General features: G+C 35.5%; 1 protein-coding gene across 6 annotated transcripts; it reads left to right on the top strand.

Moving 5' to 3' along the window:
* Positions 1-22,611: 22,611 nt before the first annotated feature.
* On the top strand, positions 22,612-61,893 carry LOC131072033 (protein MEI2-like 5). 6 transcript variants are annotated; one of them, XM_058008049.2, is made up of 17 exons: positions 22,612-22,827; positions 22,964-23,052; positions 23,154-23,391; positions 23,487-24,120; positions 25,533-25,591; positions 25,696-25,839; positions 25,946-26,418; positions 26,826-26,984; positions 38,866-38,982; positions 39,055-39,206; positions 50,632-50,723; positions 51,124-51,471; positions 58,999-59,665; positions 60,347-60,431; positions 60,604-60,672; positions 60,990-61,160; positions 61,274-61,893. In XM_058008049.2, exons 5-17 carry the CDS (start codon positions 25,555-25,557, stop codon positions 61,460-61,462), a joined length of 2,703 nt encoding a protein of 900 aa, XP_057864032.1. In that variant the 5' UTR covers positions 22,612-22,827; positions 22,964-23,052; positions 23,154-23,391; positions 23,487-24,120; positions 25,533-25,554; the 3' UTR covers positions 61,463-61,893. The 6 variants fall into 6 exon arrangements, with proteins under 6 accessions (XP_057864032.1, XP_057864031.1, XP_057864028.1 ...); XM_058008048.2 differs by having other exon boundaries at positions 22,612-23,391; positions 23,487-23,560; positions 23,807-24,120; XM_058008045.2 differs by having other exon boundaries at positions 22,612-23,391; positions 23,487-23,806; positions 23,969-24,120.
* Positions 61,894-72,089: the final 10,196 nt, after the last annotated feature.

The raw sequence follows: 72,089 nt of genomic DNA, 5'->3' as shown, positions 1-72,089 counted from the left end.
TCTTAGTAATGCTATGACTTGTCCAAGGATATGAGGACACTGTGAGTCTAGTATGAACTGGGGCATTCCTTGTTTGTGACTGTCTTATCTCCATGCAAACAGATACAATGACTTTCTGGGTCGAACATATGCCTCGATTGTCATAACCTATTTTGTCATAATAAAGCTCAACGATGATAACGCACAAGAAGCTCTTTCACTCATATCTTCTGTCTTCCATCCCCCTTTCTTGATTGACTTCCATCATCCTTCTCGAGTCCGCGTAGCCCGCTATCACATGACTGAGTATAATGACACACCAAAAACATTTGCATTTCACGTAGTTTCACCTGCATTACCACATATAAGCATTTCATACATACATATAGATATCACAACTACATCACGTCCTGCATACAACACCTGTTAGCACAATTTACATTTGCATTATCATATTCATCTACACTTCATATATTTACATTTGCACTTGCATAACATTTTAAAACATAAAAGAACAAAAATATTGCAGTACATAAATATTTGCATCCATAGCATAAAACATCACATAAGAACATCTCATCACATAGGTACACATGCATATAGCTGCCGCAAAGATGAATCATCTCATATATAATCATAAAGTGTCATAATACAATGATGTCAAAATCATATGGCTACAATCACCCGCAGGTGTCTACAATACAAAAATGGTACAAAACTGATACAAAGGGAGCCCTCTAAGGCTATGATGAACTACCTCCCTCGGAGCCGCCTGGCCTCAGTGGAATCTGAGCCCCTGAAGGACCCGCCCCAGGATCATCCTGCCTGTCCCCTCTATCTGGTGGTGGTGGAGGACCCATGACCCCACCACTCGATGTTTGTCTCCTCCGACTCTCCCCCGTAGCTGTCGCTGTACGCGACGGTCTATGGAAGCTCCTCGCCCGCTAATCTGCTGGCACTGCACCATAGTAGAGGTCCCTCCAGTAGCCTATCTCCTCTCCTGCCCACAGGACATATGCATATCCTGCCCCTGTGTCCTTTGCTGCCTGCCTCCCAGCCCTCAGTGCTGTCTCAGCCTCTGTGTAGCGCTGGATAGCCTGATCCCGCTCTCGCTCAATATCCCTGAGCCTGGTCCTGAGCCGATCCCTCTCCCTCTCCAGCTCCTGAATCTCATCTGCCTGTCCCTAGCAGATCTCCCTCAGATCCAGTAGCTCAACCTCCACTGGGTCAACCCCCTTTGCCTCTACCTGTGGCTCCCCCTGTCCCTGTACCTGTACCTGTACTGGTCCCTGTCTCTGTCCCTATCCCTGTGCCTGTACCTGTCTGGGACCCTGTGCTGCTGGTACCTGTAGCGGCAATCCACCGCGACCCCTCACCACCCGAGCTGGTCTCTCCTCATCACCCTCCCTCCGAGGTACAACCCTCCTCTCTCCAACTACTCCCCTCCTCCTCCGTCGGCCTCGACCCCCATCACCTCCACCGTCATCATCATCTCCCCCACCATCTCCCTCCACTGCCTCTCCTGGATCTGTCAACCGTGAGAACGGATGCTCTGCCCAATAAGATGTATACTCGACATCCATGCCGGTGTCCTCAATCTCTGGCCACATGTCCCAGGGTAGAGGTATCATCTCCACTAGCTGTGTCACTTCCTGATCATACGATAGCAACGGCCCAGACTGTGCCTGATCTCTCACGGTACGGGCATAAATGCCTGAGCCCCGCAGCATCCTCTGAATCCGACCAAACTGTCGGCCAATCCTGTCTACCAGCTGCCTCTCTAGCACATAGGGCGTCCGCCCAATCAGGTACCTGCTCCGAAAGGTGTACGGTAGCTCGACTGCGTCATCCTCCCACTGCTCGCAGCCCAGATAAGGTCGCCATATGACCTCATCAATGTCATCAATCACTCGCCGCCAGTACTCTAGCCTGCCAATCCGTGGCTGCGAAGTGATCATATCATATAAATGCACGAAGCTGCGCCCATGACCTCTGCCCCGGAAGTGTATCGGTCGGGTAACCGGCAGATGCTCGTAAGCCCATACCTGCAGCAATGTAACTCCGCAGCCCAATCCCACTGACCCGTGATAAACAAACTGATGTAGCTCGTAATACAAGTGTGCCAGCACACACGGTCCCTAGGCATATCTAGTATGCTGTGTCATCAGCGTCTCTAGTGCTCCCCCCAGCCCACAGCCAACCCCCGTGTCGCCCTGTCTGGACACAGGAACCCACTGATAGCTCCTCCGATCACTGCCGACAATGCTAACCCGGTGGCTGTCATGGTATCCCATGCCACGTGTCCTGCCCTCATCTCTAATCCAGGGTCCTGGAATACTCGTCTCAGGGTCTCTCTGTCGCCATCTCGATCGTACGGAATCAACTCCCCATCAATCGGTATCCTCAGTATCCTGTATACATCCTCCAGGGTGACTGTCATCTCACCCATAGGCAAATGGAACGTGCACGTCTCAGAGTGTCATCTCTGAGCAAGCGCAGTCAGCAAACCCATTTTTGCCCGAAACTCAGGCACATATAGTACATGTCTCAAGCCCATCTCCTCGATGGCAGCTCTGTCCTTGAGCGACAACTCTGGTCGCAACCTTTGTGTCGACGAGAATCTCTCCCGTGACTCCAGCATCAGCAAATACTCCTGCAGTCAAGCAAATCAATCATGTCAGTTATAGTGGCATTCACTGTTTATCACAAAATGCTACTTTTTATCTAAATGCATATGGCTATTTACCCTAGTGACACTCACTGTTCATCACAAAGTGTTGCTATTTATCCTAGTGGTACTCCCTGTTCATCACAAAGTACTATGTGTGTGACACTCACTGTTCATCACAAAGTGTTATTCACATTTGCACTCCCTGTTTATCACAAAGTGCTGCTCATACTTTGGGTACTCCCTATTCATCATAAAGTACTCTATCTTGGTACTCACTGTTCATCAAAAAGTGCCTTGATCTATCCTAGTCTTCCTAAAGGACCTGCTTGAGTGTATCCTCTCAGCAGCTTATCCAATCGACAGCATATGTTCATCACAGAACTGCCGATTTGACCTAGAAGACCAAAACTTGCATTTTTCAACACAAACGCGCTTACATTACATAAACGCGCCTACAGACTGCACAGACGCACCTGCACAACACAGACGCGCCTGTATAACACAAACGTGCCTATGCCGAGCATAAACGCGACTAGACTACGCAGACGCCCTTGAACATCGCAGACGCGCCCGCATTCGACGCAGACGCGGTTCCAGACACAGATGTGCCTGACACCGACACAGACGCGCCTGGCGGACACAGACGCGCCTAGCACCGACGTAGACGCGGTTAGACAGTTTTTGACATTTTTCAACTCTACTTCTAAGCGCATTTATTGCCCTATTCGACATGCATTAATGACAAAAATTAAATGCGTCAAAGTACAAGGAGGTTTGGTGGTACTCACCGGCTCTCCTGCCTCTGCTGGCCTCTGAAATCGACAAACACGGTCGAATCTATGCACGAAGGCCATCGTTGCTGACTGCTCCTGCTCTTTTCTTGCTCTGCACTTTGATCTCGTGAAGGTGTAGATGACAATGAGGATGTATTTTCCCCCGTGGTCTATCTTATAGCCTACCCTAGCCCTCGCATTCATTTCCCGAGTCAGTCTTCTTTATCTCGTGACTTTGTCACTTTATCCAGTCAGTCCATTCTAGCCTTTCTTTCTTATCGAGAGATTGTCTGCAATCTTTTTAGACATTTTCATCCAATCTCTCGAGGGGGCATATCATTCCCATTCTGGGGCAACTCTGTATCAGTTCATCTTATCTTCTTTGAAACAACACAACAAGTCGCATTGTCTCAAAGAGGGGCAAAATGTAGACACCCAAAATTGTCCAGTCTAATTAAATGAATATTTTATTTATTTAATTATCTAAGCCTAATTCTTCTATTAATTAAATAAATCCTTATTTATTTAATTAATTCATTTATCCTCTTCTAGCCTTATTTCTCATTTAAATGAATACATTTATTTATTTAAATTATCCTTTTCCTAAATTAAATAAATATTTTATTTATTTAATTATCCCACTTCTTCTATTAATTAAATAAATCTTTATTTATTTAATTAATTCATTAGCCTTTTCTACCTATGACACATGTCATTCATCTCTTAATTCATACACTACCTACCCCTTTCATTATTTTATTATTTCTTTTATCTACCCTCTAATCATAGCTGACCTCCTTTTACACCTCTCAATCTTATCCCTCCATTTCATATAGTGTCTTCTATATAAGGAGATGTTTCCTTCATCAGCCCTAATCAATCATTTCTAATCAATCATTCTAATCATTCATGCTAATCATCTTTTATGCAATTGACTACACTACGATCCTACTTGCAACCACATTTCATTCTTTGTTGAGCTCTTGTGCATATAAAATCTGAGAGCAAATATATCAAGCAAGATCAATGGAGATAGGAAGAATGGAGATCAAAACCCTATTGGACATGTGATGGTATAATCTTTGTGATTTCATGTGATTTGCATTGTCTTAGGTAATCTTCATATGTTATGGTGGATCTTTGTTGTTGTTAGGCTAGGGTTTTGTGGTTGAATTCATTTAGCCTTTCAATATTGTTATTATTGTTATCCATTTTCACCATATACACTTTGTATTAATGAAACAAAAGTTACAATACAATAGCACTACATTACTTCTTCCATAAGAGTCTTCAACAATAAATCCAAAAACACTTTGAATTGATTTCAGTGGCATAACACTTCACCTACAAACATAACATGACTAATACTCTCCAAGGCTACCTTATATAAAGGAATTCAATAAAGAAGGAAGCTTCTATATGAAGCAAGAGATGGGGTCATGCAAAACATGGCACTGATTTTTAGCCATCTAAAAGTATGCAAATGACACATGTACATCTCCAAATGACTCCCCTCAAACCTCCTAAGTTGGGAACCCAATATTTACTATTTTGAGGCATGACAGATGCTCTTACGCATCTTACAACTATCATATGAATCTGTTATAAATATTGTCATAACTTGCAAGTGCAAGAGAATATATCATAGTTGACCATAAATAGCATATTCTCTTACAACTTGTCATAACCCAACTTGGGTGCCTACCTTCCATGCAAAGGTATCTCTTTCCACTTGTCCATTTCTATAATAGAATTTTTCATAGGTTGTCATATGTATATGTGTCATAATAACCATCATGGACACTATAATAAATCTGCCATATCATGACACTTGTGGGTAAGTGCACCAAGATGGTGTGCAAAAATGGGGGTATAAGTGAAAACTTTTCTCTGAAATCAGCTAAACCTAAATTTAGAGGAGAAATTTGAGAGTCATCCACTCAAAATATGAAGATACTCAAAGAACAAAGATTGTAGTACTCTGAATCTAGTTTCCAAACTACTATTTTTTTTCAAAATTGGATAAGATTAAGGGGGTCAAATCCTTCACGCACGAAAAAAAGATCTCAATTTTTTTTTAAAAAGATAACAGTGTCTGATGTGCGCATCAAAAAAGTCATAGTTAGATTCAATATTTTGACAAATCTTTTGGTAGAAAGATAGTTAAGAGTGAGCACTAGAAGTTGTGTATTTTTTTGTAATTTTTTGTTGAGTAATTTTTTTTATGATTTTTTGAATCTGACACATATGTACCTATTCGTGCGCAAAGGATAACGCACCAAAATAATTGAAAACACATTTTTAAAATTAAAAAAAAAAGTGTAAAGAATCAAGTGCACTACAATAATATATAAAGTTTTTTAAATTTGGATGAGTAGATCAAAAGTTATTAAAAAAATGGTACACGTATGTCTTTGAGAACTATGGAGACACTGGTAAAAGGAATTCAAGAATAATATGTTATTGTTGTTCAATTTTTTTTAAAAATATATGGTTAGAAAGCTCAGAAGATGGGTGAAAATGTGGTGGCAATTTTAGAAATACCCAATTGATGAGGTGTAAACATGATGATGACAAAGTCGAGAAACCAACTTGATTAAACAAAACATGCCAAAAAGGAGGGAAATGGAGGGAAATCAAACTTCCAACCCTCAGCCTTGACATCCAAGCCTATTCAGAAGCCTAAACACACTAAACGCGTATGGGGTTTGTAGAGACAAAAGCGCGTACGCATTTTAGGTAAACAAAACCCGTACAGGTTATATTAACATAAAGACATTCTAATATATAGAAATAAATATGTATGTTTGTAATATGTGTATGTGTATGTAGACATATATGTATATGTATATATGTATATATAATATGTATGTATATATATAATATATAAATTTATAATATCTATATATATATATATATATAATATGTATGTATATGTATATAAAATGTGTATGTGTATGTATACATATATGTATGTAAAATATACGAATATATATTGTCTCTCAATATCTTATTACATTGTATTCATACCCTCTTTAAATCTATCTATCTCTCCCTCTCTCTCCCCCTTAGGACCCCACATAACCCCTAATGGCATCATATAAGATCGCTTAGCACACCATATGACCCCTTAAGAGCATATGATGTCCTAAGGGGTCATATGATGTTCTAACACATGTGCAACCCTATTAGGACCCCACATGACCCCCAATGACACCATATGACCCCTTAGGACCATGTGTGATATCTTAAGGGGTCATATGGTGTTGTAACACATGTGTGGCCCAATTAGGACCCCACGTGAGCTCTTAGCACATGTCGCATGACCCCTTAGGAGCATATAATGTCCTAAGGTGTCATATGGTGTCCTAATGGGATATGGTGTTGTAACACATGTGTGGCGCCATTAGGACTCCACAAGACCCCTAAAGACACCATATGACCCCTTAGCACACCACATGACCCCTTATGACCATATGATGTCCCAAGGGGTTGTATGGTGTCTTAAGGGGTCATATGGTGTTCTAACATATGTGCGGATCCATTAGGACCCCTAATGACACCATATTACCCCTTAGCACACCATGTGACCCCTTAGGACCATATGATGTCCTAAGGGGTCGTATGGTGTCCTAAGGGGTCATATGGTGTTCTAACACATGTGTGGACCCATTAGGACCTCGAAGACCCCTAACGACACCATACGACCCCTTAGCACACCACATGACTCCTTATGACCATATAATATCTTAAAGGGTCGTATGATGTCCTAAGGGGTCATATGATGTTCTAACACATGAGCAGCCCCATTGGGACCCCAACAAGACCCCCAATGACACCATATGACCCCTTAGGACCATGTATGATATCCTAAGGGGTCATATGGTTTTGTAACACATGTGTGGCTCAATTAGGACACCACGTGACCCGTAACGACATCATGTGACCCCTTAACACACCACATGACCCTTTAGGAGCATATTATGCCCTAAGGGGTAATATGGTGTCCTAATGGGTCATATGGTTTTTTAATACATGTGTGGCAACACTAGGACCCCACATGACCCCTAACAACACCATAAGATCCCTCAGCACACTGGCATCATATGGTGTCCTAAGGAGTCATATGGTGTCCTAAGAGGTCATATGGTGTCCTAAGGGGGAAAGATGAACCATTATTGCAATATAAAAAGCAATGCCAATATTGCTTACAAAAATAAGTTCAAATCACCCGGGCCCTTAGCACACCATATGAGCCCTTAGGACCCCACATAACCCCTGATGACACCATGTGACCCCTTAACACACCATACCACCCCAAGTAGGACCATATGATATCCCAAGGGGTCGTATGGTGTCTTAAGGGGTCATATGGTGTGCTAAGGGGTCATATGGTGTCCTAAGGGGGCAAGATGAACCATTATTATAATATAAAAAAGCAATGCTAATACTTCTTACAAAAATAATTTCAGATCACCTAGGCCCTTAGCACACCATATGACCCTTTAGGACCCCACATGACCCCTAACGACACCATATGATCCTAAGTAGGACCATATGATATCCTAAGGCGTCATATGGTGTCTTAAGGGGTCATGTGGTGTCCTATAGTCTCTCCCCTCTCCCTCCCTCCCTTTCCCATCTCTCTCTCTCTCTCTCTCTCTCTCTCTCTCTCTCTCTCTCTCTCTCTCTCTCTCTCTCTCTCTCTCTCTCTCTCTCTCTCTCTCTCTACACTAAGTAACGCATATGGGTTTTTAAAATAAGAAGTGTGTATGGGTTATGGGAATTATTTGGGTTGACAATTAGCGATCTTGTCGACTCACTTGGTGACCTTTCAATTTGGTATGTTTTGCTCATCGAGAAAACTTTCTCTGATCCCTTCTATCTCCTGTATTTCCTTCCCTTATGGTTATTGCTGAGAGTTACAACAATCAAACATCATCGGTGGGACAATAACTATTAAAGTCATAAAATAAACCACTGGCCGAAGGCTATTAGCTTATTAATATAAAAATCATCTCATACATAAAGTATTTCATTATTTTTCCTTATCGATATGACTCTTGGAGTTGGGCTAACTTTAAATGTTTCTTTCCGATTTGAGCAAGTCTAGCCAACAAAGACAATCTTTCATTTACCTTTTCTGGGTGACGAACAGATCTCTTGTCGATGCATTTGAGATCTTCCTCTGTCAGGGTGACTTACTTAGTCAACATGTCTTTCATGGTTTCATCCTGATAGTACTGGTCTCACCGATTTACTGGGATCGTCTCGTTATTTGCATCAGGGTGAATCAACCTTTCATGTAGTTCCATCGGGATGACTTTCATTGTCAAGCTAACTTCTAGGATCTCACCTTGGCTTTATATCTCTTGCCAATGTCAAACTCATTGACCAGAATCTTCCCGATAGTCTTCCACCTGTGGATGTGTATTGGCATGACATATGAAATAGGGTTGACTGCTCCAAGTTCACTCTGACAAGGGTTATGAAATCGTATGCGTCCTAGATTGTGAGAAACAATCCGTCAAAGTTTTAAATTTTTTTCTACTTAGGGCACTTGAGAAATTGTGCCAGCAGGGTATGGCTTTGGATGTTCTAGCGAGATGGGACTCACAACAGGAGCATGTCTACCGTAAACCTACCCATCCGAACGTGCTCGTGGTGTTGATTCGTGCCCACGATGAACATAATCAAATTTAGCCTATCTTGCAACCTTGCATTGCATGCATCTGACGATTTTCGCCTATCCTACTTTATTCAAAACTTAAATACAAAGTTTTTCAACTCTTGGGTCATGTTGAAGATGTCTATTTATGACCACACAAGTGGTTTCCATCATCCAACACCAAACTTTGACAACTCTGACAACAACTGAGCAACTTTGACAACCATTAAGCAAATTTTATGTAGCGTTTATCCAAATGATCCCAAACTTTCACAAATGACTCCAAATGATCATTAATGGTCCAAAATGACCTTATTTAGATGAAACAACACAAAACAACACAAAAACCCAAATCTGACCATTGCGAGCATGAGGGTGCTCTTGCACTACTCACATTGACAGATATAAAGGAAATGAATAAAAAACATCTAGTGATCATTACCATGGATCAAATGTGATCATTACCATTGAATTTCATTGTGATTGAGGCGAGGAGTTTTGTAGGGTTAATTAAATATTTTAGAAATCTTATCAAATCATATTCCACAATTGCAATGCTTTATATCATAGCAACAAAAATCGTTTGGGGAAAAAATCAAACCAAAAGTACAAGATTTTTTGAAAAAATCAACATAGAGATATATAGAGTAAATAAAACAGAGTTTAACCCATGATTGTAGAAAATATATTTTTGTTGTTTATATTCATATTGTTGATTACATAGGCAAATATTCATTCAACTTTATAAAAGGGCAGTCACTGAATACATCGAATAGTTTTCTAAGTCTGAGATCAAAGATTAGCCAAGTCTATGGACTAGCTGAGATCAAAATTTATCAGACAAGGATCCAACTATTGCTAGGAATTTAGTAAAAATGGAAGCTATTTTAAAGTGATCCAAGAATTTATGCTTCATATTCCATGATGGCAATTGTTAAGTCTTTTCTATGGGGTAGAATTCAACAAAAAGCATTTGTTTAGCTGAAGTAATTGATTAGAAAGCCACTAGTTTTGGAAATACTTAGCTTGCAACTACTATTTTAGGGAGAGACAATTTTAATGATTGTGTGTCGGAGGCTCTTTTATTACAATTTTGTAAGCTTGTTTGTTGTCATTCAAACTTATTTCATTGAGCACTTTGGATATATTGCTCACATAATGAATTGGATGTTTTTGTTTGAGCAAAAATTAACTATATCAATTATAAATCAATATTTATATATATCAAAATACACAATAATGAACACAATAAACAAATTGTGTATGTGTCGAACATCAATATCAATATCAACAAAATGCACAATAATGAGCACAATGCATGTTTATTGGATCGAATATCAACATTTATATATATCAAAATGCAAAATAATTATGCATGTATACAAAAAATGACATATATGTCAAGTCAATAAAAGTTTTGCAAAAATATGGCATATGCCATGCCCAGATTGATATACAATAAAATTGTAGAATATATCTAGATGTATTGGTCCTTCGATGACCACAACTAACACTACATGATCCTATAGTTGTGGTGGATCACCAAAATCGAGCCTCTTTGATGTAGTACACGACTTTGTAGATGACTACACAACCACAATTCAAAAGCCAAGTTAGAATCCTTTTGTACAAAATAGTTCACAATTATCAACATAACTATACATTCAACTATAATTTCTTTGCAATTGAATTGTAGATTACCTCATCTGTTGATCTGGGATCTACCGTCTTTTCTCTCGTTGCCTTGTCAGACTTAGGAGTCCTCTTAAAATGGAACTTGAGAAGATCCACGTTATGGCCAAACCGCGAAGGGGCCTATTGTAGGTTAATACAAATAATACAAGGTAATAACATATATAGATGAAAAACACTAAAAATCTACAATATATAGAACAAAAGTGTACCAGAGCCTAAGATGCTTCTCCAGTAGACTTAGGAGGGCTCGCCATTGATGAAGCAACTATGACTATTTCCTGTATAAAAAATGATAAGTATTGTAGGTTAAATATAATTAATACAAGGTAATAACATATATGGATAAAAAACACTAAAAATCTACAATATATAGAACAAAAGTATACCAGAGCCTAAGATGCTTCTCCAGTAGACTTAGGAGGGCTCGCCATTGATGAAGCATCTATGGCTATTTCGAGTATGAAAAATTCAATAAGATTATAATTTATCTAAAGTTCACATGTACATGTGCATATAATCATCAAATCAAGAAAATAAAGTAGAGATACATACCTCTTCCCTCTCTTGATCCTTTGGCGTATCAGGTGCATTCATCAATTCTACAAATCCTAGTTGTAGTTGTATATAAAAGAGACAAAAAAGAACAGTCAATCTGCAAGTTCCAATTAAGATAATTTCAACCTTTTTCAAACAATTGTGTCAATTAAAAATGTGTTCAATTACCTTTTGATGTTTAGGTATCCTTGAGGATTTATTTTGTTGAGGAGGTGTCCTAGACACGCGTGGGGTACCCTAAAAGAAACCAAATTAACACAAGAGACATCATTAGATAATATTAAATACAATTTAACAAATCTAAATTTAATTGACTTGCATATTTAATCAAAAGAATACATAAAAAGAGATTTGCAAAATATGATACCGCATAGCTTTCTAGGCCAAAATTGATGGTCGAGAGCGTGACATTATCAATCTAGGACATTTGATCCCCTGACAATGCCTATAAAACACAAAATAAATATACATTAAAGAGAGTTAGCATATCTTATAATTTTATTTTTTGAATTCAAGGTACTATTCTATTTTAACACGTTACAAAATTTATACCTGAGGCGTCAAAGCTGCAGCTGCAACAACTACGAGAGGAATATCATATGGTGTATTAACACCCTCTGTTGCATCCTGAAATGCATATTGTTTGTATCAATTTAAATTGATCTATAAATGAAAATTTATTTACATTTACAAGTTTAAAGTGATTGATAAATAAAATGTTATCAATTCAAATCAGCACACCTGTGTTTGCGTGTGACCACCAAACACCATATCCATCAAATCATCAGTCAACACCACATCCTCTGCAGTGGTAGTCTGATATCCACTCCCGCAAATTGTACACAGATGGGACGTGGAAACATCTGCACTGGCCTCGACATCCATCCCAGAGCATATACCCGAACAACTAGGACACACATGCTAAATGGGATCACCAAGGCCAGAGGGCTCAAATACTGCATCATCGTCTGGGCCAAGAGGGTATGATAATTTGTGCCATGCTAAATGATGACATCAGTCAATGCAGTGGCTGTTTGAAGAGTTTGTATCTCCATCGACTCTTTTAGGGCTACTGGGATCGTGACATGGACCACAGGTTTTGGTGCTAGGGGGATGCGACTTTGGGGGTTTAGTACCCTCCAGGCTCCAGGTCTATCTTGGCCAGAGCCTCCACCTCTACCCCAAAACTCTCTCATATCAAAATAGTTTAGCCGCTCATTGAGGATAAATTCATAATATATTTTCCTCAAAAAATATAATGGAACCTCAAAATTATTACAAGGTGGTTGGTCAAAGACCATCCACCACCTATCCCAAAAAGAATTTTTCATCGCCAAATGGCTACACCAGTGTATAGGAAACCTCTTTGAATTAAGAGGTAAGGTCTCACCCATTTTGGGATCAATAAAAAGAGCACATATTTGTGCTTTACTTATGTTTTTTTTTCACTTCATTATATGACAACCCACTAGCATAAAAAGAACGACATCGATCTCTATAGCTTCCCCATTTTGTAATTTGATTGGAAACTTCATTGGCACTACTAGCCAATAATTCTAAGGTTGTGGCAAGGGATGCATGATGCTCATGCTTGGATGCCTTTAGTCTATTCACCAATCTAGTTATTTTGGCAGTGTTTTGTGTTAACTAGTTTATCAAATCCTCCTATGTAGCTTGTGAATGGTCTACTGGAGGAGTTGGAGGGTTTGTATCTTGAGGGTTATCCTGTGGGTTTTTCCCTAAGTTTTCAGGTGTGTCTTACTGGGGGGCAATATTTTTAGAATATGATATGCATTCATAACAAAAAAAAATAAAAAACATTACATTGTAATTACGAATATAATTTATCAAATGGATAGAATAGATGAAATTTTTTGATCTCATACCTCTTTCTATTGTTGGTGTGTTTGATTTTGAGAACCCCGTTAGTGTATTTTGTTGTTTAAAATCCTCAAAGTGCTTTTCTTGCGGTTGTGGGTGAAATTGACCTAGTTGACAGTAGTTAAAAAAAATTATTGACAATAAAACACGTACGGGGTTTAGAAAACTAAACCACGTACGCGTTTAGTAAAAGAAAAACCTTGTACACAGTTTTTCTTCGTTTAGGCTCGACAAAATGAGCCTAAACGTGTATGGGGTTTTAAAATTTTAAAATAACCTATGCGTGTTTTATGTTTTTCCAACTTTTTGGGGGGGTGTGTCCACTTTTTTGCACACTATCTTGGTGTGCACACCCTTGTCAAGATCCTCAAAATGGGATACCTACTTAACACGTGTAAAAAATGTGTCATATAGTCACCACCAAGTAGGATGCCACCCAGCCTATGCATCCCACTAGATGACTAGATATTTGTAGGTAATTAATTAATTAAAATAATAATTAAAGATAAAAAATAAATGCAATAATAAATATTAGGATTTGCAAAGGTTGACACACCTTAATCCCAACATCAAAGAGAGAATGGTCCTTCATCAAGTCTTTTCCACATGCCATAGAAGCAAACTTGGAATGTGCAAGTTGTGTATTGGTAGAAGAAGATGGACTAAATGAAGGTGACTCAATGTTATGCTTCATGAGAATACTCTGAAGCTCATCAATCTTCTTTGTATAACACTCATGCTCATCATGTCCTATCTTAGTGCAATATGCACACTTTTATTTATCCTTCTTAAATGAAGGCATCTTAGAAGAGGAAGAAGAATTTGAAGAATCATTTGATTGTGTGTCCTTGGACTACTCATGTGACTTGAAATCATTGCGTTTATATTTCTTATCTTTTCCATGTGAAGCCTTATGATGTGTGGTGCCTTGGTATGCAAGAAGAGCTTGTGATTTGGTAGGCTTCAATTGACTCGTCTGAATCAACTTAATTTTCTCTCGAGTGAGTTGAAAATTGAACTCATCAAGTGAAGGCATGATGTACCTAGAACCAAATGCAACTTGGGTGGAATAAAAGGTAGAAACACAAATTGATTAATTAGGACCAAGTTTGGCAAGGATGGGGAGATTCAACTGAGAGTCCTCCTTTTGAATAGGTCACATTGCTACAACTATAATCTAAGAGACTTGAGTTTGGTGAAGAAATCTTGGGTGTTGTCAAAAACTATAGGATTCAAGTTAATTATCTCATTCTCCAACTGAAATCCCCTCAATGCATCTTGCTTCCCAAACAAGGACTCCAATGTAGTCCAACTCTAATTGGGTGTGTTGCAAGACTCAACATGAAAGAGAAGATAGGGAGACATAGACATGCATAATGTCCAAAAGCCTCATCAAACCTATTGAATCGCTTTCTCTTCTCAAGGTCACTTGTGGGATCAAGTTCTTTGTCCATGGTCGATCTACATAACTCTTAGTTTTCATATTAATCTACATTTGTTTTTTACCAACTATAGTAGTTAAATGGAGTGAGGGCAGTAATATGATCTGAATCCATGATAAATTAATGAAAAAAGTATAGAAATAGATTGATACAACAATAAATATCCCCTCAATGCCAAAATATTTGACTTGAAACTCAAAATAAATCAAATGATTTACATGTTTTTCAAGAAAGGAATCCAAAAGACAAGATCTGAGATCTTTGAGTACTTGGTGAATATTCTGAAAAATGGTTTTGAGATGTGTGTAAAAGAATCAACCAAATTTCTAGCACCTACTTGTTTGCAAAACATGGAGTCTGGATGTGGAAGATATGGCCCTAAAAGTGCAAAACTAAATATCTAAATTCATAGGCTTGATTCAAAAAACTGGAGTAGAATAAATAATCCAAACTAGGACTACTAGAACGATGTTGAAACTAGCTTTCTCGTGATATCTTGTTTTTGCAATTTTGACTCTATATGACTAAGTAATGGCCAAAAAACCAAAGGTAGGTCAAAATGGCTTGGAGTGCAACTTGGGGAGCTAATGTAGCGTTCGTAGGACGATGTTGGGCAGATGTGGCAAATGATGTGGTAGCTAATGTGGATGATAATGTGGATAATAACATAGATGCTGATATTATTAATGACTGGATGATGACATTAGTGTGTTGTCAAACCTGCGTTTGTGATACTAACCTATATGAATTTTTTGGGAAGTGTGTCTAAAAAAATTGCTCAAAAAAATTGAAATGTCCAATTTTGACAAAATGGTAGGTGATGTTAAGGTTTTTTCTCGTCGATAAGGATGTGATGGCAAGGTTCATTTCACCCCAAATTGCCCATATTTGTTACTGACATCTAGATCTTGCCTTCAAATGCGTGCCCTTAGGAAAAAAGAACCAAAAAATCAACTTCTCAGATTTTGATTAAAAAATAATCAATATATAGGTTTTGGGATGCTATGAATGCAACGGTGAGGTTTATTTTGCTCCAATATACCTATATATTTTGTTGGTTGCTCGATTTTTCCTTGATCTTTTGTGCCCTCAGTAAAAATCACCCAAAACTTCAACTACTTGGATTTTGATGAAATGACAATTGATCTATAGGTTTGGGGAAGTTGCAAATGTAATAGAAACCTCCATTTTTGTGAAAGTACATAGAAAAATATCTCATGATTGAATCCTTCAAGTATATGGACAAGAACCTAATAGATCTTCTTTAATACCATGTAAAAGTTGATGATTTATCCTCACAAGCCAATAATCATTTGCAATTACACCACTCGTCACAAAATGGAGATCAAGTAAAAATAATATGCTCAACAATATGGGAATTTTGTATTCATTGCACAAAAGAATATAATACAAATTAATGATTGAATGAATCCTTATGAATGGATGAATGAAACCCTAGATGCAAACCCTAAAGATAGATTAAATTAGCTAGTTCCAAGTGTCACAATCATAATGAATGAGATAAATCAAGCTATTGTTAGCCTAATTTAATATTAGGAATAAGGTAGGTACACCAAGATGGGGGACCAAAAAGATGCCAACTTTTTTTAACCCCTATCAAGGCATTTGACAAGCACCAAATAGGGCACTAGCCAAATAGGTTTAGCATGACAAAGCCTAAGGCTTGGTCACACCAAACCTATTTGGAGAGCACCAAATAAAGTGAGCACTTTATTTGGTGTTCGCCAAATAGGGAGCCTACAAAATGTTTTGTATAGATCAATTCATTCTCTATCCCGATGGCGCTTGCCAAATAGGGAGCCCACCAAATGATTTGCATAGATCAATTCATTCTCTCTCTCTTAGTCTATCTTTCTCTCTTCGTTGGTGCAATATATAAATAAAATATAACATTTAAGTATAAGTGACTAAGTTATACTTTATGTATATATTGGTAGGATGTTTGAGAGAGGTTTTAGATCTCTAGGAGTTATAATGTAGATTCTATGATTTAGAAGATAAAAAAAAAATTCAGACAGTCAAATTTTAGGAACCAACATGCTTCTACCAACATTCTCTCACTCTCTCTATCTCACTCCTGAGAGAGAGAGCCCAAGTGAGAGAGGATGGATGGATGGAGGGAGGGAGGGAGGGAAAGAGGGAAAGAGAGGGAGATAACATTAGATACCAAGTGACAAAAAATTAGCCTTTGTCTCCATATCCTGATTATTCTAGGATATACATTGCCATTAATAATAGTGTGTTTTTTTCGACCTAGCCACTGGTTATAAACACGTAAGACTATGTAAATAAGTGCATGAACTAAATGAGAAGATATACAAGAATAAGACACGTATTTATCTATATATATGGCCTTTATATACATGAAAAATATATGTATATGCACCCTTTAGAGGAGTACATGTGAAACAAGTTTAGCTTACATATAATTTGGTAAAAACACTAGTGAAAAATTCAAAAGATTCATTGAACAAACAAAACATTATCGAGATGTCACCATAAAAATAGTCATTGTTGAAATAAATCAACCCTCATAAACATAATATCGTAGTCACCCAAAATTTAAATTTTGTCATGCTATGGAATAAAAAATCACACGAAAAATCCTTTAGTGCCTTATGGACATCTGTTGACTACGAGGAGGGAAATGTCAACACTGGGAAGGGTCAGTGGATAAAAAGACAATATATACCTGGTTGCACAAAATAAGCAATCAATGCCAATAATTCTAACTTGCAAGGTAGTCACAAACGACCACCAAAAAATGTTTGAACTAGCTAGATGTCAATAAAATCAAGCCACAAAAGTAAAACGATTGCTAAAAACCTTTTAAAGACATTAAAAAACTAAATAAAAAATGTCAAAAAAGTCATGAGAATTGCATTAATTTTACTAATAATGCAGGGGTAATTTTTTGTAGAGATTTTGTACGACATCATACAACATATAGATCTATACAAATGTATGAATTTAGTACCTTGAAATTTGTAATAGCCAAAAAATGCCAACAAAAAGTATCCTATAATTTCAATGAATTAATGGTCAATCTTATGATTTTTGGGCCTTTCAGATGCAACAATGAGATTCGTTTGGTCCAAGATGCACAAAAAAATCACCCAAGTATAGATCTCTAAAAAAGAGGACAGAGAATTACATATATTTGGAGCTTTGATACCATGTTGGAGTTAATTTCTCAATCCCACAACTCCCAAGGATCATCTACAATTAAACACCTATAAAAAAAGAAAAGAAATAGTAATGATATGGAGGCTAAGAGCTATTGATCCAAAAAATGAATCAACACTAATGTGCAAACCTCACAAAATAAGTGAATAATACAATAAGAATCCTTATAAAAGGAAAAAGAAAAAAAGAAAAAATTAACCCTAGAGAAACCCCATGCAAGGATAAAAAGAGATCATGACATGTGTCCTCATTCTATGAAATGAGACAAAAAAAAGTGCGCGACCTAAGTAAGCTTAAGTACTAGAGTGAAAAGAGATCCAAGTAATTGACCAATTAATTAGGTAGATACTCTTTAACTCTAATAATAACCCTACATGAAAATAAGACACACTACTTCTAACGCAAGCACTCAACATATAAAGAAAACCCAAATTTGGAAACTACTAATAGTTTTCAATACCACGAGCTCGCCTTAGGCACCCAAGCATATGGTCAAGATTCTAACTCATGAATGTATCTCATATAATGAAATGTGACTCCCAATTCAAAGAGCCCACCTATCAAAGTTGGATGCTCCATTTTGAACTTTTCAAACCTCCCCAAAGATGCTCTAATGTGTCTAAATTGGTCAAAGGTCTTCCATGAGTAGATTCTAGTTCATTTTGTAACTCCCTCTTTAGGCTCTTGTTTGTATATATTCTCTTATATATCTCACAATATCATAGATGCTCTTACATATCTTACATGACATAAGTGCTCTTACACACGTTATAGTACAATAGATAAGTGGTATGTATGCCATAATAGGGAAACTTGACATTTCTCCCAATTAGGGCACTCTTTTCCACGTGGCCTTAATATTACTATATTAAATAAATATAATGCCTATCTAAATTTGTAGTGTATAACACTTAATCATAACAATTAGTGAGAGGTTGATTGCCTTGATCTCTTCTTATCACTAGTGTTGCCCTTGCAACCTACCATTGCTCTCTTCACACACTTAGTGGTAAAAAATGCTACCAGTTGACACCAACATCATACACACTCATGATTATGCTAATGATGCCCAAGTGAAACACTTTTGTTTATAAATCTTATATAGTGGCTTGCCCATGCCACCATCACCCACAAATCCAAAAGGTTTTCAAAAATAAATTGAAAATTTTAAGACAAAATCATAATTTAGACTTAGCTTCAACAATGGGATCATGCCTCTTAACATGTATAGATCTAGAAAATAAACTAGTAAGTTTGCATGCACCAAATCCGAGTGACATATCTAAAAATGTGAATGTTAAAGGAACTCAAATCCATGAACCACAATCACAACCTTGCACATGAGGAATGCTTGATTGAAACCCATAATAAAAACTGTAGACACCTAAAAGTTGCATAATGAATTAAGTGAATTTTACTCATTTAATTATCTCTAATTCTTCTAATTAATTAAATTAAAATTTAATTAATATCCCTATTCTTCTAATTAGCCTATTAATCAAATTAAAGATTTGATTAAATCCATTTTTTCTAGCCCAACCTATTAATTAAACTAAGGTTTGATTAAGTACCCATAGCCATTGAATTGAATAAATCTTATTTATTTAATTAAAATCCCCTTTCCCCCTCTTTGATTAAATTCACATTTAATTAAAATCCCTTTTGTATTTAAATAAATCAAAATTTATTTAAAAATCTCCCCTTGCAAAATCCTACAAATGCAAGTTGCATCCCCTTTTTGGCTAAATTAAATCATTTAAATTTACCAAAATTACCTATTTTCCCTCACCCACTTGCAAAATCCTACATTCCCCTAATCATTCTTCTAGAAGCCTTCTAATCCTATCCTAATCATGTCCTATTCTCCTAATCATGTCCCATCCCTAAAATTGGGGGAGTCACTTCTCCAAATTTGGTGAAAGCCTTCAAAATGTGTTGAAGACTCTACCTTATTCAACAAGCTAACTTGTTGAGTTCCCCAAATTTGTAAGAGCCTTACAAATTAGCCCCAAAAGTCTTCTAAGGCATTTAATGCCTCTTACAAACCCACACCCCTTAGCCATGATGGTTGTCCCTTAACCATTTACCCATGTTGCACAAGACTTTACCTCTTGGGTAATAGCATGCCTCACTGGTTAACAACATTATCCATGATGTCACTCCTTGAGGTTATCCCAGATTGCTTGATTAGCATCTAATGCTTGTTTAGCATCCCCTCAAGCCCTCTCAAGGTGACATTTGTCAACTTGGGATTGGATCGAATCTATCCCATGGATTGATAACTTTCAATCCTAGCCCTTGTTGAGATTACTCAATCTCAACCATCCATTTCTCTATTTTCCCTATAAATAGATCCCATTCCTTCTTCAATTCATCAAGTCTTTTGTGCATCAAAATTATAATCACATTACAGGTTAAGGAGTTCTCTTTATCATCACCAAGCATCAACATCATCCTCAAGCATCCATAGCACATAGTTTAGCTTCATTTAATTGCATTTTAATCTTCCATCCTAGCTTAATTTCACTTCTTTTATAAGTTTTGCATTCTCATCTTAGTTTAATTAACCCACATAGCATACTTAGCTTTCAATTTGGAATATACTTTTCCTCCTAATCACCTAGCTTGCATCCTTCATCTTCATCTTCATCTCTTAGCACTCACTAGAATCCTATTTGCATCCATTTCGATTCTAGTAGCATTTTTCATATAACTCGTTCTCTAGGTTGTCATCTTGAGGATCAAGTGCTCTTCCAAGTGAGGGCCACCTTGAATCTTAGAGATCTTTAGAGATAGAGGACAATGAGGCGAATTTAGAGTTTTTAATCTATTCATGTGTTTTGATTTCTAACATCTAATGCAATGCTTCATTGGTGTGTTTGAAGTGTTTTCCCTCTTGTAGGTGGAGGACCACATCTCCAACATACAAAAACCAATGCAAACACCTCCACATTATGCAAAGTTAGCTGAGAAACCACACCCTAAAAGTATTGCCACATTGATAAAGTATTGACTTTGCCTTCATGTAAGAATGTACACATATGATACCATGTTAGAAATATTTATACATATGAGGATTGCACAATTGAAGGGAAATGGTGAATATATACACACAAATGAAAACAATTATATTAGGCACCATTTATTTCATTCATTCATGTTAAATTACATTATAAAATCAACCTCTTTAAATAACATCATTTGAATAATCGACCATAAGCTACACCATATGTGAGATATATCCATACACATTACAATATATCAAGATATTTAGGATAAATCTATACAACATAATATCAACACATTTTAAAACAAATTGAATATCACTAGACAATTGTTATTTTTGTCCACCATTTCAAGTGCATTACAATACTTTAGATCGAAGTGTGAAAGTTCGTAGATAGTTTTAACAATTAAAAATTGTATATTTATTTCTTGCTATCCTTGTTTGCAGAATCATAAATCAACAACTATCTTTCTTGTAAGAAAGAGCTCAATATTTTTAGTGGTTTAATCCTATTTCCTTTTTTAAGGCAAGTATCTTTATTTATTAATTATTCCCATCCTTCCTTAAATATATAGTTCAATCAAATTTTGTTCTTGTAACTTGTTTTAGTTTGATTCCAAGAAGTTGTGTATGTTGGATTATATACATATAAAACAAATTCCATAAGTGCCAAAGATTTAAGTATACTAAGGACAAAATTTCTCAAAATCTAGAGAGAAACATGCTCTTGGACATACATGCTATTATCATCATATTCACATTTAGATGCGTTGATTCTAATTGTCTTAACCCCTTACACAAAATCTAATTCCATAATTAGATTTATATGTCTCCATCACAATACAACATTAGTCAACATCCACCTTCTATCGACTTAAACGATACACACCTTTATTCCATTTTGTTTACATTCTAATACATGTTCAATTCAAACTTAATTAACTTATTTCAATCAATTTATTTACTCTAAAAGATACACAACTTTAATCCATTTCATTTATATTTTACTAAATGTTCAAATCAAACTCAATTAACTTATTTTAATCAATTTATTTACTCAAACTCCTATTAAAAATCATTTTATTTCCCTTCAAGGTGAAATAAAAATAGTAAAAAGCTCAAATCAAAAAAGGAAAAAAGCATAAAATCCAATGATTTCCACATAAAAGAACATAGAAAAGGGGCAAAAGTATCATGAGTTGCAAAGGGAGGGGGTAATTCAAAAGCTACCTAGGAAAGAGACTAACTTGTGGGCATGCAATTCAACTATCATTTATTTATAGACATAAAAAGGCCAAAAAAAGATAAAAGTGTGACGAGGAATTCTAGATTCTTTCCAAATTTTCTACGTAAGGACAAAAATGTTCCAGTCATTCCTTGATAATTTATTGACCACAAATCCCCACACGTGTAGGGTGCAGATACAGTCCATAGATCTCGGAATTGCATTCCCTAGAGTACGGAGTACATCAACACCGTGCCGACAGTTTTTCTGACAGGAAAGTTGCGCAATGTTTACGCAATACTTTTCAGAATATATTGAATGGCATCTATCCAAACCTGAGCATTTTTCTGTCATGCTTACGTGTCATCTCCCAGACGAATGAAACACATTATTCAATTCAAAAAAACCACGTGGCCGCACCCCATTTGCCAACAAGTCACATAATTGATGGAGGGTACATTCAATCATACAGCACTTGTTGGGCCCAAAATGGTGGATTTTCATTTGTTGTGAAAGACAGATATCGGGCCGTTCAGCTTGCTCCAAGCGGATCTCAAATCCAATTAAATCGGTTTTATAGCGGGCGACAGATTCCGCGAGTAAAATGTGCAGCTCAGTAAGGGGATTAGTTTAATCTGAGTCGAAATTCCAGTTCAGAAAGGCGTCCTGGTTTCTCCCTTTGCCGCGAAAAGGTCGAGACTTGAACGCATGACACCCGCTGAGCGTATGCACAGTTTGTTAGAAGTCTATTTTATTGCTATTTATGAATTTGTAAAGCTTGGTTTTTTTTTTTCTTTTTTGTATTTTTTTTAATCTCTAGACAACCCAGTTTTGCCGTTGGATCAATCATTGATTGTCAGCTTGCGGTCAATTTCGGACTCCCGGCAATTGCAATGCAAACGCCTTAAAAGAGTTTGCTTGAGGCTGAAAATCTGAGCGAAAAATTGGGGTTTGTATGTAAAGTAGCAGTGGTTTCGGGGTTTACATGTAAATTATTGCAAATTTTTGTTCGAAAATGTGGCTGTAAATACTCGTACATGACCATGGCAGGATGATTTATTGGCCGGTCTGAGAACCCATTTTTCCCGGATCGCTGCGCACCGCAACTCAAACCCTAGGTTTTGTGTTTTTCGCTTGAAAAAAATGAAAATTTGGCGATAATTTGCAGCGTAATTTGATAAATTCTTAGGTGATTAACGTGGCTTGCAAATTGGTGCAAAATTGTTTCATAACGTCCCTTGGGCCGGTAGGAGGCGAGGCAAATCTTGTAGCTACAACGAGTGAAAAGGTCGGATAAGCTGGCATGCATTTTATTAGTATATATAATGCTTGTTTACATAACAATGTATCTGGTTAAGATGGATCTTTGACTGATTATGACAGATTACATAGTTCGGCCAATGGGATTGAAGCCGGTAGCTGATGTGGAGGATGCTGCTTACTTTTAAATCACAATTGTAATGCTTGTGGCTTTAAGAGGCTTGAATTTGTCCTATGGAGATAGTGTTATTGATGAGTGGCTACAGTTAGCAAAGATTTGAGTTCAGGGCACATTATTTGTAGGAAAAGAGTTGATATCACTTTTTCTAGGTCCCAATCTGTTCTGATAGAAAGCAGAGTTGGCTATTGAAAATAGATGCAGCCCGTGGTTGTTTCTTCCAGGATTGATTAATTGTATTTTCTTGGCCCGCTCTTCATGACAGGTGCCAATCTGCCATTTGAGAAATGAGCTATTGTTTCTAAAGATACTTAGCATATCTTCGAGAACACTTCCCATTGTTTTGGTCGTAATTCAGAATTTAACAGCTTCTCCAAAGCTGTTCTGTTGACGCTGTAACTTACAAATCACTGAATTTGTTTTTCAGCTCGTAAAGTATAACAGGGGCACGGCTTGGCTTGGTTCCTGTTTGGGTTGAATTGGACTGGTTCCTCATTTGGTCCATTAGTTGGAGTGGATTGGACTGGTTCCTGATTTAATCCATTTGGATTGCAATTCTCTGATTGCTGGTCATAGCAGGTAAGTTGCCAGCCCCTTGAGCAGACAATTCTGCAGTTCTCGTCTGCTTTTCCCTGGGCCCTAGGTTCCTTTTCTATTTTGCAATTAAGTTGTTACCTGAATAGTTGACTACTTGGGCATGCTTTAGGCTTTTTTGTGTAAGTTTAGTGCTATTTTTCTAGCAAGGAAAAATAAGTGGGTATTGTGCAAAGTTTGTTTTAAATTCCTGTGGATTTTAGTTATGTGTTAATTATGCCACAAAATATATCTTTGGATATTCTGCATTTTACTGGCTTTGGGAGGCAAGAATTTTTTTTGGCTCTTTTCTTTTGTTGCCTGCTCCTTTTTGAAATTTCCAACTTAAAGCTATTTTCCTGTTTGCCAAAGTCTTAAATGCATCTCTCACTATAATATTACATACATTTATGTTTTTGTTCCCATGAATGTATAGTTGACTTTGTTTAGTTCACTTTATAGTTTACTTCTCACATTCAACACCTTTACTTTCATTAAATTCCCCTGCTAAACTTGTGTAGCTCAAGTGCTCATTAGCATCTTTCAGTTCAAAATCTATATATACTTGTTCTTAGATGTTGGGGATCTTAGTTTGTTTTCCCTCTACATATGCTAAACCACAAATTCGTAAGTTTTAACATTGGAAAAGCAATTTGCTCATGTTGTTAAGTCTCTTTATTTTCAATGTTTCATGCAAGTTTTTAGACTTATTTGGTGTTGTTTTCAAGAATTAACTACAGCAGCATGTAACATATTTGACTTGCGATGAGAAACAACTGTGATGTGGATTAAAAGTTTAGTTAATATTTAAACTAATTGTGAGAAAGGAACTGCTGAAACACACAAATATGAATGTTTGGCAATTGTTAGTTTAAGGTGGCTATCCTTACTCTCTCCGTACCTCAGTATATTGCTAGTGAATGCTACATTTTCTTACTCACTCCTTTCCTAGCAGGACCTTAGAAGAGAATGCTACATTTCTCCACAGCAATCAATTGTCCTGATGCCCTGGTGTATTTCGCTAAGATCTCTTATATTTAATAGTACTCATTTTAAAGGGGTGACAGTTCTTTGCCTATTCAAGGATCCGTTTTTTTAAAAGGTGCCATTTTCTTATAGTAGCAGAATCTGTGTAGTGCTAGAAATCACAACATTTCATCCTAATGGATGGATGTATGTGTAGCTGGTGTCTTTTAGGCAATAATGTTTAGTGTGTCGTGTTTGCATTTTTAATATTTGCTAAGGGAGATGAAGCATAATTACAAGATGGAATTTATCTGTCTTTATCATTAATGGCATAATTTTTGTATTTAACATTTCTGTCACACTTGGGATTTAGATTTATGCCATACGTTTGTCAGCATTATTTGCTGAGAAGCTAGTTTTGAATTACCTGAAGGTAAATATCTCAATTGTAGGTACCAATTGAAAGACTATGCAATGGGTCAGTCTGTGGAGCAGTCTAAGGATTTTCAGGGTAATTTATCTTAAATATTAATTCCCTTCAATCTCTGTTGGTTTGTGTTCATTCATGATATTTAAATGGTGAGGAAGCTTCAATCTTGTAAGGTTTGTGTGCAGGTTCACCAAGATGGATCCCTACCATTGATATTTTTCAAACAAAGGAAAATACAGCATATATTCCAACCAAGTTGAATGACTTCCATGTACCAAGTGATACCAGTTTGTTTTCAAGATCATTGCCTGTTCTTTTTCATGGAAAATGTAAGTATTAGAGAGCTTCTACCATTGTACATACTAATTTTCCATAAATGTAAAAGGAGAGTTGTAGCAGCTTATACTTATCACTACTTGTTTGTATTTACCACAGTAAATCTGTCAGATAAGGAGTGCATTGAAAACTCCAACATAACTACGTCTTGTCATATAAATGAAAAACCTCCAGGAGAAGATCCTTTGGTAACTCTTCAAGGCATGGAGATCCAAGGTCAAGGATTTGTCCTTCCTGACGACGAAGAAGAGCTTCTGGCTGGCATAATGGATGATTTTGATTTGACTGGTCTACCAAGTCAGGTTGAAGAACTAGAAGAATATGATGATTTATTTAGCAGTGGAGGTGGTATGGAGTTGGATTCTGATTCACATGAGTGTGTTAATTATAACTACAGCAACATTGTAACTTCAGATTATATTGCTGGGGGTGGTGCAAACCACCATGGCATTTCAAATGTTCTTGGACCTGTCATAGGAGAACATCCATATGGTGAACATCCCTCCAGAACTCTATTTGTGCGAAACATCAATAGTAATGTGGAGGATTCTGAGCTTCGTGCTTTATTTGAGGTGATTACCATTGTAGTTTTGAATATTGATTTTCATATCTATTTCCTGCAATTCTCTCCAAGTGTAAGCTTTATAGTGGGTGTGCTTTCAACCTGGTAACCTTATTCTAAAAGAAAATTCACCTCTGTTTTGTACAATGAAAGGATCATGTAATGCTAGCGGATCATTTGCAATCTACATTGGATGTTTTCTCTTCACAATGAAAAGCTCTTTATTACTCTTGCTTGATTTAATTCTGATGATCAGATCTAGTAAGATGTGTGATCATGTCTGAGCACATCCAGGCATCATCATACTTCAGTTTACTTGAGTAACATCATCATACTTCAGTAACATGATCGTGCTTTTAAACTAAGATGATACTAATCAGTATGTGAACTGACAAGAATGTTTTGGTTTCTGGGAAGCAACATGGTGACATCAGGATGCTCTACACTACATGCAAGCATCGTGGTTTTGTGATGATTTCATACTATGATATTCGTTCAGCACGGGATGCTATGAGAAATCTTCAGAACAAACCACTACGTCGGAGGAAACTTGATATTCATTTTTCTATTCCAAAGGTATACATTATTCAACATTCTGTAGATGCAAATTTATGGCAATGTCAAGAAGTATGTCTGCACTTATCTATAAATTAACTTATTCTGAACATAGTATTAATCTTCAATTAAGATTTAAAGCTACGTGAATTTTTTAACATCTAGTTAACAATTTCCTATTATGTTGAGGAAAAATCATTTACATGGTGTGAATATAATAATCCATCGAAAATTTGTAGTTTCATCTATAAGGGTATCCATTTATACAGCATTGTACACGTATAAATGGGATTCAATTGCCTGGTTTAAAATGGGAAAAAGTTTGCAAAAATTCAGTAACTAAACAACGATTTACTAGTTATGAAAACAGAAAAAAAGTTATTGTGTTATTTCATGTAAAATGTAGTTTGAATAAATAAAAAGTAAAACAGATGTATTCATAAAAACTGCACAGAACTTAAAATCTCCATTTTGCTTTCACTTAAGGGATTTTATCCTAAAAGCATATGGCTGTCCCAATATGTTTGTCATAAAGCATGATCTACTATTTTAGGGGTTGCCCTGTATTTTTTACCTAAACCTTCATTATGGTTTAAAATCTGACTTATGAAAAAAATCCATTCAAAGTAAAGATTAAAGAAAATTTAAAACACCCTATGCTTAATTGTGCCCTATACCAAAAATGCCAAGCATGACTTTGGTCTATTTTTTAAGTGTAAAAATGAGCCAAGGAAAGCTCTATATAAAAAATCAAAACTACTTTGAAAACTTAGGAAATTGCACAGAAAATGTGGTGGTTAGTGATTACTCGGGATTTATAGTTGGTTTTTTGTGAGTAATACATCTATGTTTTGTCTTAAAAGTGTTTTCAAATGTTGTATGCTGAATAATTCATAGATTCCTAGAAAAATAACAAGAATGTTTCTATCATTATGTATAGAATAACGAATTTAAAGTGAATAGTCTCTATTAGGTTAATTCCAGATGGCACACATAACCATCTAAACTGAATCTATGCACAAATAGATATCAAGAGATGATATGCATGATCTGTGATTATTTTTGTATGGAAATTTAGTTTATAATATCAAAGAATCTAGTAGCCTACTTTTATGCAGGTTTTACAAAGAAGAGTTTTAACTTTTTAGCTATTTTTGTTGGTAAAAATCGAAGATAGTCATTAAGTTGCAAAATCATTTTTGAGATGTGTAGAAATGGGGGGCAATCTTTATGACAGCAGGTCCTGGAGGAAGATATGTAAAAAGAGGAAAATGAACTTGTCTTGTTGTGGAATTATCAATTGATTTCCCTACCTTTTTAGGCTACTCATCTAATTTAGTGAAGTCATCGTCGGACTCATTGGCAAATTTCTTTGGGGTCTTCAAGACATAAAAGGGTAATGTGGAGACAAATGCTGTATGGGCTGCACCTCAGCTTGAATGGAGACACCTTAAATTTTACATTGTAGATACATAGGTGAAGTACCATCCAAATGTTGAAGCATTGGACCACCCCATGAACTTAAAGGTACATCAATTAACGGTGCCATAATACTCACTTTTGTTTGGCCTTAGATTTTTGATTGGGCCATGGTTCAACTAGTGTATCATGCAAAATAGGAGAATCAAGTTTGTACAAGCCCTTGTATGCATCACCTGGCCTATGCTTGTCTTGATTTACATCATGAACAATGCACTCTTTCACACAAAATTGGACGAGAATGTTAGGATTTTGTGTAATATGGTTAATAGAAAGTAAATTGTTGTTCAATCCTAGAACATACCTAATATTTTGCAATAGAAGTTTGATGCCATTATTGGATGCAATTCTAACATCATCTATTCCTTTCATTATGTGACTTGTTGTCACTAAGTGACATAGAATACTTGTCACTATCATTAATGGTGAACCTAATATACTAGTCCTTGCAACATGTAAAGTGTTTGGATGCTCTTGAAAGTTGAAACAAAAAACCAACATTTGCTTTTAACATTGTTTGAAAGAGTCATCAATGCATACCCTTCATGGTCTTCCAACCATCTTTGCCACTCAAGCTTCATTTTGTTGCTTGTGGAATAGATCATATGTTGGCATTTCCTACTATCATCTTTCACATGACCAAATTTTTGATAATAGAAGCACTTTACCTTTCTCCATGGTTGTGAAGATGAATGATGAGAATTGGTATCAAAATTTAAAATTGTGCAACAAGTGCACTTTTCAAACTCCTAGAAGGAAACCTCACTTAGCTATTCTTGTTGTCATTCTTTGAATCCTTTTACAGCAAATATGTATTGACCTTGTTAAAGTTCTAAGTCTGCCTTTTTGCCAATAGATTGAAAGACTCCACAAAAGTCTCATAGGAGGATGGCAAACTAGTAATGGTTAGAGGCTTAGAGCAACCATATCCTTGTCATCGACTACTTTGTTTACAATGGAAAGCTGATCACTAAGATCTTTGATTTTTTATAGATGTTTTGATAGACCCACCCTCATGCAATTTGTAGAAAACAACAAATTCTTCAATTACATAACTTTGTATTTTTGGAAGACTTGATAATATATTTTGCTAACTAGGGTATGTGCATATCTAGGGCTTTGAACTTCAGGGATTAAATCATTTGAGACTTACAATTGGAGGATCAGAAGGGCTTACCTATGATGCTTGTCATAATCATTTGGTTTAGTAGCAGGCCTAGTTTTTGTGCCTAATAGGATCTTGTCGCATTGATAGCTGTATCTTCTATTTCCATATGTTATAGTTTTTTCTATTGAGTTTTTGTGCCTTAGGCAACTCAAATTTTTTTACATAGACCATTACCCTAGCAACCTAGGGAATAAACTTTTCCAAAACTCCTTTAAAAATTCATGCTGATATTTTCTTGAAAAAAAAAATTGATCTAGAAAATCATAACTTTACTTTGAATAATAATTTGAAGAACTTGTTTCAAATTTGACCTAGAAAATAAAATAGTTTTTGAAAACATTTGAAGCACCTTTCTTTTAATGAAAAAAAACAAAACTTGAATGCCAAATTTAAGAATACAAACACTTGGAAATACTTTGAATGAAAAGATTTATGTTGTTTGTGTGCCCTAGCTTTGACCCACATGCAAATACATGGAAAATTTCAATGTTGCGATCCATAAATTTTTGTCTCTTTTTCATGTGTAGGAATTTGTGGTGTGCAACCCTACAAATGCATAGGAAAGTCATGATTTTTCCACTTCTCATGAATTCAACAGTGCTGCAACTTGTGATATTTCACACAACCTTTGGCGCTTCTATCTTCTTTTCCTAGCTACTTCAAAATCCATATGATCTAGCTCTAATATCAGTGTTGGTAAAAGTTGAAGATTGAAATGAGAGAAATTGGTGTATGTTCTCATGTGGAGACATTGCATTATATTAATGATCATATGCTAAAAGTAGCATGTACTTACATACTAAGATAGATAGTCTATAAATAGAATAAGGTTAAAACAAACTAATAAGTAATTAATCTAACTGCAAGTGTACATAAACACTTTATTATAATATTAAATTAATATTTTACTAACTTTTGTAGATATATTGAGCCTATTTTGCTCATGAATCCTATCCTTTAAACCTTCACCATTATTTCACATCCTAGAGGTTTATCAAGTCGAGATTACTTGGGGAGGAATCCCTTGCTCAACCCACTCAATTGGAGGAGAGGATTCCCGTGCTTGATCAATGAAAGGGTATTTCTAATAGATGTCTAAGCCAAAAAAATTACTTATATTGTCAACTTTTTATGTTTTAAAATTATAGTTCTTATAAAGTAGGAAGTTTAAATGGATGTATGAAATCTTGTTTGAGGGGTTGAGCTTTAATTGGTTAAAGCATTGAGTTCTTATTGTGGAGACCGAAGTTTAAATCCCAAAAGGACATTTAATATGGAATTCTAAGTTGTGACTTTGGGTCTTCCATGGTTGACTTCTAGTGTGGAGTGGTTTCTAAATAAGTGATTTCTAAGTTATGGCTCTTGGTCATTTATGGACGGTTTCTAGTGTGTTTGCTTGCAAGGAGCTTGTATTAGTCTCATGTTGATGTTTGTATGATCAAAATATTTGAAGCATTGAGTACTCATTGTGGAGACCAAAGTTCCAATTGTAAAGGGACATCCAATGTGGAATTCTATGTTGTGCCTCTTGTCTTCCATAGTTGGCTTCTATTGTGAAATAAGTGGATTTCTAAGTTGCAACTCTTGATTTTCCATAGGTGGTCTTTAGTGTGGTTGCTCAAAAGGAGCTTGTATTAGTCTAATGTTGATGTTTGTATGAGCAGAATATTTGAAGCATCGAGTTCTCTGTGTGGAGACCCAAATTCAAATCCCAAAGGGACACCTAGTATGGAATTCTAAGTTGATTCTCGGTTTTACATAGTTGGCTTCTAGTGTGGAGGTGGTTTCTAAATAAGTGGATTTCTATGTTGTGGTCTTCTATATGTGGTTTCTAGTTGGTTGCTTAAAAGGAGCTCTTACTAATCTCATGATTGTGCTTGCAAGAGCTTGTATTGGTCTCATGTTGATGCTTGTATGAGCAGAATATTTGTAAGCAATTAGTAATATCAAAAATAAAAATTAAGTCCCAATTATCAAGAATAAATTAAGTTATTAAATCAGCCTAAAACCTCAACAATGTTGGTTCGTTTGTGGATTTGGGAAGGGCATGATATTTTTATCTGGAATCATTTGAAAATTATTGAAATCATACATGGGCAATTTCAAGTGTGTTGGAGTGATTCCAATGCAATTCAGAGGTGTTTCCAAGCAGCAAATGTTGTTCTCAATGTGATTTGACTGGCTTTCTTTGACTTTTGACCTTCAAAAAGTTGGCCTAAACCATAAACCAATGTTTATTTGTGTTTGTTTTAAGAGTTTGCTGATTTTACTCAAAAAAATTGAAATCCAGTTAACATAAATATAAACCCTAAAACTTGTTCTAATTCACTTGCAAATTTGGCTGTACAAATGCATAAAGGATATTTTTGAAAAACAGATCTCTTTCTGCTATGCTGTCACTTTGTTTTATATAGATCTTGTTTTGAGTGTGAGTTGTGGTTGCCATCAGCTGTGTTCTGTTTCCGCATTGGGCTTTTTCATCTATCATTTCTGGGAGAAGTTTGTTTAATTTGAGAGAAGTCTATCCTACATTTTAATGGCAAAGGATGTATATAATCTGCAAAATTTTGTAGTTCAAGAAGCATCCAACTTTCATAGCTAAGGAAATATTGTGTTTTTACATTATTAATGTGAGAGAGAGAGTAATTGAATTCAAATTACTAAATCAGAATATCTTGTAAAATCTTGATATTTGTATACCTTATGGTGTATTTAATTGTCAGTTCTCATTTCTTCATAGATATTTGATAAACTATGCTCTTTTAAAACTAAGATAAAAGTGTTGATTTTAATGGATTAAGAGTTTAATTATTATTTTTACTTATTATTAATATTTGACATGTTAGAAAAAATGTAATATGGTATAGCATTTTATATTACTAATTTAATATGGTATTAATAATTTAATATAGTATAGTTTTTAGGCTGCAAATATGTATAAATTATGATTTTTATATTTTTTCTGTATGAATGTACCTATAATGTACCTAGCCCTAAATTTTTGATGTTGTCCTAGTGTACCATACCCAGGTATCCATACCCATACCTGATTTGGATTTGGCAACTTAGAGAATATATTAATAATATACCAAAGAATGACTAAGAAGTCATATAGGCACAACCAATAAAATATTAGATGGTAATTTATGCACAACTTCTCACTGCTAGCAACTCAACAAAAATGATAAAATTACAGAGCCTAGGAGTTTTGCTTGTTCAATGTCACGAAGTCTTATCAACTTGATCATGGTTCTTCATTGTCTGTGCAAAGTTCATGTATTCTCAACCATGACATAATTAATCCAAATATGAAATTGGTCATGACAGCTCTTAATTTGAAGTGGCTTGGACTTAAACTAACAGTGAAATTTATGTGCAGTTACTTTATGTGGTTAGTTGTAATTCTTTACAATTTCATGCCATGAAATCAATATTATAAAATTTTATGGTTAAAAATGAAACTAAAAATTTGACAATGATGGATTTTGGAAAATGAAATGAATGTCATCAAAGATATTTCTCTTACATTGTGTAATGTCCCCTACCTGATTAACATAATTAATCCATTTCAACATACTTATGACTTAAACTAAATTGATTAGGAGACAAATCTAGTATTAATTTATTATTAATAAGTGAATTGTTCATCTACAATAACTCTTAATGCAAGTACCAACCTTTGCTACTACTTCAGCTATAAGGAAGGAGGTTATGCATGTTACCAAAGCGCTTAGAGGACCGACTACAATAGGTTCCCTCAAAGTTTACAGATCCAAGTTCTTACCTCTCTTGGGTCTATACCCTCAAGGCTTACGGGTCGCTGATCCCCACCCTATCTTGGGACTTAACCTATTGCTTGGATTTAGATTGCCCCTCTTTGGAACAACTCAATCCCATCTTCTTAAATACTGACAGTAACAACATGATTCAGACTATAAGTATACTAACTTCTCATGTATTATGTATATATATGAAATAAAGTATGACTGTCATACATATTGCAGTCTATATTAATAGTACTACTAAATTCTGCATAACAACATTATCAGGCTTCATATATTAAGCACACATATTCAGCACATCCCCTTGCATACCACCAAGAACAAGGATGTTACTAGTTACTACTTGTAACTTAATAACAGTTCTGATCTGATCTGATCAATGGTGATGTCACTGGATGCTTTTGATTCCTTTCCTTTATATCTCTCAATGTGAAGGAGAGGTCACACCTCTTCATCATGTATGCCCTTTCACAAGAGACACACCCTTTCCACCATTAGCACCTTTTGAAAGAGTGCAATTCTTCATTATTTCTGCCCTTTAAAAGGGACATAACCTTTCATAATCAGATCTGCACTTCTTATTTAAATCAGATCTCACTTCTTATTTTCCAAATTCCCCCCCTCTCAAATGGGGTTCTCTTCTCCCTTTTATATCCCATTGTTGAGGGAGTCACAACTTTTCCTTCCATGTCTTTTGACAATTCATTAACTTGATTAAATTTTAATTAATTATACTTAATTATATTCTTTTTATTATATTTTATTTTTTAATATTTTAATTTTATTATTATTATTATTTATTATTAAATTCTATTTCAAAGTGGGGACATTACACATTGACAGCTAAGGTTCTATGGATTCTTGTTGAGCCACAAATCATGTGAGAAGTGGTTATACCTTTATATATACACAAATAGCATGTTACTTGCTATAAGAGAGCAGGGGCAATCACATGCAGTGGAAAATCATTTCATTATGCAAGGTTTAGGACAAACAACGAATGGCTCCTTTAAAGGTTCATTTTGGTAAGCCTATTCATATGAAAAGTATGGCATTTGATTGATATGATCTCTATTCTTCATATGGGAACATCTCACATGAACGCATAATAACCAGCATAAATGTTTTGGGGATATGAGAGTTGCAGCTTGTCTTTTTCTGTGAAAGGAGTCTTCCCAGTGGAATCATTCCCTGTCCATTGCGGGCAGCACCCTACAGTTCGGATAATTATTTGTGCAAAGATTTGTGTACAAATCCAGCTAAATACAACATATTATTGTCATAAGTCGCCCATAACAGAGTTTATATCTCTTTTGAACTCATCAAGAAGTGTTTTACCAGACAGATAGTGTTCCTAAGTGCTTCATTCTGAAAGGGTGTATTTTTGCATCAGAATGCAAAGATAATGTAGAACTACTTACATTTTCTTACCACAACTCAATTGCCCATTATGATAATCAGTTGCTAATAACAAATATCTTGTCACTTCATGGTATAGTTCAAGTTTCTATGGCAATACCTAACAAATGTTCTTGTTTGTGCTGACATAAAAAGGTAGTAGGACACACAAAACAGTTACGTGGATCAGCTTATAACTAAAAATTGCACCATTTTTCTTTAAAAAGCTTTTCAAAAATAAACAAGCTCCATGAGGATGATACCCTTATTTTGGCACTTCATTTTCTAGCTGGTCTAGTTGTACTTTAGTTGATTTTGTTAGGCTTGAAATACTCAAACCTTATAAATAACACCAACAGACATGCAAATTTGATGAACTTATCCATTGTATCCCTTAACCATAAAACAAGCCGCAAACAACAATACTGTGCCTATTGACAAAATTATAACCATTCTTTGCTTGAAGACCAAACATGCAAACCCTGAAATCAAAGCTTTTTGAAGTTTTGTTATTACTAAGTTAAGTTATGGCATCAATTCTGCCTTTGTAAAATAATAGGTTGAGTACTTTTGAGTTGCACATTTGTGTTGGAATGTGTAATCTTCACTGGGAGCCTTCATGTTTTTATTGGTGCATCTAGTTAAGTTATGGCATCAGTTCTGCCTTTGTAAAATGATAGGTTGAGCTTTTTTGGACTTGTACATGGTACTTTTGAGTTGCACATTTGTGTTGTAATATGTGTAATCTTCACTGGGAGCCTTCATGTTTCACTTTTTATTGGTGCATCTAGTTTTAGACTCTACATCTCACTGCCTGTCAACATGGTAATAGCAAAAGCAAATTTGAATACACAAACTTTTTACCTTTGAAGTAAGCTGCAATAAGCCTGTTTACTCTTTTGGGCTTGGAGCTTGCTCCATGTGTGTTACTGACTGTACTTGCTCTATACCAAACTACGAGGTTTTCCATTTGCCACATTGAGGTTGAATCAAATTGGTTTTTAAGCTTTAAATTGTGTGCTGAAGTTGATAGTAGCTATTGGATAGCCCTGACTTATTTCATAGTAAAACATGTCCTGAAGTTAAATTGGTAAGTTTGCTGCATACTCAATAAGATTTTTATGGAATATGAAATTTTAAAAATACAACGAATGATCTTATTTTGACTACTATGGAAGAAAACAATGTTGAGAAACTGTGACAAGCAGTTGAGAAACGTGAGGAAAAAACCACAATAGGCATTTGTAAGTAAGTCACAGTGGAAGAAAGATAAAATATCTCGCTATAAGCACAATAAATATTGATGTTGCAACATATGCAAGAGGATAAACCATAGCTAACCAAAGACTCATACCTTGAGGCCTACTTCTTGTCTCCCATATGGGAAATGTGTCCGTCTTGGACACATGGAACATCTTCAAACTTCAGGGGAAGTCAGATCAAGTTTCTTTGCAACTCTAGATTTCTCCTGGAAGTTTCCTTTGGAAATTGATGAACTTCGTATAGAATTTCCTGAGATATATCTTGTAGATTACATAATTATTTTCAATGCAGGTAATTGCTTGACAAGAGCTAAAAGAATTAAAAAGAAGCAATAAGACTTGTTATTGTGATTCACAAATTTTTACAAGGAAATGTACAAGTAGTATTTATAGCAGAAAGTTTTGTGATCAGAGTCCAAAAACTTATTGGTTAGTGTGGATGGATAAAATCGTGAATCACAATTTTTTTTTTTTGATCGGTAATTGGCCGAAGCCTGAATAGCTTTTGACTGGAGCTATGAACCAGTGGGGACACAGTAGGGGGCCCCATCCCCATTACATATCTTTGAATCATTATTATTATTATGTTTGATTAGATTGACCCCAAGACCTTCCCCATCCTATGGAAGGCCAAGAGTCACAGCTTAGAATTCCACTTTAGATGTCCCTATTGGGAATTGAACTTGGGTCTCCACAGTGAGAACCCAGTGTTTTAACCAGTTAAGCTCAACCCCTTGGACAAATCGTGAATCACAAAATTAGGAATAATCAACAAACCTAATTAATAGTTCAACCAATCATGCAATAGAGTATAAGGAGATGCATGAAATCAACAATAGTATATCAAATGATACCTTCATACAAACCCCTTGCCTTAGCTCCATTGTTCTTCAATTTGTATTTGAAGTACGCAAATGTGGGTTGCTCATACAATTAGCATAAACCAAATTGGACAATATCACTATAAATCCACTATGATTGCAAGAGCTCAAAGGTAAGGCAATGGAAGGCTGTATTCATAGATTTTGTCTGACATCTATCAGCAGTTGAGATCAAGTTGAAGAATCATGGATGAGAATGGTTGAGAAGACTTGATTGTTTTGATTAGGGAGTTAATTGGTTGCATTATTCAATGGACTGGCTGATTGAAGGAGTGAAATTTATTTGATTGATTAGAGAATTGAAAGTGACTGTGAGTTGAACTGATGAAGTGGAAGGGCATGAAGAATTATTAGTGGAATTAAATAGTCAAAATCATTTAATTCATGTGCATGATTTTAAAGATGTAATAATAATTTAATAAATAAAATATTAATTTTATTTATTTTTAGAAGGAAAACCAATTAAATATATTTATTACTTTATTTAATTGCAAAATAATAATTAGCTAATTAAATAATACAATTATTTATTGTGAACTAGAAGAAATTTATGAAAATGAATGAATTAAATAACTTAAAAGTATTTAATCAATGTGTATGGGAGGAATAATTGATAAATTCATTAAATAATCAAAATTGTTCTAATTAATATAGATGAAAAAGAATATGATAATTGTATTAATTAATTAAAAATTATTTAATTAATATGGAAGAAAAATGATAAATTAATGAACTAATTATTTAAGTGATGTGAAAATGGAGGGAAAATTTAAATTCAATAAATTAAATAATCATGAGGGTGAATGATGTTAATTTAAATTTTTTTAAATTAATTTCAGAAGAAAAATTGATGCAGAATGATGATTTTTAGGTGTTTACAGTAAAAAGAGAAATAATAAGAAAGATTAATATGTTCACATGCACTGAAGTATCTTTGATTGGTGGAAGCTATAGCCATCTTTGAGTACACCTTGTTCCATGCTTATAAATAATGGCATTATTATCCTGGTTCCCATCTGCTCCCTCTAGGTGATTTTGGTTTAAATTCTAATTATGTCATGATTTTAACATATAATATCACTATATTAAATCTTTACTTTCATTGACATTTATTTCTATGATTTAAAAGGTTAGTTTTTTAAATGTTTAATCATTTTACATGTTCTTGAGTTGTATAGCTATTGTGTACTTATTTTAAGATTTAAATATTTAAGTTTCTTTTCAATGGTTATATTTGTTTTTGTTTTTTTTGGTCGGTAAACGGCTGAAGCCAAAAATTTTATTATTTATAAAATAGGATTTACATGAGTCCGTTCGTGCAAGCACCGGTAGGAAAGAACAGACAAGAAAACCTCCGGTCTTGCCTGGGGCTTGATCAGAGAAACCATACAATCCCGTATTAATAACGGGTACAACTTTTATAAACTATCTAAACAATTAGACTAGGCAGACATATTTGCCTGTCGGATGCTTACTGATGCACCCTCTATGGTTATATTCGTTATCTCCAATACCTGTTTCCCATATAAAAAAAGTGGTGTATTGTCACCCATTGCTGTCTACCATACCAATACATATCTCCACCTCCTGGAACTATGTTATAAATGCAGGAGATTGATGACCACTCAGAAAATCATTAAGGGAATTGCATGTTTATAGCTGATTTATCATTTCGGAATGGCCGATACACCAGTTTTATGCATTGGAACACATTTACTTTATTTTGTAAATTTGAAGATTATCCCTTAAGAGAACTAAAAATTTGTTTATTTCTATTTCCTAAAAGAGGTATTAAATGCTCCCCATTTCATGATAGTTGGGGATTTTCTGCAGGCCCATTGTTGATCATCTTGGCCATCCTTGCATATTAGAATTGGAATTAATTCTCACTCTAAACTTGTTTCTCAAAGTTGGTTTCTGGCACTTTTTCAGGATAATCCTTCAGATAAAGACATAAATCAGGGTACACTTGTTGCCTTCAACTTGGATCCATCTGTGTCAAATGATGATTTACGACAAATATTTGGAGCTCATGGGGAAGTAAAAGAGGTAAATTTTTTCCTTTTTTGGCCGCTATGTTCTTGCTGAATTTATTATTACTAACATTGGCATTTGTAACAGATAAGGGAAACCCCCCACAAACGACATCATAAGTTTATTGAGTTTTATGATGTGAGACATGCTGAAGCAGCATTACGAGCCCTCAACAGGAGTGAGATTGCTGGCAAGCGTATCAAACTTGAACCTAGCCGTCCTGGTGGAGCAAGGCGCAGGTACTGGCCTTTTATATGAGTTTTTTAATTATATTTGATTGAGGCAGGCGAATTTTCTCTCATTTATTATTTGTAATGTTGATGTATATGATTAATCCAATTGGGCATTCTACTTGAAGTACCAGTCTATTATGGTGATAGTAGATCTTTGATTAATAAAAAGTTATGGTTATGCAAAATCTTTAAAAATTCAAATTCACACTTGGAAAAGTAAAATCATATCAGTTATTGATCTTGTCATGCCATTTACAAGAGTTGCTTTCAATAGTTTTGGTTCTTGAACTGCTCCTCTAGCTTTCATGGAAAATTTGAGAAACTGCCTTGAAATTCATTCTTGATGGTTTACTGCTGAAATGGATTGAAAGGTTAAGGTTTATATATTATATAGTTTTGATTAGGAAATTCTTTATCGTCCTTGTCAACAACAATCTGCATCAACATGGATAAACCTCTTAACTATGCAACCAGAATATCATCACCTTTATTTTATTCTCTAGATAATTAAAGGAAGTAGGGTCCTACCAAGCACATGTCAGATGGAAATTTGATATCTATATTACTATAACAAAGATAATCTTATTATGGTTTGTCTAACAAATATGTGCTTAATTAAGTTATGCCTGTAATTGGCCACATTTAGCAATGTAGTTAGGACTAGATAACCATCCCTAATTATTTGGACTTAATGCAATGTCTACTTGTGAAAATTCAATTTTGAAATACTGAACACATAATTATATAGTAATCACTAGATCTTGATTGCATTTGCCATCAAAGGCATTACATTACTTTGTCTTATTCATAAGGTGTGAGTAAATATGGTTGAAATTCTGTTCCTAGAGGGAAAATATAATTCTTCATGATATCAAATTGAAATATGAGAAAGATATGTTATTGGACTCAGAGATCCCAAGGAATTAAGTAAAACATCGAGTTTACTTGAAAGGTCGCATATAATTTTAACATGCAGATTGTAGGAATTGTGTAAATTATTAATTGCTCAACTAAATTTCGAGAATACTTGCTTACAATACATCATAAGATCAATTGAATAGCTAATTATATTGAGAATAACTGAAATAGAGTTTTACTGAAAATGTGAGTCTGATGCTCTACTGCAAGTTCATAATTGCTTTTAGAAAGCAGGATTATCAGTGTGCATTTTTCTTTGTGGGCAAGTAGCAAAGATATGGAAGACCAAGCTTTGTACATTTGGGTAGAGGAGTAGGTGCACTTTGAGTGATCTCCTTTTGAGCTGTGTTACCAGTTTGGCCCCCTAGACCTGTAGGTTCAGGTCCGATGTGGTCTAAATATGGATCCGGGTTTGGTTGGGGGGACCCAGTCAGGTTCCAAAAAAGGTCTGTAGGTTCGTCTGGGGCAAACCTTGGCAGATTTTGCCTCCTGCTTCTGCTGCAATGGATCTGTTTGAGCTGCATTACCAGTTTGACCCCTTAGACCTGTAGGCTCAGGCCCATACAGCCTGGATATGGATCCAGGGTTGGTTTGTGGGGGATCCAGCCAGGGTTTTAAAAAGGTCTGTTGGTTTGTCAAGGGCAAACCTGGGTGGATTTTGCCTCCTGCTTTTTCTGTGATGAACCTGTTGCTCATCATTCATCCTTGAAGTTTTAAGTCTTATTTGCAGCTAAACAGAATAAGATTTCTTTTCATGCAATGTCTTATTTGCAGCTAACAGGGAACATAGGTATTGTCATGAGGGTTGACATTATTTTATCAAATGCAATGATTAGGTTTCTAATCTATCAGTTCACTTTTGCCAGCATACTCCAGCCTGTGCCAACATAAAAGCCTTGGATCATGGTATAGTCATTTATCAAACCATAATGGAAGGGGCTTTTTAATCCATTTATTGTAGTTGGAAATGCCCTGGTAGATATGTTATTGTGTAATGATTGAAGGTCTAGAGTTTGGAGGAAAGAAATATGTAAACAGATAAAACAGGATCCAGGTAGGTATAATGTGGTTCAAATGTAAAGAGTCATATGTATTATAAATATGTTGTACAATTTTGATGTAATTCGGGAGATATCTTTTACTGCAATGATGTTTCCCTTCTGTCGTTTTCAATGGTTAGTTTTCTTTGCACACGTATCATTGTTTTAAAGTGTTTTAATCAAATAAGAAGGTTTATTGTAGCATCACTAGTTACACAACCAAGAGCCATGTCTTAAGGGAGACCATAAGAAATTTCAAATTATGGATCATATGTGTAGGGAATGTTAAAGGATCTTACATGTTGTTTTAGATAGTTTAGTGGGGGGATCTATTGGGTCCTCGGCCCTTGAACTTCATAACACATTACATCAATAATTTCATCATGATATACTTCCAAATAGTGATATAAACATATCTGTCTAAAAAAATGTAAAATAGAACTACAAAATAACTGAAACCTGCCCGTAAGCCAAAAAACTGTCAAATCCCTGCAGAAGTACTAAAAAACCAACCCACACAACAAAACAGAAAAATACAACACCAGTCCCATTTTTCTCTACTCCCCAAGATCTCTCTACTGGTTCAGGTGCCACCTCCACAAGTCTTCCTGTACCTCTTGGCCTGCATGAACCCTGTTAGTAGCTCAAAGCCACTGCCCATGAAGGAACACTCATACCATGGCATAGCTCCTTTCGGTGTCTCACTTTGTATATCAAACCACCACAATGGTATGGTGTAATCACTACTAATTTCAAGCTGGCCATTCCACAGGACACGTGCATGCCTGCCAAAACCTTTCCTACGTCACTGTAATATACGCTCAGGTTTCAGCACTCCCAATTCTTTTATCATGGCTTCCAAATCCTCCTTCCTACTATCCTGGTGCATTGGAGAAGTTGCTGAATGCTTTCCTTCCAAGTGCTTGACCACTAAATTTTTCGACACACCTGCAGCTGCCATATCCTTGGCCTCTTCCATGTCACCAGACTGCTCTGGCAAGAAAAGCTTGAGCAACCATAGGTGCAGATTTGCATTTGTTACAACTAGTGCAATATTTGCAACAAAGTTTGCTGTAACACAGAATTTGGCCTGAAATCAGTGTCTAAGCTTTTTTTTGCCCAGCACTCTCTGCACAAATTGAGAAGCTCCAAGGACGCAAGCAAAAATTTATTTATTTATCTGTCCAGCAGTGATCTATGACTCTTTCTCTCTTTGCCATAGTGACTAATACTTGCCATCCGTTCCTCTGCCCACAATAAACTAGAAATTAGAAAACCAAATCAATAACACCAAACAAACCACACAAATTCTCTGAAGCCTCTCCTTATTATTATAAAGCCTGTACATGCATGTATGCTGAATGCCTATTAATAGCTCAAGCCACTGATACACCATACTGTGGGCACTTCAATACTAATGTAAGCCATTAAGGCTTATACCAATAACTCCAGCAAGTCTTAGAAAACCTTTATGATGGTATTGATTACATAGGAAAATTCGGTATAGATATCTGTCAAAGGTTCTTGATTGATTCCTGCCTTAGCCAAGTAGTCTGCTGCTGAGTTATCGTCCTCTTCAATGAAGAAAATTAGTCTCCTCAAATCTGTTATTGCCTTTTCTGTATACTGATTTACCTGCCAATTTGGGCTCTTGCCTTTCTTAAGCACATTTAAAACTACCAATGAATCTCCAACCACAAGTTTTGGTACCTTTAGAGGGGTTGCTGCTGCTGCTGCCATTCCTTCTGGTAGCACTTCCCATTCTGTTTCGCAATTTGCTTTTATTCCAAAGGAAAAAGAGCAACCATACCAAATTTCACCAATAGACTTCCTGAGATAATAACTTCCACCCACCATGCCTAGGCTCCATGAAAGTTCAACTTGATGTATTCCACCCATAGGAGTACTCCACTTCTCCTCTTTGCTACCAGACTCGTCTTCTGTTACATACCTCTTTACTTCTAAATAAATTTTCTCTTATCTGTTGAATCGGAGATTAAAGGATCTCACATGTTAGTGGACAGCTCTAAGAGGAATAGTGTAATATCCTCAAATAGGGATAGAGAAAAAACAACAATATCTCCAAAATTAGGGCACAAAAAATTCTGAAATTTTAATTGCATATAAGAAATTCTTCAACAAACTCAGATTTATATTCAGATTCTTCATTTGATTTTTCTGCTAATATGAATAGATTTCTGAGTATAGAAAAGTTATAGATAAGCTCTCTAATTCTGCCCATGAATTTCAGAAATGGTTTACATTCTTTTTTTTCTTTTCTTTTTTCTGAGATGAGGATGATTAAAAGTATGCAGATTTGGACACAAATACCTCAGAAATGTCTTCACAGCCTACCTGTCCTTGCCAAAACTCCTATAAAACCAGCGCTTGGTCTATCCCACTTGTCCCTTATGATGCAAGCTTCAGTTATGCTAAAAAGTATGATGACACATTGCTGTAGATTATCCAAAACGGCTTCCAAACCTGATAAAGAATTGCAGCTCTGAAAATGATGTGCTAGGGCATCATAGACCAAAGCCTTTCCACTGAAACACACGCTTCTGGCTAGGGGGAGCCCATATGTCTCTCTGAAACTAGGGATACTCAAGGGTTTCAGACCATAAGCTAAAGATTGCAGCAACAATAGATAAAAGATTGATTACATAATGAGCTCCAAAAGAACCCTAGAATGTTAATACTCCCAAAAGGATGTCTTAATCTCGACCCTTGATCCACTACCAACTCAATCCAATGCTCCACCCAAAATCCCTAAAAATGAGCCAATAGGCTTCCTTGAAATCCCACATCCCCTTGGTCCTTTTGGCACATGCTTATTAAAATAACTTTAAGTACATGTCATTTAAGTCATTAAACATAGAAAACGGGTACAACTTAAGTCTTTAGGCTAGGAGTCACTCAAGTTGCATAAAAAGACATGCCCACAACTTAAACTCACTTAAGCTCACTTACATTGCATAAAAAAATGTGCCCACAACTTAAGAATAGAATAAAATATAAGCCAAAGATTCTTCACTTGCCCAATGATGCTCTATGTCCTCTTCCTCTGGGGTAATCCAAGGGAAGGACAACAATGCACCGTTAAGCCTCATGGCTTGAGTTGGGGACATCACAGTCCTCTCCACCCAAAGAATGCTTGTCCTCAAGCATTTGTAGTCTAGGATGCTTAAAAATCTCATCTCCTTCCCATGTTGCATATACAAATGTAAGTTTTTCCACTTGATGAGATATTAAAAAATTACTTCATTCCTCAACTTTTTCTCTCTTACTTGCAAAATTATTTCCACAATGAGTATCAACTTACCTTCTTCATCCATAGGGGACAGTTCTGTAGAAGGAATCACTTGCTGTCCAAGAGCCTTTTTAGGCATGACTCATGGAATACGTTTTGGATTTTGCTTGTAGATGGCAACTTCAACTCATATGCTACTTCACCAATTCTTTCAATCACCTTGAAAGGCTCATAAAATTTTGGTTTCAGATTTTCAGCTTCACTTACTTTCAATGAGGATTGTCTATAAGGTTGAAGATGTAAAAATACCATGTCTCCTACCTCATAAGTCCTTTGAACTTGATGGCAATCAGCATATTTATTTTGGTGTTCATGTGCAATCTGAATATTACCCTTAAGTGCCTTAAAGATATCTGGATTCTCTTTGGCCCACTCAAGAGCTTTTGGAGCAATAGAATAAAAAAAATGCCAAATTCACAAATGTAGAAGCTTTATAACCATACAAAGCTTTTCATACTTATTCTCATATGATATATAGTGTTGTAACAGAATTCAGCCAAATGTAAACGCTTTGCATATGCCTTTTCTGCCCCGAAATGTAGTTTCTCAAGTAGCCATCAAGCCATTTATTTACGATCTCCGTTTGACCATCTGTTTGAGAATGATAACTAGTGTTATGATTGAGTTTTATTCTAGCCAGCTTCATCAGCTCTTGCGAAAAAGTGCTGATGAATATGTAATCTCTATCACTTACAAGTCTCTTTGGTGCACCATGTAGTTTGAAGACTTGTTCAAAAAACATACCAACAACTTGTAGTTCTTTAAACTCGAAAGACATTGACATAAAATGAGCATATTTAGTGAGTCTATCCACCACAACAAAAGTACAGTCCTTTCCATTGATCTTGGGAAGCCCAGTAATGAAATCCATTGACATTTTGTTCCCATTTTTTATTAGGAATAGGAGGTGTATGTAACAGCCCTGCTGGAAAAGAGACATCAGCTTTGTTCTTTTGGCACTTTATGCATTCGCTCACATGCTTGAGAACATCATCTTTCTTACCTTTCCATGAAAATCTTTCATGGATGTACCTATATGTCTTCAAATAACCCGGATAACTGGCAAGCTGACTGCCATGGACATCAATAAGAATCTTGTGTTTTAGCTTACTCTCCAGTACAAAATAGATTATACCCTCATAATAGATGATGTCATTCAACACTTTGTACCTTTCATTATTGATTTACCATCTGGAATATTACAAGTTTGCTGATTTTTTGAATATTCTACTAGTAGGTGATCCTTCCAAGAGGCTGAAATTTCTGGAAGTGAGCAAAATGAAAGGTTTTTAGATAATGCATTCAGCAACAATATTATTTTTTCCTTTGAAAAATTCAATGTCAAGTCATATCCTTGAAGCTTACCCAATGTTGTCGTCTTTCATTCAATCTTTTTTGCTCCATGAAATACTTGAGGCTATTATGATTAGTCCTCACTATAAACTTGCTGCATTCAACCTTATTCAATTTTTAGCTCTCATAAGCAATGGGATGCTTGTCTTGCATCTAAACAGCCCTAATACCAAAATCGGATGCATCACACTCAAGCACAAAAGGTTTAGAGAAATCTGGTAAAGCCAAAACATGACAAGTACTCATTACCTTCTTAAGCTGATTAATGATCTTTTGAGCCTCATCTATCCAAACAAAGGCATCCTTCTTGGTCAAATCTGTCAAAGGAGCAATTAATGAAAAAAATGCCTTTACAAATCGTCTATAATATATCCATAGACCAATGAAGCCCCTCGAATGGGACATGTTCTTTGGTGGTGGCCAATCAAATATAGCTTGAATCTTCTCCCTATGTGCCTTTACTCCATCTTCCCCAATGACATATCCCAAATATAATAGCCGCTAAGATACTTAACACCTCATTGAGGTGCCGTATATGCTCCTCCAGTGTTATGCTGTATACTAAGATGTCATCAATGAAAACCAACACAATTTTTACAACTGCTTGTTGAATACATGGTTCATGCGAGACTAATAATTAGCTGGAGCATTTGATAACCCAAAGGGCATCACCAAATATCCAAAATGTCCATAGTGGCACTTGAAAGCTGTTTTGTGCACATCTTGCTCCTAAACCTGAATTTAATGGTATCCAAAACAAAGATCTATTCTGGAGAAATACACTGCTCCATGTAGCTCATCCATCAACTCATCAATATTGGGGATAGGATACTTATTCTTGATGGTCTTCTTATTTAATGTATGATAATCAATGCACATCCTTATAGTACCATACTTCTTCACCAAGACAACAAAAGAAGCGAAGGGACTAGAACTAGCTAGGCTATATGCCCTGCATCCAACAACTCCCAAATAGTCTTCTCAATCTCATCCTTAAATCTAGGATGACGATAAGGATCCATAACAACTTGCTTGCTATCTACAAGCTCAATAACATACTCAAAACTACGATATGGAGGTAGACAATGTAGTAGATTGGAAAACACACTATGCTTGTCCAACTAGCCTTGTATGTCAACATGATATGTATGCTGTCTTGTATGAGTAGATTTAGCTGAAATGAGACATTGCGCTGCCCACTTGGCCTTTGGATGCCGAAAAACTCTCTCCATCCTCCTAGTTGAAATTACTCTAGGAGCATTTGAAGATAAGCTCCATAATACCACCTTTCGACCATCCATTGTGAAACTCAACTGCATAGTCTTAAAGTCCGTGACATATGAACTCATAGAATGCAACCATTGAACACTTAAACAGGCATTGATCTCATCAATGTCACCTGCATAAAAGTCATCAGTAAGGGTGTAACTACCTAAAGTCATACTCAACTGAGGAACACGATTAACAAAACGTAACATTGTGCCACTCGTTGTCCTCACATGGAAACCATCTCGCTTCTCAACTTGCAAAGCCCGCTTCTTCACATAGGTCGAGTCAATGTAGTTGTGGGTAGCCCTACTATTAATTAGCACAACAACTTGCTATCCCTACATAATGCCCCTTACTTCGAAGGCGTTATAATAAGGAGTGGTAGTGATGGTTGAAATCGCACCATTGATCTGTGCCAAATCACCCTGATGCACATTTGTACCTATCTCCCCATCCATCTGCTCATGTTGCTCATCAAGAACCTATGTCTCCTCCAACTCATCATCACTAGGTTCCTCAAAGACTTCAATACAGTGGGCCTTGTCCCCACTTCTACACTTATGTCAAATTGGCCAAGGTTCATGACAGTTGAAGCAAAGCCTCTTTCATCTCAACTCATCCCTCAAATCATGAGATGCACCAACAGTTGGTCTTGTAAACTTTGGTTTCTTTTCTTTCCTTCGTGGCAAACTCAGTGATAAGGGTTTCTGCAGAAACTTGCTAGGAAATCTAGCTTGTGGTGAATAGCTCCATGTTCCCCGAACACTTAATAGCATCCTGCAAGGATGGTGGATCAAAATCTTTGACTAAATTCTTGAGAGGTTCCGACAAACCCTTTATGAACCAAAAAATCAACCTCCTCTCAATCACATCTGAAACTGTTATGGACAATCGTTGAAACTCTGAAATGTATGCATCGAGAATCCCAACTTGTCTCAACTGAGCCAAGTCTCTAGAGTGTACCTCTAAATCCTCTCGGACAAACTGCTCTATCGGTGTAGTGCAAAATTGATCATAAGAAACTATTGCACCATGACCTTGTGTCACTAAACCATAATACCACAACTCGTGCCACTCAAGGTGAGGGGTAGCAAATTTAATGGCCTCAGTCTCTTTCATATGATTTAGGGAAAGGTAAGTATCCAATTTCTGAATCCAAGCTCTAGTCGTACCTTTGGATGATCCATCAAAACTCAGCAAGGCTAGATGCCCCAACCTTTTTTGCAGCCCATAATTCTGCTTCCCTTGATTCCACTGTTTCTGCTTTGGCTTTGTGCATTTAGTGACCTCCAAGTAGTCTCTAAAAGAGATAGCTGACTGAAAATCTGTCCCCAAAGCTTGATACTTAGGTAAAATTTCAGCATCCTCATTGTCCTCCAAGGGTTCCTCCTGTATAGGCTCATCCTCTTGTATAAAGGCAGGCATGAAAGGTCTAGATTGTGATGACCTCGAAGGTTTGCTAGTAGAGTGTTCATTGTTTTCCACAACTTTGCTACTTTCATCTCTCTCCACATGAATCAGATTTCTTCCATTTGCTGTGTTATGAGCCATCTTACTCAAATAAAGATTGGTGTATCATAACTGTCTTAACATTTCTGCAAACATTTGTTTTGTATCCTCTTCACTTGTTGATGGTGGTTGAATACTGCCAGCCATTATTCCCTTTTGATTTTCTAGGTTATGACCACCCTTTCCACACATACAACCAACCCAAACAGGCTGCTAAGACTTGCAGCTCTGATAGCAGTGTAATATCCCCAAATAGGGATAGAGAAAAAACAACAATATCTCCAAATATAGGGCACAAAAAATTCTGAAATTTTATTTGCATGTTACCGGTTCTTCAACAATCTCATATTTATATTCAAATTCTTGATTTGATTTTTCTGTTAATATAAATAAATTTCTGAGTATAGAAAAGTTTTAGAAATGGTTTTATATTGATTTTCTTTTATTTTTCTGAGATGATGATGATTAAATGTATGCAGATTTAGACCAAATGCTTCAGAAATGTCTTCAAACCCTAGCTGTCCTTGTCAAAACTCCCAGAAAACCAGCGATAGTCTGTCCCACTTGTCCTTTCTGTTGCTATCTTCAATGATGCTCAGAAATATGAAGGCACATGGTTGTAGATTATCCAAATCTGAACTTGTAACTCTATATCTCGCCTTCAAACCTGATAAAGAAATCTAGCTCTGAAAATGATGTGCTAGGACATCATAGACCAAAGCCCTTCCACTGAAATACATCCTTTTGACTAGGGGGAGCACATATGTCTCGCCAAAACCAGGGATATTCAATGGTTTCAGACCTTAAGCCAAAGATTGCAACAACAATAGATAAAAGACTGAATAACATAATGACTCCCAAAAGGATGATTTAACCTCAACCCTTGATCCACTACCAACTCAATCCAATGATCCATATAGAATCCCTAAAAATGAGCCAATAGGCTCCTTTTAACCCCATGCCCCCTTGGCCCTTTTGGCACATGCTTATTAAAATCACCTAAAATACGTGTCACTTAAGTCATTAAACTTAAAAAAGGGGGACAATCTAAGTCTTCAGGCTAGGAGTCACATAAGTTGCAGAAAAAGATGTGACCACAACTTACAATCACTTAAGTTCACTTAAACTGCATAAAAAGACACGCTCACAACTTAAGAAAAAAATAAAATACAAGCCAAAGATTCCTCACTTACCCAATAATGCTCTACGTCCTCTTCCTCTTGGGTAATCCAAGGGAAAGACAACCAATGCACTGTTAAGCCTCATGGCTGAGTTGGGGATATCACAAATAGATAGTGGTTCAATGGATGAAAATTCACACTTAGGGGTTACGGGTATGTGGTTTGTTGCAACTTAAACATAATCTTATGTATATCCATGGGGAATATGAGACGAATCAAATTATCAGTTGCAAAACAGGGTCTTCAAGGAGGCAATGGAGCATTATTGTGAATCTGTTGTAGCTTATAATCTTACTGCACTAGAGAAGTGTTTGTGCATTCATCACCTTATTTTATGTCTGCTTCCACTATATTTATTTCAAGGAATGTTTAACTAAATTCTCATATTAGTGTTTCTGATTTAGGTGTTTTTTCAATTGAAAAGGGTAATGTGAAGGAGTAACGAGTGGACATATATAAGGTTATCTGAACTTTTTGCCAATCCATTAGAATATAATTAATAATTATGCTTATAACCTAAGACACAATGAATGAACTGTAAGGGTTGGGTTTACATTTCAGATAACTGCAAAGCAATACACAATTTTCAGGAAGCAGATCTTAACACAATACAATTGAACATTATAAACGTTAGCCTTAATTGATGAATTTTGGAATCATATACTTCAGGACAAGAAGATATACTGCAAGTGCTTATTTTATAATTTTCATCAATAACTTAAGCATCCTATCATTTAGGTGCAAGTCTATCATCATATGTTGATCAGAAGTATGGTCAAATTAATTTTTTTGTAATTTAATTGCCTTTTCATCATGTTTTTCTGCTGCTTATTACATTTGGAAATGTCCAGCTATATGCAATGTCTGAGCCAGGAGCCAGAGCAGGATGAAAACAGACCTTACCAACAACAAACTGGTTCGCCATTGCTGAATTCACCTCCAGGTCTGTTTTGTTTCTAACTTAGTGAGTTTTTTTTTCTAGCTTGCTTTAGGATATTTGATGTATAAAGAGATGTTAGCCAATTCTTTGATCTGCAAGTCAATGTTTTATATGAAGAAATTATGGGTTTATGATAAAATCAGGTGACAAAATGTGTAATCTGAAGGATGCTTGTCTTGGTCACATTGGCAAGGTTTTTATAATTCATTCTCTGATAATTGGCGAATGCCACTTGGCCAAGAAATGGGACATTAAGAACAATTAACAGATTGCATGGTTGCTTAATTCTGTTTTTATCAATTTACTTTACATTGTATGAATGCTTGTAAAATTTTGTTCTCAAAACATCTTTACTTTATGTTGTATTTACAAATGGCTCTAAATAATTTGCTGTCACAAACAGGGCCTTGGGAACATTTTAGCACTCCTAGTGAAAATGGTTCAGTACACAGCATGACATTTTCACGTGGTTTTGGAAATATAAACTATCCACTTAACAAGCCATCACCAGGGATTGGTGCAAGCCTACCACCTTTCCCTTCTACCAAAAGTGGAATTGTAAATGGCGATTTTGCAAGAGCTAAACAAGTTGAGCAAATGGCTACCTTCAAGAGTTTTACAAAGCCTGGTCAACTAAATCAGTCTCATTCTTTTCCAGACTATGAAAATGGTATGCTGCAGGTGATGCATTATAATTCTTCTGGAAGTGTGCCTGTACCACAGAGCTCCACCCCTTTTGGGCACCATGAAGGTACTGTTTAATGTTCATTTACAGTACTTGGCTTTGCTATATTTCTCTGTGGGAATCTTAATTGTTGCTTTGGTAACCTATGTTTATTCATGAATCATAGTATGTATATTTTAAGGGGCTACTGATGTTACTGTAGGTCAGCATTTATTGTAATGTCTTATTAAGAGGCAGTCCATTTTCCTCTCAATGCAATGATAGGTTGGATTTGTTGAGTTTTTAAATTATCATCCATTGCTTAGGCTATAAAAATTATTCTAAGGTCTGGAAATTCTTTGTGTACCAATTATCTCAGATGTTTTTTTGTACTGAAGTCATAAACATTGCATTTATTGCAAAAACTTGCATGCATATAAGTGAACTACATACTTTTCACGAAATTTTTCCTGTATTATACAATTTAATGTAAATGTGTCTTCACCAAGTATGTTAAGTTTGTTTCAGACTTCATAACCCATCCTCTGGAGGAGTGACCGGTGTGTATATACTCCTAGGTAATACTGGAATGTGGCCTAAGGGCAGGGCACATGTTTTGTGTTTTTGGAACTGTAAAAAATTCCGTATATTGGGTGTGGTTACTAAAGATTTCTGTAAATAATATTTAATATAAACTAAAAAGTAAAAAGTAAAAAAAATAAAATACATATATGACATTATAAACAAAGATTCTGAAAGCAAATATTATTCAAATTTGATCCAACATCCAATGACATTGTAGAGGGCTGAAAATTTCAAAATTTAATTAAGGTTATAATACCTAAGTATTACACAGTGTTCCACGGAAACGCGTTTCCCCCTCCCAGGCCCAAGTCCCCCCGTCCCCAAAACCCGTCCCCAAAACTTTTTCCCTTTGTCTCCCCGTCCCCGAAGCCCGTCCCCGCGTCCCCCCGTCTCCCTGTCCCCAACGACCGTGGAACACTGGTATTACATTTATGGTCATCAATGGCATTTAACTTCGGAAATTGAAATTAGATTTGCAATATACCAGTATAAAATTAACTCTCTGAAGAAAGCAGAGACACAGACTGATGCAGATTTTAAAGATTCTTTTGATAAAAAAAAATCTGTCCATTTATCACATGAAAATAACATTTGTACTCCTAGTATATTTATAATGGTGAAGGTAGTTTTTTGAGTCACAAACAAGCAAGACGCCAACTTGGTGTATGCGGTGATTGTTTTTACATTTAATTTATATGATGTTGAAATGAGGTGTATAACCCCCTGCTGGATTGTAACCTTTGACCTCAACTTTAGAGAACACAAGGCATCACTAGTAGGCCAACTCATATTGTATGTCTTCCTATTATAGACATACATAAAACTGCTGTATGTTCTCTGCCACTCTGTTTTTTTTGTCTTGGAATTATGTAATAAGCATGGACCATCGTTTTCTCAGCTGTACACTCAGGACTTCCAGAATAGTGGGTAGAACTCTTGCAATATTTTAAAAATTTCCTTATTGTATCTTATTAAAAGTTTTCCTATAAAAAGGCAAAAGTTTGGTAGAACAATAAGCCATCTATATGGAAGAAAGTACATACTGCTACAGTTCTATTATTTAAATTTTTTTGTCATGCCCTCTGTTTTTATATTTTCTTTAGAAAGAATGTCCACCCCCTGCATCCTCCACACCTCCCATGCCACACACACGCCTCTCTTCATCCACTTTCTGGAGATGCCTGCAAGTGGAATGTTTTGATGTCTGCAGGACATACTCTGCACGTGACATCTACATGTTCTCACCCTCTTTTGGGACATTGCTAGGGATGCCCCATAGCATGGGAGGTCTCCCAGAATGCAGGGTTTTGTCTTTATAAAAAGACAGTAAAACAAGAAGTACTTAATTATGTTCCTTGTATAACTTCTGCTTGCTGGGACTGCATGCCATCAGAATGCAGGATAAATTTCAGGGATTTCCTAAAGGAGGCACAGGCATATCAAGTGTATTTTTGGGGGATGGGATGGGTGGGACATCTGGGGGATGTTGTTTTCCCATTCCTGTCTGTAATGATGAGAATGCCTTTCAGAACTGAGGACGTGTCACCATAGATCCCCTCAAGTGCTGAGATCCAAGTTGTTTTCCCTTTTGTAATCAAAGTTTGAAACCTATGCATATTGACATATTGCAACAATTTGAATGATAGTATGAGCCATAGTTGGAATGATCAGGAAGAGATGCATGCCTCAAATATCAGAAAGTGAATTTTTTTTTTTTTTTTTTTTTTTCATTGTGTCATGGCTATGACCTAGTGAGCCGTATCATATAAAGGAACACCACAGCAAGGAAGCCCAAGATTCTAGAATATAGCCCTTGTATATGCCTTTGCTAATAGAACTATAAATCACCTTCTTCAGGGAAAGATGGCCAGGAGGGGCATCTGACAAGTATCTAATGGAAGGAGTGGATTGATATAGAGGCTGATAGATTGGAGGAAAAATTCCACTCATGTACTTTTTTGCGAATTTGTGTTAAGCTACCATTGTTTTGATGCCTGGTCATGCTTGAGGAGAAAACTTTCTTGAAGGAAAAGTTCCAAATATGGGTACCGTTGTATACCTATGGATCCAAGTCCCTGAGTAGAGAAAGTAAGGCAGAAGTAGTCTTAAGGCAAATGTTATGAACAACAAACTCAGCCTGGACAATGCAAATGACAACCTGCGTTTGCAGAGATCATGTGATGAAGCATTTTTGAACTCTTAATAGTAGGCCAATCCAAAGGCCCTTGACTGTGGGCTATGAATCTTTGACACAAAAAAATGTGGGTTTAGTGAGTGTGTTGAAGAGAAGTGTCTTCAAAGGGCTGTACTGCAAATTTATCTAAAAGAATAAGTTCTCCAAGCCAGAAATTGAGGTAAAGGGGATGTCCTAGAAATGCATACACGAATCATAGATAACAGTTGAATTTTAAGATGAATCAATTGCTTTGTGTGTTAGCTGATGCCTGTTCAGGATTTCCCACCAAGATCACCTCGAAATAATGATTGGGAACATATTACTGAATTAGAATATGGGATAAGATCAGTCACGGTCAAACCATATAGAGGTTTTACCATTGGAGAGATAGATATAAAAATTGGTTAAAGAAATACATAGATTCTTAGTAATTGTTCTTAATAAAGGCATGATCATGGCACTGATAGCTACTCCCAGAAAAGAGATGGATTAAGGCAACATTACATCGATTTCATATACCAGGACAATATGACTATTTAAAGATGTTTTTTATCACACCATTGGCATTTAACTTTTAAGTAATTGGAGGAAGTATAACGTGTTTGGCTTTTTAGTAAAGTTGACTTCTGGTTAGGTTATTACAACATCAAATAAATGGCTGCAGGCACACTTGTAAAAGACTAAGTCTATGATTTTTTTTATATTGCTAATTGCTTACAAATGTTCTGATCATACGAGCATCAACATGAGAATACACGCTCTTGTGAGCACAACCATGAGACAAATACAAGCTCCTTTTGAGCAATAACATTATAAACCACCTATGAAAGACCAAGAGTCCCAACTTAGAAATCCTCTTATTTGGAAACCACCTCCACACTAGAAGCCAACTATGGAACACCAAGAGTCACAAATAGAATTCCATATTAGATGTCCCTTCAGGATTTGAACTTCTGTCTTCACAATCAGAACTCAATGCTTTAACCAATTAAGAACCTTGTAGCTGCTGCACTATGATTTTAAATAATACACATGGATTTTAAATAATACACATGGATTATTCAGAATTTCAATGAAACAGTTAAATTCTAAACAATAATAAATGGATTTTTACTCCTGTTACACTGAAACCATTTCAAGTCTTGATCTATTATAAATTTTAGAGGAAGCTACATCATATCATCCAAAATGCCAAGCCCTTAATTTCTTCTCATGACACCGATATCCTTTGGCCTGAATTATCTTTGGAGATTAGAAGCTCTAATGGAGCATGCTAGTTAATATCTTTTCAAGTAGGAAAAACTTTGAAGAATCATTATAAGAGAATGGAACTTTTCATATTAACTATCTATCCTTGCCAATGCTTTAAGTCTAAAGCATCTTTAATAGGGGGCTTTAGTGAAATAATATTAACATTAACAACGTAACAAGATAAAAATTTTCATACAATCTATCCTTGCCAATGCTCTGAGTTCAAAGCATCTTTAATAGGGGGTCTTTTGTGAAACATTATTTATATTGACAATGTAATAGGACACTTGCAACTTAACTTCCTGATTAATATCTTATTCATGGTGCATATTTTATATTTATTCATTTAAAATATGAAACAGTAAATCTATTCTTTCTAGATAGACTCATAATATTGTTTATAAGGAATGCTCATTTGGAATGTGAAGATAAGAAGAAAACCTGCTTCATCCACATTGAGTTGAATGATGGGTGGGTCTACATGCCCCTAAAACAATTAGAAGTAATACTAACAAAACCTACAATGCTGTCGGATCTATCATATGAGGTTTCTTTACCAAACACTTATTGCTACTATTTGGATAACATAAACGGAATAGCCATCCTATCTTGAATATTGTCATTAGTAAGCTTTCTCGGTTCTGATGTAAAAGGCCGATATAAAGTTGTCATCTACATCAAAGTGAGAACCAATAATATTCACTAAGTCTTATTAAGGCCTACTTGCACCTTTGATGTTCATGGAATATGGCATCGCTGGCCTCTAGCTATTTGTAGAAACTAATGAAAAGTATTTAAGGGGGTACAACATAATTGCACACAGACTTGCAGAAGTTTCAAGTAAATAATTTTAAGAAATTGATGAGTACCTTGAGGATTGCAATGATGCATGTGTCAGGGGACTTTCTTGTTGTTCTTTTGGAGCTACAATAGAATTGGGGATTTATCATTTACACTCCTTGTTTACAATGGGATGCATGCTCAACATTTCTCCTTTTCCTGCAGTTATTTAATCCTAATTAACTACGGAGAAAGCATGATCCTGATTTGGAAGAATGGTTCAATCTTATATTCTATGGGGTTTCAGGTGCGGGGTATGGTTTCTGCTAGGACAAAAGTTTCGCCTGAATTTATGAAGACAATGCAGGGAATGCAATAACTGTAACAAGTTTCTGAGTCAAATGACAAATGAAAATATAGTAATCATAAATTAAACCTTGAAGCCTTGATGGGAGGGGTTGCATCACAGATTATGAGGGTGTATCTCTGGGTTGCACTGATTCAGTCACTTTGATTTGCAAGAAATTGTTCAATGGCACAATACCTTTTAAGTTTAAAGTTTACATATTGGAATTTAATTTTATTCTCAGCAAGGATGAGGCAGGGTTGTAAATGCCCTCTATTTTAGAAATGAAATTTAAAGTTAATCTCTCTGACCTTTAGTAGCATACAACTCTACATTTTCCTAGCAAAGGAGAAGTAAAGACAATGGCACCCTCTTTGTATGTGTTCAACTCACTTTTATCATAAGAAAGTATACCTGATCAATTAGATCATGAAGGTATTTTGATTGACAAAGATTATGGTTAGGCATAAAATTTAGGTCAATTATATGCTTCCTTGATAATAAAAGGATTTCTTATGCGGATGCAATTAAATGAAGCAAGCACACATGATCTATTGAAGAGTTAACATTGGTAGAGTGCACTATTATAAATCTTGAAGTTATATCTTTTGACTGCTGTGGTTTGATTCAAATATGCCCCAGAATCCTTGTGCCTTTCATTTTATGACTAGTGCATGCACTTGAATATGACTTAACTTTTGTGGGCTCCCTGTTACTAAAACATTTGATTATTATGAAACAACATTCAAAAAACAATATTTGGGAACTACGTTCAGTACAATACCTGTTACATATTTTGCAAACGGGTGTAGAAAGCTAATTTAGCCAATTGTTAGGAAACATTCATGGTTAAGAATGCATAGGCTGGAAGAGTACTGAGTGTTAATTTTAGTACTTTCAGATTGAATAAAACTCAGAAAATCAGACTTAGTTTTAACTAGGTTAAACTTTCAGATTGAATAAAACTCAGAAAATCAGAATTAGTTTTAACTAGGTTAATTAAATTTATTGTTTTCAGATTTAAGCATAGTAAAGGAAATGAATGCAAAAAGACAAAGCACAGTTACCCTAGGAAAACCTCCTAGGAAGAAAAACCCAGCAAAAAGATCCTCAGATCTGATTATGATTATGAATTCAACTGTTCATTACACACTTATCTGGAGTATAGAGGTTGCAGTCACAAGGAAGATGAGATAGAAGTCTTCACAATTAGTTTGCTAATGAAGATCATGATTTGCAGTCCTCCTAATCAGATTTGCTGTGTGTTACAAGGGTAGCAGCACCTTTCAAGCAGTTCGCAATCCTTCTATAGGGTTTGTTTGGGCCTTCAATGGAGTTCTCTATCTCTTGGTGGTGATCTGCTGCATTTGGTAGAATTCGCTGTCTTCTATTATGTTCTGCTGCACTTCAATGTAGATCGCTGTTGTCAACTGCCTTGACTCAATATTTCGCTTGCTTAGAATATATTTCACACCTTTCTTGCATAACTGAATGGATGAAATAATAAGAAGTATATGCTGTATTTATAGGAGTCATGATGCTTCTCAATCATGTCGGCCTTCTTTGCAAATTAAGCATTTTAATTATTTTAATTCCTTTTAAGTGAATTGGATAGGGTTGGCCCTATCATGGAGGCGAGTTGGGTTTGGATGTAGCGTGGAGGCCTTTTAGGTGGATCCGAGGGTATTGGGCCTGGCCCTATAAGTTGGAGGCGGATTCCAATGTTGCCCAAGGCAATTGGAATCTGCCAGCCCTAATTACAAACAACACTGAGATGGGTGACCTCCAGAGTATTTCCATTGCTTCACCCTTTCAAACTCATGAGAGAAGAATTCTTGTGAACAACTCCCCATGAAAGAAGATCCATGAATAGTGTATTGTTATTAATATGCAGCTGATTGCCTCAAAAATTGATATTAGATATTGATTTACCACAGGAGTACTTTATGCATTAAAACTAATGATTGTTGTTAAATTACTAAATGCATAATAACCTAGTTAAAGTGACAAGTATGAAGGAATATATCCAATTAGGAGATTTCTGTCGTGGTTTTCTTGTTGGTGTCTTTGTTTTATATCTAGGATCTTTGGCAATGATATTGGTTAAATTTAAAATTCTCAAAGAGCCTTCAACATTATCAAAACCTGAATTTAGATAATGATGGATAGCTCTAGGTACATAAAAGAATTCCTCTCCTTTCTTTCATGCAAGTGTTACCCCCAAACATTTGTGTCACTGAAAATAAGAACTAATAGACCCTTCAAGTTTCAATATGATTGAAATTTGAATTTAGAACATGATAGATTACTCTAGGTGCGTAAAATAATTCCTCTTTTTTCTACCATGCAAGTGTACATGCCAACATTTGTGGCATTGAAAATAAGAGCTTCCTTTTGCTATTTAGAAATTATATGTCTAAGAAATTATGTAGCCTAACTGTTTTCTAAGCACAATCTCATTGGACTATCTGAACAGGGACAGGAGCAGGAAGCAGTGGGTCAGTTGGTTATCCAAGTCCAAGTTCAGCTGGAAGTGGTACATTCCCAGGTCATCACTATTTGTGGGGCAGCGCAAGTCCCTATTCTCATCATATTCCATGGCCTGGACCATCGCATGGACACACATTCAATTCTGGTGGAGCCCAGCCTTACTCAATGAGACAGATACCTTATCTAAGTTCATCCATGACGTCACGTCATTATCATGTTGGCTCTGCTCCGTCAAGTGAGCCTTCACTGGAAAGACACTTCGGTTATATCACAGAGTCACCTGATTTGTCTTTTGTGAGCCCTAGCTCTCTTGGAACCATGAGTTGTACGACTGGGAGCCCTGTAATGGGTTTTGGTGGACATGGTGTTGTAAATGCTGGTGTTGCTGGTATGACTTCCAATGGAAGCACTGAATGTGGGTCTCCAATTGGGGTTCTTTCCCCACAGCGTAAAGGCCGGATGTTTACTGGCGCTGGCCTTACTGGTACAATGGCAAACTTTGGAGAAGGACTAAATGATCGTGGCCGAAGCCGTCGTGGTGATTCCAGTACGAATCAAACAGATAATAAGAAGCAATATCAACTTGATTTGGAGAAAATTATGCACGGTGAAGATACCCGGACAACTATTATGATCAAGAACATACCCAACAAGTAAGCCTCCAAGTTTTTGCTCTTGCTTTTGCTTTGAAGGGCACAGTGAAGCCTTTCGACTGATCAATGTATATCATAGTTTAATGTTCTATTTTATTTAGACCAGATGCTCATGCATATATAATAGCAGATAAGTTTCTGCTGACTTTATTCTTAACTATTATAAAGATTTAATATAAATGCTTTTACTGACTAAAAGAAGTAATCCCTTTCTCATCTATAAGTTCAGTACACTGCTTCATACCAACTGAACTCAATGGTGTTTATTGTTTCAATGTTTTATATGCCTGTAACGATGTATTGGGGCTCTGTCCTAGATTAGGAGTATCACACATTTGATAGTAGTAGCACTGATGAATTTTCTTCTTTTTCTACAGATCAATAATATTATAATAATTATAATAATAATAATCTGTAAGCGTGTGAAAATTTCCACCTCTAGCATAGAGGATTTTCTCTTAATATTTTTGAATTTTTTCTTCACTCCCATTAAATTATTGTAAGCCATCATGCAAGTTTTTCAGAACTAATTTACCTTAAAATATGTTTTTGAAGATATGTTCGATGGGCATTTATTTCCGTAGGTTTGGTGGCATGATAATGTATATTGGTAATTTATTGGCTTCCAAACAGATGCTTTATGTTCTGTCATTAGAATATTTTTGTTATGATCATCTACAGGTATACTTCAAAGATGCTAATTCTTGCTATTGACGAACACCATCATGGAACATATGATTTTCTTTACCTGCCAATCGATTTTAAGGCAAGAGTCTTGAACTCCAAAGGCTTTAAGCTATGAACTTTAATTATTGCTATTATCCACTTTGCACCTTTTATCTGAAAAAGACCCTAAGTCTTAAAAGTTATTATTATTATTTGTTGCCATGTTCTACACTGGCTTTTGGTGATATCTGATCTGCTACTTCCTTTCACAGAATAAATGCAATGTTGGCTATGCATTTATAAATATGACGGCTCCATCTCATATTATTCCTTTTTATCAGGTATGTTACTAATTAATCCTTAAAATCCTGGGATTTTTTTGTTTTTAGTTTATTTATATAAGTTGTTGCACATCCTAATATCAAATCACTTCTATCATCTAAAATTGCAAAAATAGTGGTTACTTAATCTAAAATGTTGAGTTCGCATGATGACACTTATATTCCATGATGGGGATATATTTTTTGATATACTAGGTTAGTATTTCATTCAGAATGTCTGAATATGAGTTTATTGTGTGCGCTGATTTAATGTCAAATTTGGTAATATAAAAATGGTGATAGACTACTAACAGTATTCTTATCGATGTAACTAGCAGGCATTCAATGGAAAGAAATGGGAGAAGTTCAATAGTGAGAAAGTTGCTTCTTTGGCATATGCGCGAATTCAGGGAAAAGCTGCTCTTATCTCACATTTCCAAAATTCTAGTCTGTTGAATGAAGATAAGCGGTGTCGTCCTATTGTTATTAATCCCGAGGCTGGGAATCAGGTAGATTTGGTTATGCCCCATACTTTAAAATATAATATTGCAAGTTTTAGTCCCTTGATGACTTAAATGATGCTGATGAAATGCCTAATTTGTACATTGAATTGAACCACCAGGAGGTCCTCCCAATGGGACTTGATCTTAAAGTATATCCAGTAAAAGAATTTGGCGATGGAGGCATACAACGAAGTCCAACAGAAAATGTTAATAATGATGAATTGCTACAAAAAGTTGACAATACCACCAATGACAACGACTTTAATGAAATTTCAAGTGAAATAAGCAAGTTGCTTGACCTTTCTTGAATTAATGTGTAGATAAAAAGGGCCTCGAGAATTATTAGTATCATGTGGGTTGTATATGTGGGACAGCACTCATTTTTTGGCTTTTGGTATTCCTGGTGGTCTCATTTTGTTTCATCAGATTCGGCGAGGCTTTTGTTCATTTCTGTATATATAAAAGGTTTACATGATTGGTTAGTTTTGTGTTTGAAAGCCGGCAATATACTCAGGTTAAACAACAACTTTGAAGAATTTGCAATAACATGCAATTCTTCTGTTGAATCCAACCTGAGGAAGTGTACAGGTGAACTGAGAGATTAACGAAGGTTTTCTTTGTCAAGGCATTGACATTCTTTATGTAAATTTACTTGACTGAAAAACAATTCCAATGGTGACATTTCTAATATTACAATGTAGATCTCCTATCACCATTAAGACATGGTGTAAGCTATTGATCTTGTAGTTATGTCAAATGTCTGTTTAATCTGTTTTCTTTGAAGTTCATAAAAGTCCATTTTGAAATCATTCGATACCTAGTGGAATGAAATGTATTTAACAAGTCTTTGTCAACATTGCAACATTGCAAAGGGGTTTAATTCTTACCAAGGTGCAGAAGCTATAGAAATAGAAATTCGCCAGCTGATGGCAATATTTTATTGAAATGTATATAATATAAGCAAGTATGCGGTTGATTCTGATCATCTCAGAAGTCAAAAAAATATAAATGAATTGGCTGTACCGGAGAGCCTCTTTCTAGTGTCTAGGATGCCGCAGGTTTATAATTTCTGTGAAGGATTCATATAATAGTGGTAATAGTTGCGGTTAGATATTCATATGGTGATATCACGTGTTTTCATACATAGAAAGAATTTTAATGTTAAATTAAGGCCTTTTAAATGCAGCTCTAAATTATAATTTCTGAAGAGACCTGAAGAGTTTAAAGTAAAAATGATCTATTTTAAATACAGCTGTAGATTTGGATTTTTTAAGATACTGGAAATAATATAGAGTAAAAATGATTTCAACGTTTTAAATACAACTTTATGTGATGTCATAGATTGATTCAGGTCATATTTTTAAAGCTGTTGTCATAAATATGCAGACCAACTTGGAACCAAACAAATTACTGAATGACTTATAGTGGGTTTATTTCTAAGTAAGGCTAGTTGCCAGAAACCTTTTCGTACTAGATAAACATTTTTGATAGAAGCTAGGAATTTATTTCATCTGTTGTTACAGTAAATTGCATCATTTATTCAATAAATTGCAATTCAACACTGAATTGTACAAATGATTGCAAATGTTTCCTAGCATGAGGCCGCAGCTGCTAGGCAGGTTTCTGTTTTTGTTGCTGTTTTGTACGTTTCCAGAGCTGACATAATAGAAATGTCTTAGAATATTTATAAATTTAGAAGTTGTGATGAAGTGCATCATCTTACTGATCATACTTGCATATATCGTACAGTCTTTAAAAAATTGAAGTTTTCCTGTGTGTTTATAGATATGTTTTGATCAAAAATTCCTTTTTAATAATTGTTGTTCGGAGAGTTCATTGAGCTATTGATTACTTTATTTGTAGCTTCCTTAAATTCCTTCAATTTGTTCCTTCCTTTTTAGTTTGTTGATATGAATTTTCTTGTCTGCAAAGTTTGGACCTACATTTTGTGGATCGCCTCAAGATTCTGACCTTTTTGTAACATCATATGATTACATGTCATATATGTATTGCTAAAATCTCAAGCTCTAGCTTAATGTTTGTATCGTTTGTTCACTTCACCATTCTTTGAACAGGTTCACAATCTCCTCATTTTAATAGTTTTGCTCTAGAGTGCATCGAGTGCTCCGATTGTGACATTTGTAGCTTCATTAAATTCCAAAACTTTATTTCTTGCTTGTTAACATTATGATAGATACATTGTTTAGGTTGGATTCTTGGGTACAGTTTTGTGCTTGGCAACATGGCTGCACTTGTGTTCAGATCTTGCTTGGCAGTTTGGCTGCAGTTGTATAATTTTTGTCCTATCAGAGTTTTTTTATCGCATTTAAAGTTTTCTCTTTGATGTTATAAATGAATTTCGTCACTTCGAAAGCAATTTATTTTATAAAAACTATTAAGGTAGATGCAAGATTTCAATGCTATAGATCTTAATGAGATGCGGAGTCCTATGAAATGACATTTATATATTCCACAAATTTCAGAAATAATGTTATTTTTTATTTTAAATAATTTTTCTGAAGTTAAAAATAACTCTTTTAAAATTTAATTTGGCCCTGAATATATATATGATTTCTCAAAAATACAGAGAATGAGTGCATGTGAGGAATTACTTAGGAATCATATTAATTTCTGATCATAGATTATATAAATTATATAAAAACCCACGGTAATATGAACGTTTTTAAAGTTTATCAAGAAGCATTTACTATTGTAGATAATAACATCACAATTATTTTATGGTTTGTAATATCATAATCATGTTGTTAAGGCTGCACAAATGAAGCAATGTAATTGTGTATATGTTAATATAGAATTTTGTTTGTATCTCTAACATATTTATATTTTAGAAGCTCTATGTAAAATATGTTAAGAGATATTCTTCTTAAAATAATGTATATGTCATTAATGAACAAAAAAAATATATGAAATAGAAAATAAAATTAGGGTTCTACAATTAGCTAGCCTCCATGCTCCCTGATGAAAACATCCATACCCAAAAAAATTCCTGCACAATTACATGTAAAAAGATAGAATCTCAAATGACCCAATGATCCCTATACCACTATGAGAGTTGTGAGTGATGACAATATCTAGAAACCTTGGCAAAGGAGACACGGTCACCCACATGTTGATCCACGTTGCAAACCACAATGTCCTTAAAAATAGACCTCAAAGGCAAAGCATTCCCCACAATAAGATTAGCCTTCATACCGTAGTAAATAAAGTGGCCAATAAACAACAATAATGTCCAAGCTCTTCTTCACGACACAACTCATTATGCCCCGAAAGTCTGAAGTAGGGTGAAGAAATCCAATAACATTTTACCACCATCTTTGGGAAGTGGACAATTTCTTTCCTTTGATAAGCCTCATAAGGTATCCTAGGCATAGTAGATGCGAGTGGTGTTCTGGTCTTAGGTAGGAAAATTCATCTCAAGTATGCCTTTGATCTTAGGGCCACTTTCAAATATGAATGATGTCAATTATTTCTTTAAATTTGTATTTTTATCTTCTTTATAAATTAGATTAGAGTTAAAATGTCTTTCTCACAAATATATTGATAAAACATAAATAAAAAATCTAGATAAAATTGAACTATTATTAAAAAAAATGAATAATAATAAAATAAAATAATATCTATTCACATACATATTGATAAAACATATGAAGTAAAAATATTTTTAATTTATGATCAATAGACCCATAAAATAATTAAATAAAATAATAAAAAGATACAAAATAATATTCATATGTTTAATTAATGTTTCTCCTAAATTTAGGGTCAATAGAACTATTATAGAATATTGAGTGAAATTGCAATTTTAAAATACTTCCTCGTGAAGCAAGGTATTCAGCTCACGGGGTATATAGTGAAGATACTTTTATATGTAGATGTCAAGAGGTTGGAATGTCAATAAACACTAGCAATACCAAAGTCATGATTTTCTCTTTGAAAAGAAAGAAGCAGCAAGTTAACTTCATATTTGAAGGTTGCCCATTGGAGATATGGAAGACTGCAAGTACGTGAGAATTGATTTCTATAATAAGCCTAGTCAGGAGACTTGTAGGTCAATCAAAAGGGATTCAAGGAGGGTGAATGACTTCTTATCTATTGTAAAACAAATGTAGGAAAGCAAAATTATGGGATTGGAAAACCAAGAAAACCCTCTTCAATTTGTTGATCACACTAGCTGTCTTTTATGGTTGTGAGATTTGGGGCAATAGCTTGTCAAACCACAAGTGGAGGCAATTAGAAAGAATCCAAAAGCATATAATCATTAGTAGTCTCAAGGTCAAGTCAAGAGTTCCATATGGGATTCTTTTGGCGGAAGTAGAAATGTTCCCAATAGAGGCTTTAGTAATAATCCATTTGCTAGGTTATTTTAAAAAAGTTAAAGACATGGACAAACCCAAAACTGTTGTTAAGGGCGAATTAAAACAAAGGAAGAAGGCTTGGATGAAGCAAACAACAAGTAGATGAGCAAGTGAAACATCAATTTGAAAGATTGCCCCAACAAAAATGAAGAGATAAAAAAGTTTGTGTTTGAAAAATTTAGAATTGTCATGTGGACAAAATAGGTGGTTGAAAAAAAGCACACTATTGATTCTATGAAGATTTCTAGATTCAACTATGTATGAATTTTTTGTATCATACATAGTTGAATCCACACTACATAGAATCTATCAATAATGGACTATGAAAATCTAATAAGTTTAAAAGAACACTATATTGAAGAGTTCAATTCCTTGAGGGAACATGATGAAAAAGAACACCCAAGGGTGATATTAAGGGAAAGGCTAGACTTCTAGTTGCACAGCTGAAAACTGGTTCTTACCATCTTAGATGTGAGACAGGTAGATGGAAAATCCCTAAGGAAGAGTGGAATGAAAGATCTTGTCTTTTTTGCAATAAAGGGTTGGTGGAAACAGAACGACATTTCATGTTTGAGTGTGCAACATATGAGGATATTCATATACAATATGAAAACAATTGAAGGGAGCTGTCTATGAGCTATTTGAGAAGACAAGTTTTCACAAAACCACAAGTTTTTTGATCAAGAACTACAATAGAAGAACCAACATTGAAAGAAACTTAGAAATTGTTAACAATGATACTCTTATTATTCCTTTGGCTGCATATGTTGTAAAATGTTTTCGTATTTCATGATCTGTGTTTTTTTGTTTATGTTTGCAATTTGAATATTGAATTGCAGGATCAGAGCGTTCTGCAGAGCGTTGTTTGCATTAAAAAGATTGGATTGCTCATGCATTTTTCCAGTTTCTACTCCAGTCTATTGATCTTATGGCATTCACATTGGAAAAAAAACAGTTATGCAGTCATGTTAGCACACTTAAATACAAAGTGACGATTTGATTCTCCTACCCAGTCTGCTTCTGTTGCATTTCGATCAGCTCTGCAAGGCCCTTTTTTCATTCTCCTTCCTCTTCTTCCTACAAATCCAAAAGATTAGCCTGTTGAATGTATTCTATTTCAAAATATCAAGGGTTTTCAAGCTTCTCGAAAGTGAAAAAATCCAGAATCTTCTAGTCCCTCGCGTCCAAAGAAAAACTTGGCAAAATGTAGTATTCTTATATCAGAGCAGGAGAAAACGTTATGAAGCCTTTTATCAGACAGCACGCCTCTGTGGAGAATATTTGTTGCAGAGCTATAATGCAAGGCAAGGAGAATAAAATGGAAAGACCCAGTCATATCATTCACACGTGTTAGTTGTTTGCTTGGCGTATGTTGTTTAGTAAAACGAGATCATTCGGCGTAACTGACAGCGCATGCTACAAACTGTCCCATGCATTCACTGCCCCATCTAAATTTTTTCACAAAATCAGACTAAATTTTATATATAGTTGAGCTTGTTTCAATTGTTGTCATAGCAGTTCTCTTACTTGTTAATCTAATATCTAATTTTTTTTTGACAATATTGCATCAATAATTATGAATTTAATACTCATAATTGAATAAAATGTACCCTTAATTGTAAAAAGCAACCAATCATATGATGCTACATCAGCTGCACAAGTATGGATTGGTCTCACTTTTTTTTGGGCTATTTTGGACACCTTGACAAAAAGCATGCTGATGCAGCCTTGAAACCTTAGTTATAAGTAGGGGACTTGCCAAGTAAGCTCCTATAAAAAATGGGAGTGATTTGAAATTTCCACGAAGGATTTTGAGAAATGCGAAGTTAGGGTGGGTCCTAGTTGAGCATGCAATTCTCAAAATCCTATGTGGAAATTTCAAATCATTCCCAATTTTTTAACAACTTACTTGACAAGTCCCTTGCTTATAACTAAGGTTTCGGGGCCACATAATCAAACATGATGCCACATCAACATGCTTTTGTGGAGGTGTCTGAAAAGGACTCCCCCAAAAAAGAGACTGATACTTATGCATTATGTCATACTTTATTTGTGTGCTGATGTGGCATTTCTTGATTTGCTGCTTTTTAGATCCAAGGAATATATTTCATTTAATTATGGGTAGTCATCATCAACACTAACAACTTTAAAGTCACAACTATTGGTAAAATATTGTTCAAATATTGGACATTAGATCAACAAGTGCTATAACAACTATTGGAAATTGCTCAAAACCTGTCCTTTCCCCTATATCCAAAAGCCCTTAAAAATATTTGGCTGGGTAAATCTTCATAGGGATAAATTTTATGCCCGCTATATTCCATTTTTTTTATTACTACCTTCAAGTTTTAGTTCTCACATGGATTGACTATTGAACTATATGAACCATTATCAACTCACTTGAAAAAGTTAAATGTTATGTCTGAAATTTACAAATTACATCCACAATCTAAATGGTATGAATGATTAGTAATGTCATCTCTACAATTTATCACTTTTAAATTGAGGAACTCTAAAAAAAAAAAATATTTATAATTTACTAGTTACGTTGAGAGGCATTTCTTCAAGCGTGGTGTCTAATAGAAGGCTTCATAATATTCTAAGCCAAAGTGACAAAACCACCACATATTGCAATGCCTAAAAATTTCTAAGAACATAAAAGGTGACAACAAGGTCTGTAATTTTTGTATATGCACACATACCAGTATTTTTGTCACTCTTTACAATGATACATGTCTTTTCTACTTATATAAAATATACAATTAAGAACACGCGAGTAGAGATATACAACTACTTTGATCCATGGAAGGTGGTATACATACTAATGCAACACATACACAAGCATAAGCAAAAGACTCTAATCTGAGTGATAAAATTCACTGTCAGGGTACATGTAGGACTATTGTCCCATGTCCCACTAATCCTAATGACACAAGATATGGAAAATAGTCTCTCACCCTATACTAAGATAATAGGTATTCATATCTAAGATCACACAAGAAACTAAAACAATTAAGAAATGATGATTGAATCATGAATATAAGAAGTATGTGAAATAAGTTGTCCTCAATTTTGGATTTTCAAAAATGTGACAACCCCTACGAATTTTTGCTCAAAATGTGTCATTTTTGTCTCCAAGGCACATTTTACGAGGTGCAAAAATCACATTTGTTAGTGTCAAATCATCAAGGGTTGCCTTTTCCATCGTTGTCCAAGTTTAGGTAAGTTTTGGCCTTCATTTTTCTAGCTTTTTGGGCAATTTCAGGTTTCAGAGCAGTAATTGCAAGTTGAAGATTTTACTCTAAGGCCCGCTTCTCGAGGCAAAACAAAATTCTTCTTGTTGAATTGAATAGATCTTCGGTTCATCCTTGATCAATGTTTCAAATTTCATCGCGTTCCGAGTTCGTTTGCTATGTCTTTCCTTCAAATTCAGGTTTTTTTTTTGTTTTATTTTTTTCTCTGGACTGCAAGTGGAAAATTTTCTTTCGTTTGCAAGTTTGGAGTTTTCTTTATGTTTTTTTGTTGTAGGGGTTTTTTTTCTGGCAATTACAAGTGCACTTTATAAAACTTGTAACTTGTAACTTGTAACTTGTTTTTTGTTTTCCCTTTCCCCTTTTGTCTTTTAAGTTGTTTGTAGGAACTTTTTGGACAAATTACAAGTTAAATTAAAAATACAAGTTTGATGAGAACTTGTAAGTTCTCATAAAAGTTCCTACTTTGTGCTTTTAAGTTGCAATAGGGATTTTATTTCCCTATTACAAGTCTTTTTAAGTTGTTATGTTTTATGTCTTTTAGTTGTAATGGGGATTTTATTTCCCTATTACAAGTTTTTATGTTTTGTTTTAGTTGTAATGGGGGTTTTATTTCCCCATTACAAGTCTTTATGTTCTTTCTTTTTGTGCTTTTCTCTCCTATAAACCCGGATTTGAATCAAGTGAAGGAAAAAGTAATGTAATTTAAACTTGCAAAGGGGTTTTAGAAACCCAATTGCATCTTTTGGAGGGAACCTTTTACTTGGAGTGGGAAAGGAAGAACCCGACCTGCATTTTTGTTCTCACAAATATGATTTTTGTGGCATTCTTCCCTTGAATCCGTCTCACATTCTTGCTATGTTGCTGAAAATCGTTGGTAGTTGCCACATTTTTAGAGAAAATGATTTTGGCAAACAGGTCTTGCATTCATGGAGACATTTTTGAATCCATTCTTGGCTCACGTTTTGCCTTACGTGGTAACCTGCATTCAAATTGTGGTGTTTGACACTTAATACTTGGTGTTTGCATTCAAGAAGAACATGTTTTCTTCAAACGTCTTTTACTAAATGTGCCCTACATTCATGCCAGTTGTTGAGCCTTGGATTCTAGACATGAAAGAGGTTGCATTGATCTTGTTTAAATTCTGGTTTTTATTTGTTCTTCCCATATTGTCAAAAGAATTAACATTCTTTTTGCAAGATTACAAGTGTTGAATTTCTCATTTAAAGGTCTACTTGTAGTCGGAATTTTAAAACCCGATTGCAGTTATGTTTTCACTTGTAGTCAGCCTTCCAGAACCCGAAATTAGTCCAAAATGCACTAAAAAACATTTGAAAATGAGTCTTAAAGGTCCAATTACAAGTGTAAACTTGTAGTTACCTATTACACATATGAAGTTGCATGTTTGTTCTCCACAATTGCAAGTCAATGCTTTTGTTTTTCCACACATTTAATGCTGTCTCCAAAACCCGAAATTGAGCTTTGGCCCCACTTTTGCAGTCCCTTTATCTCACCCATGTCAGTCATGTTTGCACACATGACCTACCAAATCAATAAATTAAGTCATGGGCCTTATTTTGCAAGCATATTCCAAGATTGGAGAATGATACAAAGAGAGGACAACAACATGACGGAGCCACACAAGGAGATGGATAAGTGATGTAAATGATTGAGAGCATATAATGCTTTCAAGACAAAGATATGCTTCTTACTTCAGCCCTACAAAGAACTTCTCTCTTGAAATGCTAGTACTACCCTAAGCAAGAAGATACGATTGAATTTCATTAGCGAAAGACACAAAGATCATTAAGGATGCAAATTCTCGTTCTGGTTCAAGATGTCTTCGCCATTCTAGCATCCTGAAGCAACATGAAGATTTTCAAAATAGAGGATGATGTCTGTTAAAGTCGTGTCTTCGGACACATAGAATAGCTTCAATTATGTATTTGTAATTTTGTTTTGACAAGTTTACTGGTAAAAAACCAATTTTGTAATTGCAATTTTATCACTTGCACTTTTGTAATCACAAGTAAGCTGATTACAAGTCAATTTAAAATAGGACTTGTAATTTTGAATAAGTCTTAGTTAGTAGTTGGAATAAGTCATGGTGGTTGAGAGAATTTCTCAAGTTAGTTAGGATCCTCCTACCTTTTTCTCAAGGCCCCTCTGCTATAAATAGTTGGGATCTTTTGTAATTTTTATCTTTTGGCAATGCAACAAAATTCTGCTAGTTTGTATGTGCACTCTAAGACTTTGAGCTTAGATGTAAATCAAATTACTTTCAATAAAAGAGGCAAGTTGTGTTGAGACTTTGTGCCAATTCAAGTTGTTATGTGACGACATTTTCTAGAGTTGATTGTGATTTTTGTTCTATTGTTCAAGAGGGATTTAAATTCAATCTTGCAGACTTTGAGCTGCTAATTGCAAATGGAGATATAGGTTTGGATTTCAGACTTGGTCTTGTAGACTTTGAGTTGTTTATCATGTTTGAAGCTAGTGTAGAAAGCTCAAGTAAGGAGATAACTTGCAGAATTTGTGCTGCTTTTATTTTTTAAGACTTGTGCATGTAAGGTGAAGTGCATCATATAGACAGACTTTGAGCTATTGTGTGTTGTACATTGTTATCATTTTAAGAAAGTTGATAGGACAGTAGAAGTGTTGAAGACTTTGTCATTCCATTTCTGTTTTCTCGTCTCGGGGAAGTGACCAAGGTCTTTGTGCTTTCATGGAAACTTTGCTTCCCTTTATGTCCCAAAAATCTTACAAAAAAGTCTCATTTATGTATTTGTTGTTATTTATTTCCAATTACTATTACTTTTCTGTGAAGAGAAAAGAGTATAGTTTTTCTTGAAAGAAGAATAAATACTACTATTTCACCCATATTAGATTAGGTTAGTTTGTAGATAGGGGGAGCCTTCCCTAAATTAGGAGAGTATCATACTCACACACTATGGTTGAAACCACAATTTTGCACATCCCCCAGGTGCACAAAATTTTCAACCAACATAAGTGATGACATTTAATTCACTTTCAATTTCATAAGCATATAAGTAACAAATGAAAACAACCCAATCGTTCTTAACATAATACAACACTCAAATAAAGGGCAACACTAGATAACTCTTATAGCTCACTTTGTTCACCCAATTATGTCATTTCTAACAAAAGTAAAACATAATGAAAACACACTAAGACAAATAAAATAGGGGTCGAGTTTCATTTTCTATATTTTCTAAAAAGTTGACATTTTAACTTTTTTTTTTTTCATTTGTTCCTACACAAAAGAATTTATCTCTTACTAGAGTCAA

Source organism: Cryptomeria japonica, chromosome 9 (assembly GCF_030272615.1).
Source record: "Cryptomeria japonica chromosome 9, Sugi_1.0, whole genome shotgun sequence".
NCBI lineage: Eukaryota > Viridiplantae > Streptophyta > Pinopsida > Cupressales > Cupressaceae > Cryptomeria > Cryptomeria japonica.
Note: the sequence above shows the minus strand (reverse complement) of the source record. Positions and strands in the feature narration are given on the sequence as shown.

What these genes read in the sequence shown, in the direction of transcription:
- LOC131072033 (XM_058008050.2), top strand. Translation starts at nt 25,555, where the DNA reads ATGGGTCAGTCTGTGGAGCAGTCTAAGGATTTTCAGG. An exon ending in CCTGGTGGAGCAAGGCGCAG is followed by an intron (nt 39,207 to 50,631) that starts GTACTGGCCTTT and finishes GGAAATGTCCAG; the next exon opens with CTATATGCAATGTCTGAGCC. An exon ending in ACCTGCCAATCGATTTTAAG is followed by an intron (nt 60,432 to 60,603) that starts GCAAGAGTCTTG and finishes TTCCTTTCACAG; the next exon opens with AATAAATGCAATGTTGGCTA.